This window comes from Schistocerca serialis, chromosome 6 (genome assembly GCF_023864345.2).
Source record: "Schistocerca serialis cubense isolate TAMUIC-IGC-003099 chromosome 6, iqSchSeri2.2, whole genome shotgun sequence".
Taxonomy (NCBI): Eukaryota; Metazoa; Arthropoda; class Insecta; order Orthoptera; family Acrididae; genus Schistocerca; species Schistocerca serialis.
In genome coordinates this window covers 714,488,925-714,561,013 of record NC_064643.1, presented here as the reverse complement: position 1 = coordinate 714,561,013, position 72,089 = coordinate 714,488,925, and the positions used below count along the sequence as shown (strand labels likewise).

The following is a 72,089-nucleotide window of genomic DNA, read 5'->3' as shown; positions in this document are numbered from 1 at the left end:
CCCAGACCGCAGCGCCATCTGTTGTTGAAAATTGTAACTACTGTAATTTCGAAAGTTTGTCTGCCTGAAAATGTACTGTTGTCCCAAGCATATTGCAACAAACGGTGTATTTCTATCGCTGTTCGTTTAGTTTTTATTGCCGTTTCAAATATACCGGTCATTTTTGAAACACCCTGTACCTTGCATATGTTGCCTACCCCGCCTCCCCATCCCATGAACCATGGATCTTGCCGTTGGTGGGGAGGCTTGTATGCCTCAACGACACAGATAGCCGTACCGTAGGTGCAACAACAATGGAGGCGTATCTGTTGAGAGGCCAAACAAACGTGCGGTTCCTGAAGAGGGGCAGCAGCCTTTTCAGTAGTTGCAGGGGCAACAGTCTGGATGATTGGCTGACCTGGCCTTGTAACACTAACCAAAACGGCCTTGCCGTGCTGGTACTGCGAACGGCTGAAAGCAGGGGGCAGGGGTAAAATACAGGGAGCGAAAGGCTATTTACAATTTGTACAGAAACCAGATGGCAGTTATAATAGTCGAGGGACATGAAAGGGAAGCAGGGGTTGGGAAGGGAGTGAGACAGGGTTGTAGCCTCTACCCGATGCTATTCAATCTGTATATTGAGCAAACAGTAAAGGAAACAAAAGAAAAATTCGGACTAGGTATTAAAATCTATGGAGAAGAAACTACAACTTTGAGGTTCGCCGATGGCATTGTAATTCTGTCAGAGACAGCAAAGGACTTGGAAGAGCAGTTGAAGAGAATGGACAGTGTCTTGAAAGGAGGATATAAGATGAACATCAACAAAAGTAAAACGAGGATAATGGAATGTAGTCGGATTAAGTCGGGTGATGCTGAGGGAATTAGACTAGGAAATGAGACACTTAAAGTAGTAAAGGAGTTTTGCTATTTGGGGAGCAAAATAACTGATGATGGTCGAAGTAGAGGGGATATAAAATGTAGACTGGCAATGCCAAGGACAGCGTTTCTGAAGAAGAGAAATTTGTTAACATCGAGTATAGATTTAAGTGCCAGGAAGTCGTTTCTGAAAGTATTTGTATGGAGAGTAACCATGTATGGAATTGAAAAAAAATGGTTCAAATGGCTCTGAGCACTATGGGACTAAACTTCTGAGGTCATCAGTCCCCTAGAACTTAGAACTACTTAAACCTAACTAACCTAAGGACATCACACACATCCATGCCCGAGGCAGGATTCGAACCTGCGACCGTAGCGGTCTCGCGGTTCCGGACTGTGGCGCCTAGAACCATTCGGCCAACCCGGCCGGCATGGAAGTGAAACATGGACGATAAATAGTTTAGACAAGAAGAGAATAGAAGCTTTCGAAATGTGGTGCTACAGAAGAATGCTGAAGATTAGATGGGTAGATCACACAACTAATGAGGAGGTATTGAACAGAAATGGGGAGAAGAGGAGTTTGTGGCACAACTTGGCCTGGTGAAGGTATCGGTTGGTAGGACATGTTATGAAGCATCAAGGGATCACCAATTTAGTACTGGAGGGTAGCGTGGAGGGTAAAAATCGTAGAGGGAGACCAAGAGATGAATACACTAAGCAGCAGTCCGCAGCTCGTGGTCATGTGGTAGCGTTCTCGCTTCTCACGCCCGGGTTCCCGGGTTCGATTCCCGGCGGGGTCAGGGATTTTCTCTGCCTCGTGATGACTGGGTGTTGTGTGATGTCCTTAGGTTAGTTAGGTTTAAGTAGTTCTAAGTTCTAGGGGACTGATGACCATAGATGTTAAGTGCCATAGTGCTCAGAGCTATTTGACCCATTTTTTACACTAAGCAGATTCAGAAGGATGTAGGCTGCAGTATGTACTGGGAGATGAAGAAGCTTGCACAGGATAGAGTAACATGGAGAGCTGCATCAAACCAGTCTCAGGTCTGAAGACCACAACAACAACAACATATGTTGCCTTTTGGGTTTTAAATTGTTTTATTGCTATCTCAATTAGATTTTTATGTTGTTGATTTTTAAGATTTCTTTTTTGCCTTCAGCCGTGAAAGAGTTTCACTCGGTGAAGATCCGGTTATGTGCCGCTTTCGTTGTAAAAATTATTAAATTACAATAAATGACAAGTAGTAGAAACTGACTTCAACCTTTGGCCCCCTTCCACAATCCTATTACCTGTTCAGGCCAGCGGGTTTAGCGGGCGTTTCAGTATTATTTCCCAATCTTTTCGCTACAAAACCACATTTTGAACATAATCTGCGTTCAATGCGAATGTGTTACGCCACATTACTGTGAGGGCCTGTACGCCCGCGGGGTACCACCCCAATCAATACACTTCAGAGTCGATCGTTGGACCACGAGGGTGGACATCAAACAGACTAAGCCCTTAAAGAATTCCAGAAGACCGTTGCCATGATTCTACCGGTTAAGGGTGCGGTTCTGAAGGTTTCCTTCAGAGGAAAGTTGGTGTGGCGGCACTGCACCGATCGCCGTTTGGTCTCCGGTTCGAAGTGAAGAACCCATGTTTCATCGCCTGTGACGATGTTCGACAAAAAATTGTCACGATCAGCCTCGTAACCCGGAAGCAATTCTGTTAGGTGGCGAGGAACCAAGTGGGCACACACCTCTGAGTACTGCAATTGGTGGACGAGTGAGTCAGCTCTACCAATAGAGGTGTCCAGTAGAGCAGCGAGGTGTTTGACTCTGATCCGTCGATCACCTCGAATCAGGGTGCGTCCTCCCGTTCCAACAATGCAGGACTCACAACTGCGTGCAGCCGGCCAGCACGCGGCAGATACGACAGGTGTGCGCGACCTTCTCGCCATGACGGCAGGCGCCTCGCACGACGACTCACCGTGCTTTTCTCCACTGCCAAGTCCCCGTAGACGTTCTCCAAGCGCCTATGATTATCTGCGATGGCAGTTCTCTTCTTGCAACCAGGGCTGTTGATACAATATCGATATTTCGATGCATCGATGAGTTTTGCCAAATGTTTCGATATTTAGACGATAATTTCATTCTCTATATATCGATATTGAAAGGGCAGCATCGAGTGCCGACATTTTTATATTATATTTTTTCGCAGTTTTCGGTAAATATAAGGACAGCTTTCATTGTGCCGCTTACGTGCAGTTACCGATGTTAACGAAGTGGTTATCGCCAAGTGTGAACGTGCATCGGTTTGCATCGGTCTCCTTTCAATTCTTGCTCTAATGCGGATAGACAGGCTGCTAAGTTGTTGAAGTGCAGAACAATAACAAAACAATACGTAAATTCGAAATTTGTGGTCATCGGTCCCTAGGCTTACGCACTAATTGAACTAACTTAAACTAACTTACGTTAAGGACAACATGTACACCCATGCCCGAGGGAGGACTCGAACCTCCGACGGGGGGACAATACCTAAATATATAGCTCTAAAACTGGTAGTATATTTACAGTGTTCAGCCGATATTTTTATAGGCTCCATTGATGGTATATATATATATATATATATATATATATATATATATATATATATATATATATATAGGGTGGTCCATTGATAGTGACCGGGCCAAATATCTCACGAAATAAGCATCAAACGAAAAAACTGCAAAGGACGAAACTCGTCTAGCTTGAAGGGGGAAACCAGATGGCGCTATGGTTGGCCCGCTAGATGGCGCTGCCACAGGTCAAACGGATATCAACTGCGTTTTTTTTAAAATAGGAACCCCCCCTTTTTATGACATATTCGTGTAGTACGTAAAGAAATACTAATCTTTTAGTTGGACCACTTTTTTCGTTTTGTGATAGATGGCGTTGTAATAGTCACAAACGTATAAGTACGTGGTATCACGTAACATTCCACCAGTGCGGACGGTATTTGCTTCGTGATACATTACCCGTGTTAAAATAGACCGTTTACCAATTGCTGAAAAGGTCGATATCGTGTTGATGTATAGCTATTGTGATCAAAATGCCCAACGGGCGTGTGCTATGTATGCTGCTCGGTATCCTGGACGACATCATCCAAGTGTCCGGACCGTTCGCCGGATAGTTAAGTTATTTAAGTAAACAGGACGTGTACAGCCACATGTGAAACGTCAACCACGACCTGCAACAAATGATGATGCCCAAGTAGGTGTTTTAGCTGCTGTCGCGGCTAATCCGCACATCAGTAGCAGACAAACTGTGCGAGAATCGGGAATCTCAAAAACGTCGGTGTTGAGAATGCTACATCAACATCGATTGCACCCGTACCATATTTTTATTCGCCAGGAATCGCATGGCGACAACTTTGAACGTCGTGTACAGTTTTCCCACTGGGTACAAGAGAAATTACGGGGCGATGACAGATTTTTTGCACGCGCTCTATTTAGCGACGAAGCGTCATTCACCAACAGCGGTAACGTAAACCGGCATAATATGCACTATTGGACAATGGAAAATCTACGATGGCTGGGACAAGTGGAACATCAGCGACCTTGGCGGGTTAATGTATGGTGCGGCATTATGGGAGGAAGGATAATTGGCCCCCATTTTATCGAAGGCAATCTAAATGGTGCAATGTATGCTGATTTCTACGTAATGTTCTACCGATCATACTACAAGATCTTTCACTGCATGACGGAATGGCTATGTACTTCCAACATGATGGATGTCCGGCACATAGCTCGCGTGCGGTTGAAGCGGTATCGAATAGCATATGTCATGACAGGTGGATTGGTCGCCGAAGCACCATACCATGGCCCGCAAGTTGACTGGATCTGACGTCCCTGGATTTCTTTCTGGGGGGAAAGTTGATGGATATTTGCTATCGTGATCCACCGACAACGCCTGACAACATGCGTCAGTGCATTGTCAATGCATGTGCGAACATTACGGAAGGCGAACTACTCGCTTTTGAGAGGAATGTCGTTACACGTATTGCCAAATGCATTGAGGTTGACGGACATCATTTTGAGCATTTATTGCAGTAATGTGGTATTTACAGGTAATCACACTGTAATAGCATGGGTTCTCAGAAATGATAAGTTCACAAAGGTACATGTAGCACATTCGAACAACCGAAATAAAATGTTCAAACGTACCTACGTTCTGTATTTTAATTTAAAAAACCTATCTGTTACCAACTGTTCATCTAAAATTGTGAGCCATATGTTTGTGACTATTACAGTGCCATCTATTACAAAGCGAAGAAAGTGATCCAACGAATATGTAATAAAAATGGGGGTTCCTATTTAAAAAAACGCATTTGATATCCGTTTGACCTGTGGCAGCGCCATCTAGCGGGCCACCCATAGCGCCATATGGTTTCCCCCTTCAAGCTAGACGAGTTTCATTCTTTGTAGTTTTTTCGTTTGATGCTTATTTCGTGAGATAGTTGGCCCAGTCACGATAAATGGACCACCCTGTATATATATACGAGGGCTACTCGGAAAGTAAGGTCCGTTGGGTGAAAAATGGAAAGCACACTGAAAATATGATGAAGCTTTGCATAAATGTGTTGGGCGGTGCCTATAGTATACCCGTCGATCGCGCCACGTCGCTCTTTTCAGTTCTGAGCACATGGTGAGCACGTAAAGATCCATTGTGACTCCTGCCAAGTATGAGGGCCTGGTATGAGATTTCGCCTGATATCATGCAGCCCACATTACATAGCTGTCATGCGTTTCCTTCTGCATGACAATTCTCGGCCGCACTCTGCAAGGGCAATGAAGATGCTCCTGCAGCGTTTTCGGTGAGAAGTATTCGATCACTGACACTGGAGCCTGTAACTGACTCTCCCTGAGTTTAATCTCTGCTCGCACGAACCGCTGGCTATGAAGACAATGTTCTGGCACAGACAATGAGCTGCAGACCAGCTTGGAGAATTGGCAGGAAGCACAGGCGCTGCCTTCTATAACGAGGGTATTGGAAAGTTGATACAACGTTACCACAAATGTGTAAATCGAAGCAGCAACTATCTAGAGAAGTAGTTGGGAGGTGCAGCTAACTGTTGCAAATAATACTATTTTGATTTTCACTGTGGTTTCTATTTTGCGACTGATCGGACCTTACTTTCCTAATAGGCCTCATATATATAGACCCTGTTGGATCACGTAAGCTTCCTGATTCTTTTTCCTTTTTTTCCACACTGCTTTCATGTTTTCCGCACGGGCTCTCTTCCTTTCCTGTGTCCATTTTGTTCCTGCTTTCTTTGGAGCTTCGTTCTCTGACTTAACTTCCCATCTGTCAACTTTCTGCTTAAATACCTTTCTGTCCAACATATCTGAATAATATATCTGAGATTTTTGTAGGTTCTTTTTGACCTCTTGTATCCAGGGTATTGTTTTAAGTCCTATTTATGTAAGAATTTTGTGCGTAAGTCTTGTTTTTCGAAGTCTAGAGACGTGCCATAAAACTTTTATCGCCTTTTTCTAATGTCTAGTGCAAGATTGGACAACGTCTCAGTTTTTTGACGAGATTGTTGACTATAGCCCTTCTCTGCTTTCTTTGGCCCTAGTATCTTTCTGATGATTTTACGTTCTTCCTTTAATAAGTTGTCTAGCCATACAGGACTTCAGGTTTCAATACTGTATTATAGTGCGTAATTTTAGTGTTTTTGGACAAGCATTTTTTATTGTACACCTTGTAGGTTCTTCCATAGGCTGTCTTTAGCTTTTGGAGGCGAATGTTTCGTCCTATTTTCTCTCGCCCCGTATGTTCAAGGACTTCACCTAAGTATTTAAAATATAGGACTCTATCTATATGACCGTATTTTGTAGTCAAGCTTTGGGTGTCAGTTTTTGTGGCGATGAACTCACTCTTTAGGGAAGATCTTTGCAGACCAACTTTCTCTGCCCATTCTTTAAGGGATTCAACCTGTTCGATTACTGTTATCTCATCATCCGCTAGTAAGGTATTCATGAAATTCTTATGTCGTCCTTGATTCGCCGCATCAGCATAGGTTTCCACCAATTTTTATTCTTCAATTCCTTTTCCCATTCGCAGATGACTTTGTCAAATATATATATATATATATATATATATATATATATATATATATATATATATATATATAAAATTGCTACACCACGAAGGTGACGTGCTACAGACGCAATATTTAACCGACAGGAAGAAGACGCTGTGATATGCAAATGATTAGCTTTTCAGAGCATTCACACAAGGTTGGCGCCGGTGGCGACATCTACAACGTGCTGACATGAGGAAAGTTTCCAACCGATTTCTCATACACAAACAGCAGTTCACCGGCGTTGTCTGGTGAAACGTTGTTGTGATGCCTCGTGTAAGGAGGAGAAATGCGTACCATCACGTTTCCAACTTTGATAAAGGTCGGATTGAAGCCTATCGCGATTGCGGTTTATCGTATCGCGACATTGCTGCTCGCGTTGGTCGAGATCCAATGACTGTTAGCAGAATATGGAATCGGTGGGTTCAGGAGGGTAATACGGAACGCCGTGCTGGATCCCAACGGCCTCGTATCACTATCAGACGAGATGACAGGCATCTTATCTGCATGGCTGTAACGGATCGTGCAGCCACGTCTCGATCCCTGAGTCAACAGATGGGGACGTTTGCAAGACAACAACCATCTGCACGAACAGTTCGACGACGTTTGCAGCAGCATGGACTATCAGCTCGGAGACCGTGGCTGCGGTTACCCTTGACGCTGCATCACAGACAGGAGCGCCTGCGATGGCGTACTTAACGACGAACCTGGGTGCACGAATGGCAAAACGTAATTTTTTCGGATGAATCCAAGTTCTGTTTTCAGCATCATGTTGGTCGCATCCATGTTTGGCGACATCGTGGTGAATGCACATTGGAAGCGTGTATTCGTCATCGCCATACTGGCGTATCACCCAGTGCGATGGTATGGGGTGCCATTGGTTACACGTCTCGGTCACCTCTTGTTCGCATTGACGGCACTTTGAATAGTGGACGTTACATTTCAGATGTGTTACGACCCCTGGCTCCACCCTTCATTCGATCCCTACGAATCCCTACATTTCAGCAGGATAATGCACGACCGCATGTTGCAGGTCCTGTACGGGCCTTTCTGGATACAGAAAATGTTCGACTGTTGCCCTGGCCAGCACATTCTCCAGATCTCTCACTAATTGAAAACGTCTGGTCAATGGTGGCCGAGCAACTGGCTCGTCCCATTACACCAGTACTCTTGATGAACTGTGGTATCGTGTTGAAGCTGCATGGGCAGCTGTACCTGTACACGCCATCCAAGCTCTGTTTGACTCATTGCCCAGGTGTATCAAGGCCGTTATTACGGCCAGAGGTGGTTGTTCTGGGTACTGATTTCTCAGGATCTATGCACCCAAATTGCGTGAAAATGTAATTACATGTCAGTTCTAGTATAATATATTTGTCCAATGAATACCCGTTTATCATCTGCATTTCTTCTTGGTGTAGCAATTTTAATGGCCAGTAATATATATATGCTGTAGTTGTTGTTGTGGTCTTCAGCCCTGAGACTGGTTTGATGCAGCTCTCCATGCTACTCTATCCTGTGCAAGCCACTTCATCTCCCAGGACCTACTGCAGCCTGCATCCTTCTGAATCTGTTTAGTGTATTCATCTCTTGGTCTCCCTCTACGAGTTTTACCCTCCACGCTGCCCTCCAGTACTAAATTGGTGATCCCTCGATGTCTCAGAAGATGTCCTACCAACCGATCCCCTCTTCAATTGAAGTTGTGCCACAAACTCCTCTTCTCCCCAATTCTATTCAATACCTCCTCATTAGTTACGTGATCTACCCATCTAATGTTCAGCATCCTTCTGTAGCACCACATTTCGAAAGCTTCTATTCTCTTCTTGTCTAAACTATTTATCGTCCACGTTTCACTTCCATACATGGGTACACTCCCTACAAATACTTTCAGAAACGACTTCCTGACACTTCAATCAATACTCGATGTTAAGAAATTTCTCTTCTTCAGAAACGCATTCCTTGCCATTGCCAGTCAACATTTTATATCCTCTCTACTTCGACCATCATCAGTTATTTTGCTCCCCAAATAGCAAAACTCCTTTACTACTTTAAGTGTCTCATTTCCTAATCTAATTCCCGCAGCATCACGCGACTTAATTCGACTACATTCCATTATTCTCGTTTTTTTTTTGTTGATGTTCATCTTATGCCCTCCTTTCAAGACACTGTCCATTCCGTTCAGCTGCTCTTCCAAGTCCTTTGCTCGGTATATATATATATATATATATATATATATATATATATATATATATATATACTGTTTTCTGTTATATTGAGGAGGTCGATAATGATATTTCTGAAATATCTATGTGTGAGAACTTTGGTATTTTTTAAAATATGAACGGTCCTACTTGGAAAGCACTTTCATTACCGGCCCATTTTGAAGGCTACGTATAGAACCGCCACCTATCGAAACTTCATGAAACTTTAGGAGCCTGAAGGGGGAATATTCCAAGATGTCACACAACAAACTCCGCGGTTTTTTTTAAAACTGAAACTAACAGATTTATTGAAAGCCCCTAGTATAAATGCGGAGAGAAGAATTAACAACGACAAATCAACACAAATTCTCTATCAGATTTTTTGGGCATCGAACAACTGACGATATCGAAAGAGTCGAGGAGGGGGTGAGGTTAGGAGAGGGGAAAATATGGGGAAGGTAGGGGTGCAGATGCGCGGAGGTGCGCGGTGTGCCCCGGCCGGGGCTGGCTCGGCGGCCGGCCGCGAAGAGAGCGGCGAAGCCTGTGCGCTGGCAGCAGAGAGCGGCGGCGGACATCGACCGCCCGCCGCGCAGGTGGCTGCCTGATGGACGGCCGCTGTTGCCATGGAGACCGGCCGCTGGAAAACGGTGCTGCCGGTGCGGCGCGGCGCGGCGCTCTGCTGCCCGCTGTATCGCCGCCGACTGGTCGATTAAACGCGCTGGCGCGGCCCCCACACAAGACACACACGCACGCACCCAACGCTGCGGCCTCCCCGGGTCACTGCTGTTTCCTCCCCTCGCTGCCAGGCTGCACTCCGCCTAAATGTCTCACCCTAAATAGCCGCTCCACTGAAGGAATATCGAGGGCCTTAAATGTATTCTGTATTTACCAATTTCTCCGTAATTAAGAAAAATAAGGACTACAATTACACAGCCTTTATTTTCGTAAAATAAAGAACAATCGCCTTTACTCACAACTGTGGTTTTATTTGAACGCATGATGCGTTTCGAGCCCTGGGGGCTCATCTTCAGCTGCTGTGACAGTGAACACCGATTATTTTTACCATATTTGGGTGAAACCTTCCCGTCTCCTCTATATCTCTTTTGTTACGCAACCTTCCCTTCTGCAATAACCTATGAGACCTTCCCTTAGGATTTTTATCTCTTGCTTAATAATAGCAAATTAAATCTTCCCGCCGGTCGGAGTGGTCGTGCGGTTCTAGGCGCTGCAGTCTGGAGCCGAGCGACCGCTACGGTCGCAGGTTCGAATCCTGCCTCGCGCATGGATGTGTGTGATGTCCTTAGGTTCGTTAGGTTTAATTAGTTCTAAGTTCTAGCCGACTGTTGACCTCAGAAGTTTTTTTTATTTAGTTCTAAGTTCTAGGCGACTGTTGACCTCAGAAGTTAAGTCGCATAGTGCTCAGAGCCATTTGAACCATTTGAATTTGAAATCTTCCCTTCGAAATTAATTCTCTTTCTCAATAATAATAAGTGCAATATTATTTTTACAAATTTAATTGCTGCTTATTAAAAGTGATTTGCTGATTATTTCGACGAAACATAGAATGTGTCGTCGTCGTCGTGGCCCTCAGTCGTTGCCTGCAATAACCCAAAACTGTTCCTTACCTTTTTTACTGTTACTGGATCGCCATCTGACTGCTACATCGAACTGCGACGTGAATATACTTACTCTGTTTTACTATACTCTATTAGCTGCTGGTGGGCTGTCACAATAAGTGCCTGTATTTATTACCAAAGTTGACGTTATTCTTTAATTAATTTGACTGAAGTTACTTAATTATAGTTAAACTTTTTCTTGACAACAATAAAATTTTGCAAAGTTTACGTTGATGGTTTTTAGGATGGATTATAATCAGTGGTGCAATATTGCTGGCAAAAATTAATTATATTCGCAAAACGATTCTTCAAATATTTGCTGTTGGTAATGAAATGATTTTACAAACGCTCAAATGGGACTTACTTTTTACTATAATCTTACAACTAGCATTGCGCAAACATACTTTCAGTAGTCTTGAGTTTCTCGACAACAACAAAAAATTCAATAATATTAGTTCCTCTTATGATGGTAGTTATCTGGTGTCTCTGTACATCCGTTTACACTCTCTTGTAAATCATAGCTGGTGGCTGGCAGGCACACCGCTTCTCTCAACCTCTCGCTTCAGACCTGCTACCGACTCGCTTCACATCTCGCTTACTACTGTGTTCCTACGATCGCTAAAGTGCGATCTCTCCCGCCAACAATGCTTTCTGGTGCAGACAATCCGTGGTACCATTACAAAATGTATCAATGCGCGGTCTTTCCCGCTCGTTTCTTAAAATGTATCCATACGCGGTCTCTCCCGCCCTTTTTAAAGTGATATCAATGTGCGGTCTCTCCCGCCAACAATACTTTAGTGCAGACATTCCCTGCTACCACAATTATTTCCAAAATGACAACTATTAATTATTCCTACTTAATCCTATTAATAAAATATAAACATCTTTCATAAATTTTGGTTTGACAATAGACAATAGAAATATACACGTCTTACATGGGTTAATTCGGGTCCTGGTAAGATTACGATGGTATATTCCGAAGTGGGCACTTCGTGAAAACAAGTTCTCAAAACTAATACAAATCGAAAAGTAACTTACTGCTTCCAGTGGTGGATACACGATTTTTGAATGCACATAAACATGTTTACTCATACAGTGCTTCAAAGAACATGTATCCACCGCTGGAAACAGTAAGTTATTTTTCGATTTATTTTAGTTTCGTAAACTTGTACTGACAATGTGCCCGTTTTGTAATATACCATTCTAATCAGTAAAGGAAACCAAAGTAAAATTTGTTTCAGAGAGAGGAAATAAAAACTTTGAGGTTTGCTGATGACACTGCAATTCTGTCAGAGACAGCGAAGGACTTGGAAGAGCAGTTGATGGAATGGACAATGTCATGAAAGGAGGATATAAAATGAACGCTAACAAAAGCAAAACGAGGATAATGGAATTAAATCAGGCAATGTTAAGGGAATTTGATTAGGAAACGAGAGACAAGGTTTGCTATTTGCGGAGAAAACTAACTGATGATGGCCGAGATAGAGGGGATATAAAACGCAAGGAAAAGCATTTCTGAAGAAGAGAAATTTGTTACCGTCAAACATAGATTTAAGAGTTAAGAAGTCTTTTTTGGAGGTATTTGGACTGTAGCCATATATGGAACTGAAACACGAACGATAAACAGTTTACCTAAAAGGAGAATAGAAGCTTTCGAAATGTGGTGCTGTAGAAGAATGCTGAAGATTATATGGGTATATCATGTAACTAATGAGGAGGTGCTGAAAAGAACTGGGGTGACAAGGAATTTGTGGCACAACTTACTCAAATGAAAGGATAGGGTGATAGGATACATTTTGAGACATCAAGGGCTAACCAATTCAGTATGGGAGGGAAGTGTGGGTGGTAAACATCGAGGAGGCAGACCAAGAGATGAATACAGTCAGCAGATTCAAAAGATTGTAGGTCGCGGTAGTTATTCGGAGACGAAGAGAATTGCTCAGGATAGAGTAGCATGGACAGCTCTATCAAACTTTTCTTTGGACTGAAGACCATAACAACAACAACAACAACAACAACAGTCACACCAGGATCAGAATTAACCTAAATCTGGAAAAATATTCCATGTAAACTGTCTAAGCTGCTGAAGAAGAACTCCAGGACTCAGAATGCGTCGTGCATTCAAATAAAATCACGATTGTGACTGAAGGCGGTTGTTCTTTATTTTACGAAATTAATACAGTCGCTGAAGAAACAGTGACAGAAATGGATAAAATTAAGTCTTCATGGTATTGTACTATGTTCCAAAAATGTCGTCATTTACCACCAGAGCTGCTGATAAAATTTCTTCATTGAACAAGCAGTTTCGGTCCATGGGCTATCATCAAGTTCCTGTAAACCAAATGCAAGAACATACGAGTATGAAGAGCGTAACAGAATTAGACTCTCACTATCTCACCTACTGATGCACATATTGACGAAAAATGTCGCGTAATAAAATGTCATATACTGACATTAAAGCTCTTACAACATTACACTAACCGATATAAAATCAATGGCGTCAAATAAAAAAATCCCTCAATTCGTCTCTCGAATTAAAGACAACGACACACAGAATAACGCAACAAACGCTTTCAAAACATATCACGAGAAACGTGCGTACGTCACATTTATGCAGCTTTAGCTGTAGCAAACAGTAAATAGTTGCATTATCAATTATAAAAATGTGCCAAACAGTGCACTCATTCGTGTTGTATTGACAACCAACATCAGTAAGAAACGTCCTGGCAGATTAAAACCGTGTGCCGGACCGAGACTCGAACTCGGGATCTTCGCCTTTCGCGGGCAAGTGCTCTACCATCTTTTTTCTTTTTTCTTTTTCTTTTTTTTTTCTTTTTTTTTAATTCTCATTTTGTCCGCGTTTGTTCGATGTATCTGCTCGGGGCGAACGTCGTAAGACATCCGATTAAGTTCTTTGATGATCGATTAACTCTGTTTTTTTATTACGGAGGGTACGTAACCCTCCGTCCGAACACGCTGAGCTACCGTGTCGGTGCCATCTGAGCTACCCAAGCACGACACACGCCCCGTCTTCACAGCTTTACTTCTGCCAGTACCTCGTCTCCTACTTTCCAAACTCTTTACAGAAGCTCTCCTGCGAACCTTGCAGAACTAGCACTCCTGAAAGAAAGGATATTGCGGAGACATGGCTTAGCCACAGCCTCAGGGATGTTTCCAGAATGAGATTTTCACTCTGCAGCGGTCCCGAGTTCGAGTCTCGGTCTGGCACACGGTTTTAATCTGCCAGGAAGTTTCATATCAGCGCACACTCCGCTGCAGAGTGAAAATCTCATTCCAGTCAACATCAATGTTACGAGCGCAACCATTCTACACTCCTGGAAATTGAAATAAGAACACCGTGAATTCATTGTCCCAGGAAGGGGAATCTTTATTGACACATTCCTGGGGTCAGATACATCACATGATCACACTGACAGAACCACAGGCACATAGACACAGGCAACAGAGCATGCACAATGTCGGCACTAGTACAGTGTATATCCACCTTTCGCAGCAATGCAGGCTGCTATTCTCCCATGGAGACGATCGTAGAGATGCTGGATGTAGTCCTGTGGAACGGCTTGCCATGCCATTTCCACCTGGCGCCTCAGTTGGACCAGCGTTCGTGCTGGACGTGCAGACCGCGTGAGACGACGCTTCATCCAGTCCCAAACATGCTCAATGGGGGACAGATCCGGAGATCTTGCTGGCCAGGGTAGTTGACTTACACCTTCTAGAGCACGTTGGGTGGCACGGGATACATGCGGACGTGCATTGTCCTGTTGGAACAGCAAGTTCCCTTGCCGGTCTAGGAATGGTAGAACGATGGGTTCGATGACGGTTTGGATGTACCGTGCACTATTCAGTGTCCCCTCGACGATCACCAGTGGTGTACGGCCAGTGTAGGAGATCGCTCCCCACACCATGATGCCAGGTGTTGGCCCTGTGTGCCTCGGTCGTATGTAGTCCTGATTGTGGCGCTCACCTGCACGGCGCCAAACACGCATACGACCATCATTGGCACCAAGGCAGAAGCGACTCTCATCGCTGAAGACGACACGTCTCCATTCGTCCCTCCATTCACGCCTGTCGCGACACCACTGGAGGCGGGCTGCACGATGTTGGGGCGTGAGCGGAAGACGGCCTAACGGTGTGCGGTACCGTAGCCCAGCTTCATGGAGACGGTTGCGAATGGTCCTCACCGATACCCCAGGAGCAACAGTGTCCCTAATTTGCTGGGAAGTGGCGGTGCGGCCCCCTATGGCACTGCGTAGGATCCTACGGTCTTGGCGTGCATCCGTGCGTCGCTGCGGTCCGGTCCCAGGTCGACGGGCACGTGCACCTTCCGCCGACCACTGGCGACAACATCAATGTACTGTGGAGACCTCACGCCCCACGTGTTGAGCAATTCGGCGGTACGTCCACCCGGCCTCCCGCATGCCCACTATACGCCCTCGCTCAAAGTCCGTCAACTGCACATACGGTTCACGTCCACGCTGTCGCGGCATGCTACCAGTGTTGAAGACTGCGATGGAGCTCCGTATGCCACGGCAAACTGGCTGACACTGATGGCGGCGGTGCACAAATGCTGCGCAGCTAGCGCCATTCGACGGCCAACACCGCGGTTCCTGGTGTGTCCGCTGTGCCGTGCGTGTGATCATTGCTTGTACAGCCCTCTCGCAGTGTCCGGAGCAAGTATGGTGGGTCTGACACACCGGTGTCAATGTGTTCTTTTTTCCATTTCCAGGAGCGTATATACGATTGTTAATACTGGCAGCCATTTTCCTCATTTGCTGATTATAACTTCAATTATGTTTTATCATAATGATGAGAAAACTTCCATCTTTTGTAACTGAAATTTATTTCGTACACAAGAATAAACTTCAGTTTCGAAAGACGGGAGGTTTCTCGTCCTTACGACGAAACATAATTCTGTTCAAATGGTTCAAATGGCTCTGAGCACTATGGGACTCAACTGCTGTGGTCATCAGTCCCCTAGAACTTAGAACTACTTAAACCTAACTAACCTAAGGACATCACACACACCCATGCCCGAAGCAGGATTCGAACCTGCGACCGTAGCAGCAGCGCGGCTCCGGACTGGAGCGCCTAGAACCGCACAGCTACCGCGGCCGGCATAATTCTGTATACTGCCGACTACTCATCTGATTTCTGTTTACCAGTTGACCCACGAATGATCTACAGTTCTGCACACATCGATAGTTACAGTGCGAGTCCACTGACTAGTGCCTTACAAGTATGTATGGTGTCTCTCCTAAGAGCTGTCAGGTGCTTTCTCTGGCGTTTCGGCAGATATTTGTAACTTTGTTTTTGAAACGTGTAGCTGAAGTGAACCCAAAAAAATTATGCTCGTCACATCTTTCATGCGACGCACAGCGTCGATGGAAAGCATCAGTTTATTTCCCGTTACAAACAAAGTGATTTTTAATTCGTAATTTTATGTTCCCATTCGACAGAGTGGTCCCAAATTAGTCTAGTACGATATTCGTTTTATTGATGTGTGTTAACAGGTACAGAAAAACATAGAATAACCAGCACTCCAGCATTCCAGCAGCTACAGCACCGCCCTGGACCGCGATGACTGCTGCTGCTATGCAGCACCGCTGCTCAGCGGTTATTCTTCGTGTTTTACAGTCCCTGTTAACACATATCAATGAAACGAATATCGTACTCGGCTAATGTGGGACCACTCTATCGAATGGGAACATAAAATTACGAATTAAAAATCATTTTGTTCGTAATGAGGAACAAATCGACGCTTTCCATCGGTGCTGGGAGTCGTATGTGGTACTTGATGAGCACGATTTGTTTGGGCTGTCTCCAGCTACATGTTGCAAAAACAAAATTGCAAATATCTGATGAAACACCAGAGAAAATGCGCCTGAATTTCCACAGGAGTGAGGCGCAGTGTATGCTGCATGTCATACGATACTGTGATCAAATGTGACAGTCATAACAGTTTCACATCATACTGTAGTGGCTACTTCTGCCACTGAATGTATCAGGATAACCAAATTTAGTGGGAAGAGATAGAAGACTCGTCCAAGTTTTCCATGTGATTTATTGTTTCCAACTACAGTGCCCCGATTCCTCTCGGTCTGCATCACTGGGTCCCGCAATGCTGAGTACAGCACTTCGCTGTCTGCGAAATGGCTTGGCGCGGAATGGCTGCCTCAGCAACCCGTGCATGCACTGTGTGTCGACCTTTTATGGCAGTGGAGTCGCGTCATAGTCAGGATGCCGGCTGCCGACTCAGCGGTCTGCGTCCCTGCTGACTCAGCGCCGTTCGGTGTGAGCCGCAGGCGGCCAGCTGCGTCCTTCTCGCCGGCGTGGCTGAGATCGCGGCAACAAGCGCCTGTGATCCGGCATCCAAATCTGTGGCCCTCGCCTCAGGATGCCTCCAGTGTGTGTTGGAAGCCACGACGACTGTCCACAGTAGCGAGCCACGGAGTGGCCCGCCGCTGGCTGGCTATGGACCCCACGTCGGCCTCAAAGGGTCAAACCGGCCACCCTCTGTGGACTGGAACACTGGCGCCCCATCTGCTGCTGTGTGTACCAGGTGGTGTGACATGCCCCGCTGTATAGGAGAGCTGCCACACTTGAATGAATCTCGCTAGAAACCCGCACCTATTTATACGCGGCTGTGCGCTTTTGTTTTGCCACACGCACCGCTTCGCGTCTCGTACTCATAACACGCTAGGTTGGCCAGTGGGCCCCTTCTGCTTGTCATTTGCAACATGCAAAATTGCTACATATACTCTTTCAGCAATTTGATGGCCCTGTGGCCTCTATTCTATTTCGCAACTGCTGGTATACGTAACTCACTGCAATCCGGCCTGTACCTGGCTGTGACTTGTACTCAGAATATTGCACAAAACTAACTTTGCCTATCTTAAACTGTGCTGCCGTTACAATATTGTAAGAAACAAGCGACACCCCGTACTTCAAGTTTACTTCCTTAGTGCCTCACTTACTTTTGACTAAATTAGTATTTATCCCTCAAAGGTCGGTCTTAGACAAAAACAATGTGCATATTGAAGTAGGTATAACTTAATATCGCACGTAAGTATACGTATAAACATAAGACGTTGCTTCTCTGCGTTTTATTGCTATCAACACAAATCTCTTTGTACGACGCGTATGAAATGAAATGACTGTGTGACCTTGATGGCCGGGAGACCACCCTGTGGAAGTTCGGTCGCCGAGTTGCAAGTCTTTTCGGATGACGCCAGCTTGGGCGACTTGCGTGTCGATGAGGATGAAATGACGATGAGGACAAGACAACACCCAGTCCCCGAGCTCAGGAAATCTCCGACCCAGCCGCCAATTGAACCCGGGCCTGGTGCATGGCAGTCAGATGCGCTGACCCCTCAGCTAAGGTGGTAGTTTTGTATCCCGCCTGGAAGGCGGCTCGTGGGTCTGCTCCTGAAAACTGAAAGTTTGGCTGAATGAAGAAAGCGAGTAGGAGCAGATGAGGTAAAACATGTCGGTACTGCAAGTAAGTAAAAGTGGTTTACTGGTGCATGAATATATACAGAGACATACATAACTTTGTATACATGAGCACACAGGTGCGAAGCCTTAGACCTGTGGTAAGCAGTGCAGAGTCTCTATATGAAGCAAAGCTGAAGGGAAGTGTCCCAGCCGTGTGCTCTTAATCGAATTGGCTGAATCTGGAGCGGAGCTCGTAGAGCTGCACAGCGCCGGCTAGAGGGCGCTGTCGTCGGTGTCGTAGTGCCAGCCTAAGAACTTGCACCTACGCCGTAGCTATCGATACCACAGGTAGACTGTAAGACATCCACTTTGCTGTTGTATACAATGGATGAAGTATTGAACTGTTATGACTGTCACATACAGAAAGATATCTCATGCGATATATACAGTGTGAACATTAATAAAACCGACTAACTGTGGGGGCGGATTCCTGACTGGAAAAGGGGGAAAAGAGGTCCTATGAACGCGTGCCCGGAAATGCATCATTGCCACGGTAGATGGCGCTGACGAATGAGAATTCCTCTGACCATGTGATGTGTGTACCTTGTGTGTTGCAGGCTGTGTGATGGACGTAACGGACTGCAAGCAGCGGAATGGTCCGGTATGAACGTCGGGAACAAGCCGAGATGGTGTTTGTGTACGGCCAAGCAGATGGAAACGCTAGGGAAGCAACACGGATGTACCAAAACAAGTACCCTCAGAGACACCATCCACCTCAGACATTTCAAGTCCTTTTTGGGCGTTTGTGTGATCATTGGAGGACCGGATTCTAGAGGAGACTGAGACGAGCCATAGTAGAAGCTCCAGCAAGTGACCGTCCAACATGGTGCAAGCCAAAGCACAATGGTGTGTATCCTGCATGACAACCGCTGCTGTCCCCGTCACCTGCGACGAGTTCAAGGATTATCAGCAGCGGATTTCCCTCTGTGGGAAGGTTTTGTCGATGGTTTTTACGCGACACCATCACACTTATGGGATTTCTGTCATTATTCCTCTTTGCTGACGAAGCAATCTTTACCAGAAGCAACCTTTATCAGAACTGATATCATCAATCAGCATAATCTTCGTCTGTGGGCTATAGACACGGCACGTGATTAGAGGAGCTTTCATTCGTCAGCGCCGTCTATCCTGGAAACTATGCATTTCCAGACACGAGTTCACAGGGCCTTTTTTCCTCCATTTCCAGTCAGAAATCTGTCCCTATAGTTTGTTGGTTTTAATAAAGTTCAGCCTGCTTATTTACAACATACTAGTCACTGAAATCGCACTGGAACTATCGATGTATGCAGACTTCTAGCTCATGTTTGGTTCAACTGGTAGACAGTAATCAGCTGTGTAGGCGGTGGTATGTGGTATGGGTTTCGTAACGTTAATACTGACTGTTGATACAACACGAATGAGTGCGCTGTTTGGCCAATTTTTATGTCTGACGCTGTATAAATGTGATGAACATATGTTTTCTCGATATGTTTCCGAAAGTGTATGTTATATTATTCTATGTGTCGTTAGTTTTAATTCCATTGACGAATCCACGAAGTTTATTATTTGACACCACGAATTTTATATAGACTAGTATGATGTAAGTACTTCTGTGTATGTTACATTTTACTATGTGTGTTTTTTCCTAAAAATGTACATAACTGAGTGAGATAAAGAAATTGATATCAGCAGCTCTTGCCGGTAAATCATGACGTTCTTCAAATATTTAAGACCACCATTTGAACCCTTTCATTGGCTGTGGCAGATGTAGTGACCAGTAACTGCATTTCTCTGTTGCATTTATGGGAATACCTCGGACCATATACATACACTCCTAGGATCTAGTCGTAGTCTGCTGGACCAGCTGTAGTTTCTGTTTGTCATGAAATATATAGCTTTTTAGGGGCAACCAAATAACGTTGCTGAAGCGCCCTTGAGAATTATGCTTTACCACCACAGTAGTGTCTAAGAGGCATGGGAACTATACTTACCACAAGATAAATGTTTATTTTGTGGACTTTGGGCAGTATACTTACCACCAGCTTAATGGTTGTACAAAAGTATTAGGAATATGTTTTAGCACCTCTGGATGTGTCTGATGCTGTACTAGATGTACAAAAATTACTACAAAAATCTGCTTCTGTTTGTCGTGAGATCGCTACTGTTGTTATGTGTGGAGTTTTAACACATTACTTCGTTTCTACAGTGTGGTAAACAATGTTTATAAGGTGGTTTTTGCGATGTGGTAAGTGAAATAAAAACACTAAAACTTTTTTTAATTTCTTCATGTGTAATGGTGCTCAAGAGGAAAATGGGAACCCACTTCACGACCGTACTTTAACAGATCACAAAAGGACATCGTAGTGTTTGTTCCTCAGTCACAAAAATAAAGTAATCAAAAACTAAATATAGCCAGCTGATTTCAATTCTAATACGATACCTAAAAATTAACTTTGCTGAGTCGCTACAAAAAATACGCCCGCCAAAGGATTAAAATATTTATCATGATCGCTTTCGAAACTTCTATCCCCAGCATCAGATATGCCTGATACATTCACATCGATGTGCGGTATGTTCATCTTAGGACCACATCTTACTGACATTAAGTTTTCTTCAACTATGTGCACTGCCCAACCAGGGCTCTCAACGCCACTCACGAAACGACACCCCCTCTGGTTGATTGCTTTGAGAGTGGTGCTTAGAGACCTGGTTTGACAGTGAACATCATTGAATTATTGAGTAAGAGGTGATGTCAGTAAGTACAAGCAGGCCCGTTGTCAGGGACTTAGCATGATCTTGCATCGTCTTTTTAGGGAAGATCCTAGCCCTTAGCTCACGAGGTGGCTTTTTTGTAACGTGTACCACGAGCTGTGGGTTTTTGGGACGCATATATTAAAAAACGAGATTTAAGGCGAAAAATTATTTTAAATTTTTTGTTTGATTTACATAACATTTATTCTTACGGTTATTTAAATGTTGTTTAAATACTCCCTGTTTATTTTACGGCATTAAATAAAGCCTGCAGTACTTTACTTTTTTTCTTTTTAGGTACTACACATTAACGAACTGTTAGAGAACGGAATTTCACATTCTGATAAATCATACATAGGGTATCTCTGTAGCTAGGTAAATATTCACATACAACTAAGTAATAGGGTTCAAATTTGAACTTAAAAATTGCCCTCCATAGGTGAAAAAGAAAGTTTGCAAAACTGAAGAACAATGATGGAATCTACACTTTCCTTTATCACTACTCAGGACACATTTTATTTTAACTGACACGTTAGGTTCAAATGGTTCAAATGGCTCTGAGCACTATGGGACTCAACTGCTGAGGTCATTAGTCCCCTAGAACTTAGAACTAGTTAAACCTAACTAACCTAAGGACATCACAAACATCCATGCCCGAGGCAGGATTCGAACCTGCGACCGTAGCGGTCTTGCGGTTCCAGACTGCAGCGCCTTTAACCGCACGGCCACTTCGGCCGGCTGACACGTTAGGTACTCTACTAGAGAAACACCTAACAATCGAAACTGACCCGAAGATCTCCCTTTGAATGACACTCTCGTACGTTAGCAGACTTGTGTTCAATGGTAATCGTAAAATCGTCGTCTTTTTCGTCTATTTCTGTGTCTCTATCACTGACATCTTCCTCCACTCACCGACTAATAGTATCAAACCTAGGATCGTTAAACCTGACACGTTTCTGCGAACACATTTCGTACTGTTCCGAAGAAGACCCCAAAGTGTGTCACTAACACGTGTCAACAACAAAGAAAGAGGGCGATAATGCAGCAGGCAACGAAACACTATAGGGTAAGAGATTTAAGATGGGTAGGGGCAGTAACGACGCGTTCCACTAGAACTCACCTTGGAGCGCGGGTTCGGAAAATTTCGCTCCGTGTGAAAGACCGCACCTCGTGGGTTAAGGGCTACTGGAGGCGGTTTGCTGTTGCCTTCCTCCAACCTGTTATGAAGTGTCAACGGACGAAGCACTGTCAATAGTATCGCATGCCCTTACTTCATGAGATTCTTCGGAGAGGTTTGGAATCTAATCCATGACATTGACACAAAAACTGGTGATCAGGAACTTCACGGCGCCACCCCTCCTCCCCTGACCGCCAAAATACTAGATGTGAAAATTTTCCACAACAAAAATTCGAACCGGCTCACCTCCGAATCGACTGCCCTTGTTCAGGCGTGCGTTAGAGATCTCGACTACGATGCCGGTGATATTAGTAAAATACGATCTTTTAACGTGCAGCTCGACGATTCGATGCACATATGTATCAAGCAGATGTGATAATGGGGCCAGAGGCTTCGAAAGCGATCATGGTATAATAAACTGAAGACGATTTAATCGCAGTGTGAGACGGTTTATTCATATTCCCCAAGTTACCATACGATTGCGTTCCCCATGCACACTGGTTATTCACTCAGCCGTCTTTAATTGAAGGTTTGTACACCAAGGTGGAAATGTTACTGAGCTATGGAAAGCATAAGTTAGCAGAACAGTAATTGGAATAATAATTCCTTATTTAGGAAACTAACACACGTAGTACAAAGCATTAGTTCTCTTGAACTGTATGCTGTGTACAATAAAGGCTGCCCTTGAGTAAAAACTGCATCATTATTACTTTTCTTTCATTGTGAATGACTGAACGATCGATGTGCATCTGTTTACTGTCAACTCTGGCAAGCGGACTAGTTACACTATTTTGGGTACCCTGCTGTACGCCGGTACAGGATAGCTGAAGACAACTTTGTGTAACATTTTTAAAAACGTGAAGTTTATGTGAATGGTACTCGTATAAACTTCAGGATTCTTCTACAGCATTACATTTTAAAACATTTTATTCTCTCCTTGTCACAGCTGTTTTTGTCCACGTTTCATTTCCGTGCAAGGCCACAGTCGAGACTCATACATTCAGATAATTTTAAAACTAAGGCAGTCGCAGTGAAGGTAATTATACATAACTGATCGACCGATACGTACAGTCTAACATATATTCACATGCAGGAGTTAAAACCATTAAAATATAAAGCTGAATGAAATGTCAAATAGTCTGCTGTAGCAGTATTTATTTAAATCTATTAGAGACCCACACAACCACTTCTGCAACTTTTAAGTTGCATCTTCTGGTATGTATAAATGCTACTTCATATGTATAGAGAGCTGACCGCTGTGGCCTGGCGGTTCTAGGCGCTTCAGTCCGGAACCGCGCTGCTGCTACGGTCTCAGGTTCGAATCCTGCATCGGGCATGGATGTGTGTGATGTCCTTAGGTTAGTTAGGTTTAAGAAGTTCTAAGTCTAGGGTACTGATGACCTCAGATGTTAAGTCCCATAGTGCTTACAGCCACTCATATGGTATAGAGAACTGTTACAAATGCCGCAGAGTAACACTTGCCGTGTCTAGACAAAATTCTCAGCCTTCCTCAGTTGACAAAAGCCATCACCAATCATGAACGTTCAATCTGTGTTAAAATCACGAACCGTCATCGTTTTACCGATTAAAATATATCCCTATGGGCCTATGTCAAGTAGCAGACGAAAAATGCCTGTAAGTATCTGCTATACTAAGTGAAATGATCAATCGAATGGTTCAAATGGCTCTAAGCACAATGGGATTTAACATCGGAGGTCATTAGTCCCCTAGACTTAGAACTACTTAAACCTAACTAACCTAAGGACATCACACACATCCATGCCCGAGGCAGGATTCGAACCTGCGACCGTAGCGCTCGCGCGGTTCCGGACTGAAGAGCCTAGAAACGCTCGGCCACAGCGGCCGGCAAATGATCATCAATTATGTATGCATTCTTTCAGAATAGACTTGCCATCACACAAATTTATAAAAATGTTTAGAAAACTCTGAAGTGTAAAACGGTGCAAGGTGTTCGAAATTCTCAGTGAAGTAGGTGTAAGCTATAGGTTAGACGGACAGTATACAATACGCTCAAGAACCGAGGGGGAACAGTAAAAATGTAAGTCCGAGATTGAAGTACTCGGATTAGACAGGGTATAAGATAGGGGTGTTGTCTTTACAGCTTTTTGTGCAGTTCATACACGGAAAAACAATGACGTTAATAAGGAAAGGAACGTTCTGGAGTGGCATTAAAATTCTGCTGCCTCAGAAGGAAAGTAATACATGACAGATGGAGCAAGGAGGACATGAAAAAGAACATCAGCATAGAGGGAATTCCTGGCTAGAAGAAGTCTGCTAGTGTCAGACATGTTAATTCGAGGATGAAATATCGGAGTATGTACATTTCAAGCACAGCTTTGTGTGGAAGCGAAACAGGGTGAGTGGGAAATCCGGAAATGGAGAGAGTCGAAGCATTTGGGATGTGGTGCTACAGAAGAACATTGAAAACTGGGTGGACTGCTAAGGCAGGGAATGAAGTGGTTCTCCGCAAAATCGGCGAGGAGAGATACATGGCCGGCCGCAGTGGTCTCGCGGTTCTAGGCGCGCAGTCCGGAACCGCGCGACTGCTACGGTCGCAGGTTCGAATCCTGCCTCGGGCATGGATGTGTGTGATGTCCTTAGGTTAGTTAGGTTTAAGTAGTTCTAAGTTCTAGGGGACTGATGACCACAGCTGTTAAGTCTCATAGTGCTCAGAACCATTTGAACCATTTTTGAGAGATACATGTTGAGAACATCGACAAGAAGAGGGGGCGGGATGACTGGACACGTGTCCAGACTTCAACTACAGTCTTCAGTAACAATTCGTGTCACAACTTCTCAGCCTACTCGATTCCTTACTTTCTGTAACCGGCATTTATTCTCGCCGCAGGGCTTTTTCATTCCTTATTCCATCAATTCATCTGATCAACAGTCTCCCGCTAATTTTAAAGGTTTCCGTTAATTTCGTTTCTTGTCTTCTCTGTCGTTCATGTTGCGCGTTCATACAGAGCTGCGGACCGAACACAGGTTTCCAGAAATTCTTTTCTGGTTTGCCCTTTTACATTACTGAATGTTGTCGTGCGGGATTAGCCGAGCGGTCTGAGGCGCTGCAGTCATGGACTGTACGGCTGGTCCCGGCGGAGGTTCGAGTCCTCCCTTCATGCATGGGTGTGTGTGTTTGTCCTTAGGATAATTTAGGTTAAGTAGTGTGTAAGCTTAGGGACTGATGACCTTAGTAATTAAGTCCCATAAGATTTCACACACATTTGAACATTTTACTCAATGTTAGTGGCTATTTCTTACAGAAAGCCTTTTTGCCTTGCACAGTCCTTACTACATTGTCTACCTTAATATCATTCAGTCTTCAGCATGCCCACCTGCCGCGGCCAATATTGCCGTAGCCTTTTATTTTATTCTTGTGCATATTACATCCATCAGGCATATCACGATAAATTTGATTAAACACCCTACTCAGTTTTTGTTAACTTTCGGTGGCCGCTGCTGTGTCAACAGCGGATCGTACCGTAATGATGTACTATCTGTGCTCAACAACTCCTTGCTTTCTTCACTGACCCTCCAGTGGAAAAGTCCAATAACAGTGGTGACAATGGACAACCCTGCCTCGCAACTTCGCTGATTTTTGGCCTCTGGTACGATTCCGTCAGTGCTAAATACTCCATTCTGCTTCGTGTGGGCCTAAAGAGAGTGTGTTCGAGAGAATGTGTTAGTAGTTGATAGTACTCTGGAAAATATTCCACTTCACTGTATCAAATGCGTTTTCTACATGGTAACATTCTTTTCTTTCTTTTTGAGTCATCAATCTTGTGACTGATTTGATGCGGCCTGTTACGAGTACCTCTCCTGTACCAACCTCTTCATCTCAGATGGTGAAGATGATGATCACGTTTGGTTTGGAGGGCGTTCAACTACGCGGTCATCGGCGCCCGTACAAGTCCCAATCTTTACGCAGTCAGGCCGGCCGGAGTAGCCGAGCGGTTCTAGGGGCTTCAGTCTGGAGCCATGCGTCCGCTGCGGTCGCAGGTTCGAATCCTGCCTCGGGCATGGATGTGTGTGATGTCCTTAGGTTAGTTAGGTTTAAGTAGTTCTAAGTTCTAGGGGGATGATGATCTCAGAAGTTAAGTCCCATAGTGCTCAGAGCCATTTGAAACTTTTTTTTTTTTACTCAGTCCATTTTCTTTTCACAATCCAATCTTTCACAATACAGTGTAGTCACTCTCACAAATGAAGATGAAATGAGGAGGACAACACAAACACCCAGTGCACGGGCAGAGAAAATCCCCAACCCAGACGGGAACCGAACACGGGACCCCGTGATCGGGAGACACCAGCTCTAGCCCCTAGACCACGACCTGCGGACCTCTTCATCTCAGAGCAGCACTTGCAACCTACGTCCCCAATTATTTGCTGGATGTATTCCAATATCTGTCTTCCTCCACAGTTTCTGCCCTCTACAGCTCCCTCTACTATCATGGAAGACATTCCCTGATACCTTAGCAGATGTCCTATCTTCCTGTCCTTTCTCCTTGTCAGTGTTTTCTACATATTCCTTTCTTTTTCGATTCTGTGCAGAAGGTCCTCATTACCCTTCCTTTATCAGTCCACCTAATTTCCAAAATTATTCTGTAGCACCACGTCTCAAACGCTTCGATTCTCTTGTGTTCCCGTTTTCCCACAGTCCATGTTTCAGTACCATACAATGCTGTACTCCAAACGTGCATTCTCAGAAATTTCTTCCTCAAATTAAAGCCTGTCATTCATAGTAGTAGATTTCTCTCGACCGGGAGTGCCCTTTTTGCCAATGTTAGTCTGCTTTTTTACGTCCTCCTGCTGCGTCCGTAATGGGTTATTTTGTTGCTCAGGTTGCACAATTTCTTAACTTCATCTACTTCGTGATCACCAATCCTGATATTAAGTTCCTTGCTGTTCTTATTTCTCGTATTTCTTATTATTTTTGTCTTTCATCGATTTACTCTCAATCTACAGGGTGGTCCATTGATAGTGACAGGGTCAAATATCTCACGGAATAAGCATCAAACGAAAAAACTGCAAAGAGCAAAACTCATCTAGTTTGAAGGGGAAACCACATGGCGCTATGGTTGGCCCGCCAGATGGCGCTGCCATAGGTCAAACGGATATCAACTGCGTTTTTTAAAAATAGGAAACCCCAATTTTATTACATATTCGTGTAGTACGAAAAGAAATACGAGCGTTTTAGTTGGACCACTTTTTTCGCTTTGAGATAGATGGCGCTGTAATAGTCACAAACATATGGCTCACAATTTTAGACGAACAGTTGGTAACAGGTAGGATTTTTAAATTAAAATACAGAACGTAGCTACGTTTGAACATTTTATTTCGGTTGTTCCAATGTGATACATGTACCTTTGTGAACTTATCATTTCTGAGAAAGCATGATGTTACAGCGTGATTACCTGTAAATACCACGTTACTGCAATAAATGCTCAACATGATGTCCGTCAACCGCAATGCATTTGGTAATACGTGTAACGACATTCCTCCCAACAGCGAGTAGTTCGCCTTCCGCAACGTTCGCACATGCATTGACAATGTGCTGACGCATGTTGTCAGGCGTTGTCGGTGGATCACGATAGCAAATATCCTTCAACATTCCTCACAGAAAGAAATCTGGGGACGTCAGATCCGGTGAACGTGCGAGCCATGGTATGGTGTTTCGACGACCAATCCACCTGTCATGAAATATGCTATTCAATACCCCTTCAACCGCACGCGAGCTATGCGCTGGACATCCATCATGTTGAAAGTATATCGCCATTCTGTCCTGAAGTGAAACATCTTGTAGTAACATCGGCAGAACGTTACGTAGGAAATCAGCATACACTGCACCATTTAGATTGTCATCGATAAAATGGGGGCCAATTATCCTTACTCCCATAATGCCGCACCATACATTAACCCGCGAAGGTCGCTGATGTTCCACTTGTCGCAGCCATCGTGGATTTTCCGTTGCCCAATAGTGCATATTATGCCGGTTTACGTAACCGCTGTTGGTGAATTACGCTTCGTCGCTAAATAAAACGCGTGCAAAAAATATGTCATCGTCCCGTAATTTCTCTTGTGCCCAGTGGCAGAACTGTACACGACGTTCACAGTCGTCGCCATGCAATTCCTGGTGCATAGAAATATGGTACGGGAGGAATCGATGTTGATGTAGCATTCTCAACACCGACATTTTTGATATTCCCGATTCTCGCGCAATTTGTCTGCTACTGATGTGCGGAATAGCCACGATAGCAGCTAAAACACCTACTCGGGCATCATTTTTTGGTGCAGGTCGTGGTTGACGTTTCACATGAACACTTCCTGTTTCTTTGAATAAGGTAACTATCCGGCGAACGGTCCGGACACTTGGATGATGTCGTCCAGGATACCGAGCAGCATACATAGCACAGGCCCGTTGGGCATTTTGATCAAAATAACCATACATCAACGCGATATCGACCTTTTCCGCAGTTGGTAAACGGTCCATTTAACACGCGTAATGTATCACGAAGCAAATACCGTCCGCACTAGCGGAATGTTGTGATACCACGTACTTATACGTTTGTGACTATTACAGCGCCATCTATCACAAAGCGAAAAAAGTGGTCCAACTAAAACATTCATATTTCTTTACGTACTACACGAATATGTAATAAAAATGGGTGTTCCCATTTAAAAAAACGCAGTTGACATCCGTTTGACCTATGGCAGCGCCATCTAGCGGGCCAACCATAGCGCCATGTGGTTTCCCCTTTCAAGTTTCCCCTTTCAAGTTTCGTTCTTTGTAGTTTTTTCGTTTGACGATTATTTCGTGAGATATTTGGCCCGGTCACGATCAATGGACCACCCTGTATATTCTGTACTCATTACACTGTTTATTCCATTTGACTTTGGATAAAAATGTCATGAGCGATTCCTATCATTGATATTCGTTCACCTAAATTTTAATTCCACTCTTGAACCTTTGTTTTATTTCCGTCATTGCTTCTTCGATGTATTATTTGAGCAGTAGGGGCAAAAGACTACATCCCTGTCTCACACACTTTTTTAAACAGTAGCTGCGAAAGAAAGATTGCATTCCGGTCTTACACCCTTTTTAATGAGAGCACTTCGTCCTTGGTAGTAAAAAAGTAATATCCCGCCATGTTTATTTTTAGAGTACAGCTGTAGATTTGGTTTGCGTCCCACGGTAGCTGTCAATTCAGAATAGACCTGACGCTAAGGTGCTCGTTAGATTAGGTTAGTTTTTCGTTCCATAGATCCGTGCTGAGGAGATCCTCGTGGATGTGGAACATGTCAATTTTTTTTTTAAAGCTGAAATAACAACACTAATTGTATGAATATATACAATACATCATTTGTTTCTATTAAAGAAATTCGTCAAGGGAGTAGAAGGAGTCGGCCACTAGTAAGTCTTTCAGGCTCCTTTTAAACTGATCTTTATTTGTAACTAGTTTTTTTTAATGTTTGCTGGCAAATTATTGAAGATGAGTGTTCCTGAGTAGTGGACCCCTTTTTGAACTAAAGTAAGTGCTTTTAAGTCCTTGTGCAGATCATTTTTGTTCCTGATATTGTATGTATGAACTGTGCTGTTTGTTGGAAAAAGAGATAGATTATTTAGTATAAATTTCATTAAGGAGTAAATATACTGAGAGGCAGTAGTTAGTATACTGAATTCTTTGAAGAGGTTTGTACAGGACGTCCGTGAATTTACTCCACAAATAATACGTATTACACGCTTTTGGACTCTGAAAACTTTAGTTTGACTTGAAGAGTTACCCCAAAATATTATACCATATGACATTATGGAATGAAAGTAGGCAAAGTATGTAAGCTTTTTCATTTTTATGTCGTCTATGTCTGCTAACACTCGAATTGCAAATACAGATTTGTTAAAACGTTTCTGCAGTTCTGTGGTGTGCTCCTCCCAACTGAATTTATTATCAAGTTGTAATCCCAGAAATTTAAGACTTTCAATCACTTCTATCTGCTCTTCTTCATACTTTAAGCATATGCTGGGTGGAAACCTCTTACAGGTTCTGAACTGCATATAGTGAGTCTTTTCGAAGTTTAATGTCAGTGAGTTGACTTTAAACCATTTATTAATATCCATGAAATTATCATTAGCAGATCTTTATAGAACTACACTCGACATACTATTTATTTGCAACACTTGTGTCATCTGCAACACTTGTGCCATCTGCAAACAAAACGAACTCTGCTTCTGGCAGTGTAACTGATGAGAGATCATTAATGTACACAAGAAAAAGCAATGGCCCTAAGATGGATCCTTGTGGGACACCATACGTAATTTCTTCTCATTCTGATGATGACTGATGACTTGATTCACTAGTCCCTTGCACTGACACCCTTTGTTTTCTGTTAGCGAGGCATGACTTGAACCAGTTTGCAGCACTGCCCGTGACACCATAGAGTTCTAATTTATTTAAAAGGATGTTGTGGTTCACAAAATCGAATGCCTTTGACAAATCAAAGAAAATACCTGCTGCTTGTAACTTGTTATTTAATGAATTAAGTATATTTTCACTGTAGGTGTAAATAGCCTTCTCGATATCAGAACCCTTCAGGAATCCGAACTGTGTTCTTGATAATATGTTATTTGTGGTCAGATGGTTGAGAAGCTGCCTGTACATTACTTTTTCTAAAATTTTCGGCGGAACAGTACATAGATTTAAGGATGTCAGCGAACGGGCCTACTGGGCGAGTTTACGGCCGCTTGCAGACACGGCTGCCCCCGGCCAGCCACGAGGAAGCTCTGCTCTCGCCGTGGTTGCGTCAGAGCCACGGCAGGGGTCCGGTGCCTCTGCCCCGAGCTACCGGCATCGGCAGCTGCGCCAGCAGCGAGCAGACACACAGATAACGACCAACCGCTACAGCTCGGCCAGCCGGCTCTGGGGATTCTGGCGCACACACGCCCGCAGTCCTGGATCAAGCGCACGCATCACGCAATTGTTATGCTATCCCTGTTTCTGTGCTAACTTCTTCCCCCATTACCTGTCAACGGTTATTGATTTTACTTCAGTCATACTGTTGTCTGTTTCCAGAATGAGATTTTCACTCTGCAGCGGAGTGTGCGCTGATATGAATCTTCCTGGCAGATTAAAACTGTGTGCCGGACCGAGACTCGAACTCGGGACCTTTGCCCTTCACAGGCACACAGTTTTAATCTGCCAAAGTTTCATATCAGGGCACACTCCGCTGCAGAGTGAAAATCTCATTCTGGAAACATCCCCCAGGCTGTGGCTAAGCCATATCTCCGCAATATCCTTTCTTTCAGGAGTGTTAGTTCTGCAAGGTTCGCAGGAGAGCTTCTGTAAAGTTTGGAAGGTAGGAGACGAAGTACTGGCAGAAGAAAAACTGTGAGGACGGGGCGTGAGTCGTGCTTGGGTAGCTCAGAAGGTAGAGCACTTGCCCGCGAAAGGCAAAGGTCCGGTGTTCGAGTCTCGGTCCGGCACACACTTTTAATCTGCCAGCAAGTTTCGGTTGTCTGTTGTTAAATACGATAGTGAGAGCAGAATTTGACAGAGCACTGAAAGATCTAACAAGGACAGCGTACGAAATTCCCCTCGCCGATTTGATTCATACTGACAGGGTGTGTGAGAAACGACTAGGGCTTCAACGTAATATGTAAACAGAAAGATGCAAGTGTTAACCGTTTTCGAGAAAGCCGAGTTTGAAAATTTTAGGCATGCTTATCTACTTATACACGGTATCAGACGGATGCCATATTCCTTGACTTCCGGAAAGCGTTTGACTCGTGCCCCACTGTAGACTCCTAACTAAGGTACGGGCATATGGGATTGGTTCCCAAGTATGTGAGTGGCTCGAAGACTTCTTAAGGGATAGAACCCAGTACCTTGTCCTCGATGGTGAGTGTTCATCGGAGGTGAGGGTACCATCTGGAGTGCCCCAGGGAAGTGCGGTAGGTCCGCTGTTGTTTTCTATCTACATAAATGATCTTTTGGATAGGTTGGATAGCAATGTGCGGCTGTTTGCTGATGATGCTGTGATGTACGGGAAGGTGTCGTCGTTGAGTGACTGTAGAAGGATACAAGATGACTTGGACAGGATTTGTGATTGGTGTAAAGAATGGCAACTAACTCTAAATATAGATAGATGTAAATTAATGCAGATGAATAGGAAAAAGAATCCCGTAATGTCTGAATACTCCATTAGTAGTGTAGCGCTTGACACAGTCACGTCGATTAAATATTTGGTCGTGACATTGCAGAGCGATATGAAGTGGGACAAGCATGTAATGGCAGTTGTGGGGAAGGCGGACAGTCGTCTTCGGTTCATTGGTAACATTTTGGGAAGATGTGGTTCATCTGTAAAGCAGACCGCTTATAAAACACTAATACGACCTATTCTTGAGTACTGCTCGAGCGTTTGGGATCCATATCAGGTCGGATTGAGGGAGGACATAGAAGCAATTTCGGAGGCGGGCTGCTATATTTGTTACTGGCAGGTTTGATCATCACGCGAGTGTTACGGAAATGCTTCAGGAACTCGGGTGGGAGTCTCTAGAGGAAAGAAGGCGTTCTTTTCGTGAATCGCTACTGAGGAAATTTAGAGAACCAGCATTTGAGGCTGACTGCAGTACAATTTCACTGCCGCCAACTTACATTTCGCGGAAAGACCACAAAGATAAGATAAGAGAGATGGTACGGAGGCGTACAGGAAGTCATTTTTCCCTCGTTCTGTTTGGGAGTGGAACAGCGAGAGAAGATGCTAATTGTGGTACGAGGTACCCTCCGCTACGCACCGTATGGTGGATTGCGGTGTATGTATGTAGATGTAGATACACACTGAAACGACAAAGAAACTGGTATAGACATTCAAATACGCTGGTGTAGGCATGCGCAATCAGATACAGAGATATGTAAACTGGCACGATACGGCACTGCGGCGTCAACGCCTATACAGGGTGGTCGGAAATTCCCGTTACAGACTTGTAGGTCTTGTAGAGGAGAGTGAGTGCATCGTATTTTGAACAGGAACCCATGTCCGGAAACGTCATCCAACGAGACTACAGAGCGTCAAAGTTATAAACGCGGGCGTCTGTAAATGTATGTACACACGGGGTGATTCCGTGATGATGTTACAGACTTTCTAGGATGATGGAGAACGATAAATGTATTAATTTGAAGTAAGGATCCCTGTACCGGATACGAACGAGTCGAAAGTTGCAAACGAAGAGCGTTCTGGTACCTCTGACAGTTGAATGCACGTACCGGTTCTTGTGTTGCGAAGAGTGTATGGCGGGTAACTTTCGGTGGTGGTAATGTGGACAAAAACGAGAAAAAAATGTCCAATAAACGTGGGCTCTAAATTGCATACCTGAGGAGCTATGACCATTCGTTCATCTTTGCTAATGTGAAACACATCTCCTCTACTGAGAAAGTGTTCATAGCTGTTAAGTTAGCCGGCCGTGGTGGTCTTGCGGTTCTAGGCGCTGCAGTCCGGAACCGCGGGACTGCTACGGTCGCAGGTTCGAATCCTGCCTCGGGCATGGATGTGTGTGATGTCCTTAGGTTAGTTAGGTTTAAATGGTTCTAAGTTCTAGGGGACTGATGACCTAAGATGTTAAGTCCCATAGTGCTCCGAGCCATTTGAACCATTTTTTTTTTTTTTTTGTTAAGTTACGCACTTTATAGCTCACGTTTATTGGACATTTTTTCTCGTTTTTGTCCACACTACCACCACTGAAAGTTACCAACCCTACACTCTTCGCAACACAAGAACCGGTACATGTATACAACTGTCAGAGGTATCATAACGATTTTCGTTTATAACTTTCGACTCATTCGTTTCCGGTACAGGGATCCCTACTTCAAATTAATACATTCATCTTTCTCCATCATCCTAGAAAGTCTGTAACATCATCACGGAATCACCCCTTGTACACGTACATTTACAGACGCCCGGGCCTATTTCTTTGACGCTCTGTAGTCTCGATGGATGACGTTTCCGGACATGGGTTCCTGTTCAAAATACGATGTACTCACTCCCCTCTACAAGACCTACAAGTCTGTAACGGGAATTTCCGACCACCCTCTATAGGACAACAAGTCTCTGGCGAAGTTGTTAGATCGGTTACTGCTGCTGCAGTGGCAGGTTATCAAGATTTAAGTGAGTTTGAAAATGGTGTTATAGTCAGCGCACGAGCGATGGGACATAGATAGCGTCTCCGAAGTAGCGATGAAGTGGGGAATTTCCCGTACGACCATTTCACGAGTGTACTCTATCAGGAATCCGGTAAAACAAATCTCCGACATCACTGCAGCCGGAGAAAGATCTTGCAAAAACGGGACCAATGACAACTGAAGAGAATCGTTTAAAGTGACAGAAATGCAACCCTTCTGCAAATGGCTGCAGATTTAAAACTTGGGCCATCAACAGCAAGCTAACCATTCAACGAAACATCATCAATATGGGCTTTCGGAGCGTAAGCTCCACTCGTGTGCCTTTGATAACTGTACAAGTGCACGACACAAAGCCCATTAACACCTACATGACTGGAAGCATGTTGCCTGATCGGACGAATCGCGTTTCAAATTGAATCGATCGGATGAACGTGTACGGGTATGGAGACAACCTCACGAATCCATGCACCCTGCTTGTCAGCAGGGGACTGTTCAAGCTGATAGAGGCTCTGTAATGGTGTGGGGCGTGTACAGTTGGAGTGTTAGGGGTTCCCTGATACGTCTAGATACGACTCTGATAGGTGACACGTACGTAATAATCCTGTCTGATCACCTGCATCCATTCATGTCCATTGTGCATTCCGACGGACTTGGGCAATCCCAGCAGGACAATGATCCACCCCACACGTCCAGATTTGCTACAGATTGGCTCCAGGAACACTCTTATGAGTTTAAATACTTCGGGTGGCCGCCAAACTCCCCAAACACAAACATCATTGAGCGTTTCTGGGATGCCTTGCGACGTGCTATTCAGAAGAGACCTCCACCCCTTATACTATTACGGATTTATGGACAGCTCAGTAGGATTCATGGTGTCAGTTCCCTCCAGCACTACTTCAGAGAATAGTCGAGTCCATACCACGTCGTGTTGTGGCATTTCTGGGTGCTCGCAGGGGCCCTACACAATATTAGGCAGGTGTACCAGTTTCTTTGGTTCTTCAGTGTAGTATGTAAACAGAATGACGCAAGTGTTAACCGTTTTCGAGAAAGTTAACTTTGAAAATTTTGGGCGTGGTTATATACATATATATTTTGTAAGATTACAAACGTGGATCCTCTCTCGCCGGAGGTTCGAGTCCTCTCTCGGGCATGGGTGTGTGTGTGTGTGTGTGTGTGTGTGTGTGTGTGTGTGTGTGTGTGTGTGTGGGTGTGTGTGTGTGTGTGTGTGTGTGTGTTTTGTTCTTACAAGGGAACCTCCTCATCGCACCCCCCTCAGATTTAGTTATAAGTTGGCACAGTGGATAGGCTTTGAAAAACTGAACACAGATCAACTGAGAAAACAGGAAGAAGTTGTGTGGAACTGTGAAAAAATAAGCAAAATATACAAACTGAGTAGTTCAGGGTAAGATATGCAACATCAAGGACACCGTGAACGCAGGAGCGCCGTGGTCTCGTGGTAACATGAGCAGCTGCGGAACGAAAGGTCCTTGGTTCAAATCTTCCATCGAGTGAAAAGTTTAATTTTTATTTTCAGTTTATGTGACAAACTCTTATGTTTTCATCACTTTTTTGGGGGTGATTATCACATCCACAAGAAAACCTAAATCGGGCAAGGTAGAAGAATCTTTTTACCCATTCGCCAAGTGTACAAGTTAGGTGGGTCGATAACATATTCCTGTCATGTGACGCACATGCCGCCACCAGTGTCGTATAGAATATATCAGATGTGTTTTCCTGTGGTGGAATCGGTTGACCTATGACCTTGCGATCAAATGTTTTCGGTTCCCATTGGAGAGGCACGTCCTTTCGTCTACTAATCGCACGGTTTTGCGGTGCGGTCGCAAAACACAGACACTAAACTTATTACAGTGAACAGAGACGTCAATGAACGAACGGACACATAATAACTATGCAAAAATAAAGAAAGTAAAATTTTCGCTAGAGGGAAGATTTGAACCAAGAACCTCTCGTTCAGCAGCTGCTCACGCTACCACGGGACCACGGCGCTCGTGAGCCCACGTGGTCCATGATGTTGCCTATGTGGCCCATGGACTATTCAGTTTGTATATTTTGCTTACTTTTTCACAGTTCCACACAACTTCTTCCTGTTGATCTGTGTTCAGTTTATCAAGGCCTATCCACTGTGGCAACTTATAACTAAATCTGAGGGGGGTGCGATGGGGGGGTTCCCTTGTTAGCATAAGTTAGTTTAAATTAGTCTAAGTAGTGTGTAAGTCTAGTGATCCATGACTTAAGCAGTTTGGTCCCTTAGGAATTGACAAACATTTGAACATTTGAACAAAAGTGGATCGTTATCTCACTGATGGTTCTACCCTCACCCAGACGAATTCCTCACCCAGTGCGAGGTCGGAAGGCATTTTCTTGCACCCTTTGCCAATGTTACCCATATACATGTAGACAATGTCAGACCATTATCCTTGTCGGAAGGATATAGCTACCTACTTACAATGATTGACTGCTCTACACGTTGGCTATAAGCTGTACCAATTGCGGACATCTCGTCAGAGGCGGTGCCTAGGAACTTTTTCAGAGTACGGATCACCAGATTGCGAGTACCAATCACGATGAAAACCGACTGGTGAAGTCTGTCTGAGTGCGACCTTTTTCAGAGCTTACGAGATTCTGTGGTATTTCCCATTTGCGGACTATAAGCTATCATCCTGCCAGCAATGGCATGGTAGAAAGACTCCATAGAACTCTTTAAGGTGCACTCACCTTTCACCAGGAGACACGGACCGAAGCTTTGCCGGTAGTGCTGCTTGGGTTACGAACAGCTGTTAGAACACATACCGACCTATCTCCAAGTCATTTGGTTCTTGGGCAGCAGATTCGTATTCCCGCCGATTTAAAAGAGCAATGAAACACGATGATACCTCCAGGTAGCGTGCTACAAGACTTCTAACAAAAATTACAATCTTCAGTGCATAACAAAAGTTACAACGTTCAATGCAATTTAAGTTCGCGAACCTTGCGAGGTGCCGGGGCTAGCAGTGTATTTAACACTAAATTCTTCTAGAATCTACATATGTAAATGATGCTCTAAGCCCCCCCCCCCCCCCCTATTCTAACTCCGGCTTTTGCTGTTGCACAAAGATTAAAAAAAAAAAATGCGAACTGACTCTAATCAACCCTGCCAGTGGAGTAGAAGAGAGTTTGGCACCTGCAATAATTTAATTTGATAAATAAGTTAAATAAACGAAGGTTTCATTAACATAGTGAGGAATGATAGGGTTGCTCTACCGATTAACAGAATGAAAGTTTTTGTCCAAAATAACAATATGATTTATTAAGACTAAACACAAAATAATAAACAAAAACACTTGAAACCTTTACAATACATCAAATTGACTCAAATTGGATACTCAAACAAACGCTGTGAATGTGAAGTTGTCCCTAAACTAGATTGTGAGGATTATGACGAAGTGGTATGTGGAGCCAATTCCTTGCAACTCAAATCTTAAGAGAAAACACACAGCCAACCCAACATTAATTGCTGCTACTCAAGACAGAACAAAGTTAGAAAAAGACGAACAGGCGCGCTCTGCTGAGCTCTGATTATCACCTAGGAAAATCCCTGTCTGCTGGTGCTGCGGACATACCTTACCAATCTGTCTTCTTAACTGCAAGAACACGATCTGGCATACCGCAGGCGATGGCTGGTTACTTCGACGTCCTCGACCGAAAGGCGAGAGCCGACTACCCAGAGCACCCGTACAATGCCGAATACCGAACATTCCCGCCCCGACCACAGTGGCCGTGGTTAAACGTTCCAATCAGCAACTCGAAAACCGGTGGAAAATTCCACCCCATTGCCGGAGCACTACCATTCCACCAATGGAGATTCTTGGCGCCAATTTCTGCGCTGATTTTGCTGCGTCACAGAGCTATGCCCTGAGCAAGCCAATCGCAGTTACTATTTTGCAGAAAGCGCGGGAATTTTCCCGCCACAACTGCCTGGGTACACAAGTCATTCCCACGCCTCTCTGGTAGCCCGCCAGAAAGTGTTTTCGCTAAGATTCTGCGAAGTAACGGAACCTCTAGCCCAGCCGCTACTTCGGACCCCTCTGGGCGTGTCTTTTGACAATGTCGGCAGCTGCAAAGCATTCACTCGACTTCCTCACACCCGTCGGCTTAGTAGAGCCCGCCTGTCACCGGACCACCCGGGTGATGAGAGACGCTGCGTGGGAAGTCCGCGTGTGAAGGAATAGCAACTTTTCACCGCATGCAATTAAAGAGGAGAATCGTAAGATAGAAATATGAGAGGGGTCTCATGCCAACTCTCAAGTTCGCGAACCTCTTGTTGACCCCTGTTCACTAGTCTGGGTATTCTGACGTTGACCTCTCAATATATACATTCTTTACCGTCGTTTCTTTTTAACAGTACGGCCGGCCGGAGTGGCCGTGCAGTTCTAGGCGCTTCAGTCTGGAACCGAGCGACCGCTACGGTCGCAGGTTCGAATCCTGCCTCGGGCATGGATGTGTGTGATGTCCTTAGGTTAGTTAGGTTTAATTAGTTCTAAGTTCTAGGCGACTGATGACCTGAGCTGTTAAGTCGCATAGTGCTCAGAGCCATTTGAACCATTTGTTAACAATACCAGCTTATACCTAAGAATTAGCAGCTTTCACTCGGTTAATACTATGCTGAAATCCAGTCTGCATTTGGATCGCACCTCCTTGACTCTTGTGCAGAAAGGTGTCCAGTATACTGCTGCATCCATTTTCAATAAGCTACCACAAGGATTCAAAAATCTTAGAAGTAATCCACGCGCTTTTAAATCGAAACTGAAGAGTTTTCTCATGGGTCACTCCTATTCTTTTGAGGAATTCCTTGAAAAATTAAACTGATTCCTATGTTACATTGTTCACTGCGTTTATTCAAACTTATGGCTTGACTTTTCGTGGGTTCATAAACATTTCATTTTATCTATTATTACACCGTAATTTCATGTACTGACACGTTCCATGACATTGCAAATTGGCTCCTCAACTTGGTCCTACCGAACTAGACGTGTAAATAAAAAAAAAAAAGAAAAACTCGTCCACAGGCTCCTCTGCGTCACGGTACAAAATCTCTTCTTTTCATGAAGACCTTCATCAATGTTCATCTGTGTGGTTACGATATTTGCAGTCAAACCACCATTGCGCCCGCCTTATGTGAGACCGTACCGAGCACTGAAGCGTAAGATACATATTTTTGTCACGGAGAAAGAAGGCAGGCTACGACGGTATCTACAGGGTGAGCCACTAATTATTGCCACCTAGAATAACTCCGAAAGTACGATAGCAGCTGAAAAGATTGTGGGACATATGTTACATGCGACAATGCGGACCGTAATATGACATTGGCTTTTTGTTGCTTGGTGGGCTCGCGTAAGAGTAATGAAGGTCAACTTTGATTTTTTTAAATGGGATGCTATAGTTTGGTACTTATTTTCTGATACCGGCTATCGAGACGAATCCAATGATGTGTAAGGTCTTTGAAGGTCAATGAAGCTCAAAAATGTGGCATGAACTTCCATTTACAGAAGGTGTTCGAAGTGATGACCTTTGGTATCAGTGCAGTGCTGCAATCTTCTTATCATAGATTGAGTGGTATTCCTTATCACCTCGGCACTTATCGAAGCACATGCTCTGACAGTTCTCTCTCGTATATCGTGCAAATAGTAAATATTCGCCGAATACGGCGTATCCACCTAACGTGCGATTGACATGTAAACACCATTCGACGGTTTCGCAGTACAACACTAATAGGAGAGGTAAGCCTAGTATCGTCAAATCAAGCGAATGTGAATGACGTATTCCTTCGAAAAACAAGTCGATATGCTTCCCATTTACGGAGAATGCCAACGAAATTCAGTGAGAGGTAGAGACTTACACGCTGAAAGATATCCTCAACGTATTCACCCTACACGTCGTACAATATGCGTATGATAAATTGAGAACAACTGGATCTTTAACTCATCGGAAACAGATCCGGCAAAGGAAAGTTACTGACGAGGAAACGGAAATTGGTACTCTTGCCACCGTGGTTCGGGACCCTTGTGTTAGTTCGTGTCAAATCGCAGGGGAATCCCGCATGAGCCAGAGAAGTGTTGTTCATGTTCTGCATCGCCATAGATACCATCCTTACCATATCAGTCTCCACCAAGAATTAAGTGGTACATATTGTATGCATCGAACTGAATTCGCCGATGGGCTGAGTTTGAGATTCAGAGGGATGACACATTTATTAATTTGATTTTATTTACTGATGAGGCTACATTCACGAACCATGGAAACGTTAATTTGCACAACATGCATTATTGGGCAACTGAAAATCCATGTTGGCTGTGGCTAGTTGCTCACCAAAAATCATGGTCGGTGAATTATTGTGTGGGATTCTGGAGGACAGTATTATAGGCCCCTATTTCATAGAAGGAAATATTAATAGTAGGAAGTAACACCACATTCCTGCAAGAAACATTAGGTCTGTTGTTGGAAGAAAAACTTTTAGGAGAAAGGAACAGAATGTGGTGTCAACACGATGGGTGTCCGGCACATTTTTCACTGATGGCTAGAAATGAATTGCAGAGACAATTCCCAAACTGTTGGATTGGACGCGCTGGAAATGCGTCGTGGCGTGCTCGTTAGCCAGACTTGACGCCTCTGGATTTTTACTGTGGGGATTCGTAAAAGACATTGTTGATAAAGACATTCCAACTACACCTGAAGATATGCGAGAGAGAACTGTCAGAGCATGTGCTTCGGTAAATGCCGATGTGACAAGGAATACCACTCAATCCATGAAAAGAAGTCTGCAGCACTGATTGATACCAATCGTCGAACACCTTCTGTAAATCGACGTTCATGCCACCTTTTTTTTATCTTTGTTGACCTTCAAACTTCTTACTGTTACTGTTGGATCCGTCTCGATAGCCGCTATCAGAAAATAAGTAGCGAACTATATCCTCCTATTTACAAAAAACAAAGTTGACCTTCATATCTCTGAAGCGACCCCACCTAGCAACATGAAAACCACCGTCATATTATGGCCCCCTTGTCCAATGCAGCTTTTGTCCCACAAACTTTTCAGCTCCTATCATACTTTCGGAGTTATTCTTGGGGGCAATAGTTAGTTACTCACCCTGTATAGAGAGACTAAAAACAGCGTATGCGTTACAGGAGGAGGCGACAGTGCATCCTACAACACTCGGAACCACAAACAATCGAAAGGTGGAGAGACTTTAACACCTGATGATACAGTGGTCTTTACGAGCGAGGGGGAAAGTAGTTGGCAGACGTGTTGGAAGAAAGAGGACGAGCAGCCAGGGATAGTACAGAACGCCCGAAGAAAAGTCGTACCTCGGCACCCCTCCACTCCAGACGTCTCGGCAGCCAGTCAACCGCAGCCAGGGAACAGCAAAGGAGGGCATGGTCACCGGCTGTGAGACACCTCGATCAACAACAGGACAGCGCAGAGAAATGTTCTCACGAGCTAGACGTTGCATTTATCCCATGTGTCCAGAGATTCCAGGCACGCCAGGGATCCAGAATCAGATTTTTACAGTCGGAAGAGAAGAAACGGCATTCTCCAGAGAGTCGCCACACAGTGGTACCTACATGCCCCACATTCACAAAGGGGAGGGGGGGGGCTACAGTGGCAACGTATTAAATGATTACATTCTGGAATGCAGCAACGATTGTTGAGACGGCTGAGAAGTTCATCTCCGTTGTTTATTCTTTGTAATTCACTGGTTGTTATCAGCGTATCAATAAAGACTTGGTGTTTGGGTTCTAGACTCGAATCTATTAATCCAGTTATCTCGGAGAACAGTGAGCGGCTACATACTCCCTCTTCCGTTCAGATGGAAACAGGTCTCATTTCTGAAAAGAATATCAGCTTCAAGATGTGGCTGCTGCTTTCGTCTTTCTGTAAAAAATGTTCAAATGTGTGTGAAATCTTATGGGACTTAAATGCTACGTTCATCAGTCCCTCAGCTTACACTCTACTTAACCTAAATTATCCTAAGGACAAACACACACACACCCATGCCCGAGGGAGGGCTCGAACCTCCGCTGGGACCAGCCGCACAGTCCATGACTGTAGCGCCCCAGACCGCTCGGCTAATCCCGCGCTGCTCTTTCTGTAAACAAGTCATCCTGTCTACGCGTGTCATCTCCATGAAGTTCCTGGAAAAAAAATGCACACGACATGGATGTAAACGATTTCTGGATGATATCCTGAACGCGAACGTTTGACTGATGCCACATTCTCGAGCCACTTTGGAAGGTGCCCACATTTTCGGGCTTTACATAAGCTGCACAACGACTATGCCGAATAACATCCCCAGCAAATAACGATATTGTTGACAACAGGGAATAATTAGAGCCATCTCATGCACGGAATAACAAACGATTTACCGAAACTTCCTGGCAGATTAAAACTATGTGCCGGACCGAGACTCGAACTCGGGACCTTTGCCTTTTGCGGGCAAGTGCTCTACCAACTGAGCTACCCAAGCACGACTCACGCCCCGTCCTCACAGCTTTACTTCGGCCAGTACATCGTCTCCTACCTTCCAGACTTCACAGAAGCTCTCCTGCGAACCTTGCAGAACTAGCGTTCCTGAAAGAAAGGATATTGCGGAGACATGGCTTAGCCACAGCCTTGTGGATGTTTCCAGAATGAGATTTTCACTCTGCAGCTGAGTACAGCGGAGTAAAGCTGTGAGGACGTGGCGTGAGTCGTGCATGGGTAGCTCAGTTGGTAGAGCACTTGCCCGCGAAAGGCAAAGGTCCCGAGTTCGAGTCTCGGTCCGGCACACGGTTTTAATCTGCCAGGAAGTTTCATATCAGCGCACACTCCGCTGCAGAGTGAAAATCTCATTCTGGAAACGATTTACCCTTTTAACGACAGGTGGCTAATGACATTGGAACGACTCAATTAGCTTTAACAAAAGAAAGCCCAGGTGCACTGCAGAAAGAAATAAGTGAAAATCAATATAATACATTATCGAGTGGAGACCCGGGCAAGAAAAATAAGAATTTTCCTTTAACATGGGAGCGATCGGCTGAAGCCAGACGTGTGACGTAGTAGAATCAAGGTGGGGACGATAATGTCATATAAAAGCACTTTGAGAACTCAACTAAGACACAGAGGCAGAGAGAGCGGGCCACACCCCTGCGTGTGGTAAAGGCCCGACTCTGACTACTTTACATTTGCGAAGTGCGTGCGATAAGCTTCACGTATCGTGGTGACAAACGTAAAGGATAGTTAAATATTCCTGCGGGAATCTTCTCCGGCTGAATTTTGCGCACGTCGCTTCAACCCAGAGCGAGTGTGCAATTGCCATTAATTTCGACTAGGGAAATTTGAATTTTCCACGGAACGCATAGCGTTTGAGACTGATTACTTCCAGTCAGGGCCAGAGTAGGGAATTAGCGATTTCAGGTCCAGCACGGAGACAATGCCGCCGCAGATGCCGTTTGGTAATGTACGAAGCACTTTTGGCAAAAGTGAAGGTTGAGTCCAATTTTGCGAGTGTAGCATACTCCAACATGCGTACGCTTTGAATAGAGAAGTTCAAGAGCTCATTACTAAACTACCCTCCAATGAGTACATGAGACAGGATTAGATAAAGTCATCCTCCCCCAACTTGGTTCATTGTACAGCTACGATGTAGGTGTATTTTTCACTGCTAAAGATTTACTTCTTTCAATTGATAACATGTTCACATATAGAGATATAGTTTGATTAATTACATATTCAATTATAAATATTAATTGATTTATTAACTGTTGAAGTAATTAAACTTTCTTATTGATTATAACTTGATTCTTGAGAGCTTTGATAAATGAAATGTAATATGGAAGAGGGAGAAATTGTGTTACCATTTTAGGTTAAATCCCAAGCTTGTCATTAACATCAGTTTATGTATTCTTGGAATGTCACAGTAGCATTTTTGATTACTTTGAGATAGGGCCAGAATTAATAGCGATGTGGATTGTCTGTTTACCACCCTGGGCTCCAGAACACAGTCAGCACGTTATCCTTTGCTGCATTCAAAATTAACATGTCCGACGACCCATTACAACTTTTTCTTGTTGATCGTGCTGGACTGACCGTCAGCTTAGCTAATGCCTAGCTGAGATTGCGTGACCTGTCGCCAGCCGCTGTGTCCAAGTGGTTCTAGGCGCTTCAGTCCAGAACCTTGCTGCTGCTATGGTCGTAGGTGTGAATCCTGCCTCGGGCATGGATGTGTGTGATGTCCTTAGGTTAGTTAGGTTTAAGTAGTTCTAAGTTCTAGGGGACTGATGACCTCATATGTTAAGTCCCATAGCACTTACAGCCATTTGAATCGTGATCTGTCGTTGTTCCTGGACGCCCTGACCGCCATTTGTCATGGACACTGCCCACTGCCTTGAACCGCTCCACTAAACGGCCAATGGTTGCGTGATAAGGGGGAGGTCCATCTGGATACCGTCTGTGATATTCCTCCGCAGCTTCCGGTAGACTCAAGACTGCAGCAGGAATAAGAACCATTTTCCACTCTTCCCAGAGTTGTGTACTGGACACTGTTTTCGATCCCTGGAAAAAGGAAAAAAATCACTATTAAGACCACAATTTAAAACGTAATTGCCAACAATTTTCTTGATGATTACTGACAAAATTACAAAAAAATACAAATTCAATATTAAGGTTATCTTTTAAACATAAGTCCGACAGTTTTAACTTCTGCCGTTGTTTCGGTGTCTTACAGTAACGTCAGACACACCCAATAGCCATCATGTGCTCATACCATCCTTCATCTGTAGGTACAGCTTTTTCTGTATTGAAAATAGGCCACCTAGGGATGAAATTTTAATCGACATCTTGTAGTGCTGTTATTTTGAAGAGATGGAAATCAAGTACCGCATTACAATTTCCCTGTTAGCAAGTAAAATAATTCCTGCCTGCAAACCTATCCATTGACCTAGGAGATACTGAATTCCTTCTCGTGCTTCAGATATTTCTGTTACCAAAAACTCAACAGCGTCACCGGTTAAATTAATCCTCCTACGTTGGTGGTAGACGACGAGAGTGACAACCCTACTGGAGACAAGGAAGACGCCCGCATCTCGTGGTCGTGCGGTAGCGTTCTCGCTTCCCACGCCCGGGTTCCCGGGTTCGATTCCCGGCGGGGTCAGGGATTTTCTCTGCCTCGTGATGGCTGGGTGTTGTGTGATGTCCTTAGGTTAGTTAGGTTTAAGTAGTTCTAAGTTCTAGGGGACTGATGACCATAGATGTTAAGTCCCATAGTGCTCAGAGCCATTTGAACCATTTAGACAAGGAAGACGATGTTGTGAGGTGCAAACACTACTGCGAAAAATTTAGTTTTGCCGGTTATTTCACTAAATCAGCAACAGTCGACAGTAATTATCAGTAGGTATACGATCGTACTCTAGGTAATAATGACGTGAGGATAACGACAGGCTCTAACGAACGCAACAGACCTGTAATACTGGTGATATTTTTAACCATGTCTCGCTGACTAAAACGAGAATATCGAACTGTGTTAAAAATTGTTTCATTAATATTCCACTGTAGATTTACAGGGTTATTACAAATGATTGAAGCTATTTCACAGCTCTACAATAACTTTATTATTTGAGATATTTTCACAATGCTTTGCACACACATACAAAAACTCAAAAAGTTTTTTTAGGCATTCACAAATGTTCGATATGTGCCCCTTTTGTGATTCGGCAGACATCAAGCCGATAATCAAGTTCCTCCCACACTCGGCGCAGCATGTCCCCATCAATGAGTTCGAAAGCATCGTTGATGCGAGCTCGCAGTTCTGGCACGTTTCTTGGTAGAGGAGGTTTAAACACTCAATCTTTCATATAACCCCACAGAAAGAAATCGCATGGGGTTAAGTCGGGAGAGCGTGGAGGCCATGACATGAATTGCTGATCATGATCACCACGACCGATCCATCGGTTTTCCAATCTCCTGTTTAAGAAATGCCGAACATCATGATGGAAGTGCAGTGGAGCACCATCCTGTTGAAGTCGGCGCTGTCGGTCTCCAGTTGTGGCATGAGCCAATTTTCCAGCATGTCCAGATACACGTGTCCTGTAACGTTTTTTTTCGCAGAAGAAAAAGGGGCCGTAAACTTTAAATCGTGAGATTGCACAAAACACGTTAACTTTTGGTGAATTGCGAATTTGCTGCACGAATGCGTGAGGATTCTCTACCGCCCAGATTCGCACATTGTGTCTGTTCACTTCACCATTAAGAAAAAATGTTGCTTCATCACTGAAAACAAGTTTCGCATTGAACGCATCCTCTTCCATGAGCTGTTGCAACCGCGCCGAAAATTCAAAGCGTCATCGGGTGTCAGGGCTTGTAGCAACTGTAAACGGTAAGGCTTCTGCTTTAGCCTTTTCCGTAAGATTTTCCAAACCGTCGGCTGTGCTACGTTTAGCTCCCTGCTTGCTTTATTCGACGACTTCCGCGGGCTACGTGTGAAACTTGCCCGCACGCGTTCAACCGTTTCTTCGCTCACTGCAGGCCGACCCTTTGATTTTCCCTTACAGAGGCATCCAGAAGCTTTAAACTGCGCATACCATCGCCGAATGGAGTTAGCAGTTGGTGGATCTTTGTTGAACTTCGTCCTGAAGTGTCGTTGCACTGTTATGACTGACTGATGTGAGTGCATTTCAAGCACGACATACGCTTTCTCGGCTCCTATCGCCATTTTGTCTCACTGCGCTCTCGAGCGCTCTGGCGGCAGAAACCTGAAGTGCGGCTTCAGCCGAACAAAACTTTATGATTTTTTCTACGTATCTGTAGTGTGTCGTGACCATATGTCAATGAATGGAGCTACAGTGAATTTATGAAATCGCTTCAATCATTTGTAATAGCCCTGTATTTCGGAACCGCCAATTACCAGTGATGCAGCTACGTCTCGTCGCGTGATCGCTCCTGTCGTAAAGACAGGCGGCATGAGTGCTTTAAGTCATATGTAAATAACAGCAGGCAAAAAGTTTCTTTATATGGTTTAAGTGATTGAAGAGAGTTTGCCACATCAATCAACTGGGGTAAAATTACATTGGGTGTTCCACAGGATTCGATCATGAGTCCCCTTCTGTTCTTGATATATGTGAATGATCTCCCATCTCATCTGAAACAAGAAGCTAAACTGACGCTGTTTGCTGATGATACAAGCATCATTATTAATCCTGTAAAAGAAGCTCCAATAGAAAATGATACAATTATCGACTTTGGAAAAGTTATTAATCGGTTTTCTGCGAATGGTCTTGCTCTGAACATTGAAAAAAAAAATTAATTACATCCAATTTTCTGCTGCAAGGAGTGCAGTTCCTTCAATAAATATTGCACATCAACAGAACTCAATAGGCAGGATAGGGCATATTAAGTTTTTGGGTGTACATGTAGATGAGAATCTTAATTGGAAAATTCATAATTTGGATGTCCTAAGGCGACTAGGTTCACCAACTTTTGCAATCAGAATAATTGCCAATTTTGAGTATATGGAAATTAGCAAGCTGACATGTATGTATGAATGTATGTATGTATTATACTGGGGACCTAGAAACGATGGAGAGGCTTCATTCCGCCATAGCCCTCAGTGGTTCACAACCCTACAACAGCCCACAGCAGTCCACCCACCACACCATCACCCCATGCCGAACCCAGGGTTATGGTGCAGTTGAGCCCCCAGTTGACCCCCACCCTACCCTCTGAGAACGTCTCATACCAGACGAGTGTAACCCCAAATGTTTGCGTGGTAGAGTAATTATGGTGTACGCGTACGTGGAGACAGTGTTTGTGCAGCAATTGCTGACACAGTGTAACTGAGGCGGAATAAGGGGAACCAGCCCTCATTCGCCCAGGTAGGTAGGGAACCGCCTTAAAAACCATCCACAGGCTGGCTGGCAAATCAGGCCTCGACACTAATCTGCCGGGCGGATTCGTGCCAGGGACTGGCATGACTTCCCACTCGGGAAGCAGCGCGTCAGACTGCGCAGCTTGCCGGGCAGGCAAACTCACATACTTTGCATACTTTCACTCTCTGATGTCGTACGGAATAATTTTGAGGTAACTCAATACTTGGACAAAAAGTATGCACCTCTCAAAAGAAAATGGTTAGAATGTGTGGGCCTTATAATCTCACATCTTGTAGGCATCTGTTTAAAAGGTTAGGAAGTCTTACAACAAAAAAATGGTTCAAATGGCTCTGAGCACTATGGGACTCAACTTCTAAGGCCATTAGTCCCCTAGAACTTAGAACTAGTTAAACCTAACTAACCTAAGGACATCACAAACATCCATGCCCGAGGCAGGATTCGAACCTGCGACCGTAGCGGTCTTGCGGTTCCAGACTGCAGCGCCTTTAACCGCACGGCCACTTCGGCCGGCAGTCTTACAACAGCCTCACAGTACATTTACTCAGTAACGAAATTTGTTCTCAACAGCATGGACCAGTTTAAAAATAACAGTGACATTCATGATTATAATTCCAGAAGAAAGGAAGACTTACTCTATCCTGTGCTTAACCTATCTTTGGCACAGAAAGGGGTAACATGTTGTGCTGTAACACTTTTCGATAAAGTAGCAGATTAAATAAACATACAAGAGTAATAGTTTCAAAAATAAACTGAAATCTTATATCCTTGACAACTACTTCTATACCATAGATGAATTCTTGAATAGGAATAAATAAATGTATAGGTACTGTATATGCATTTCGTTCCCTTTAAGGGAACGAGGTGCGTAATTAAAATTTTAAGCTTAGGAAGAAAGAACCTTGATTCATGTGTGTATTTCTTATCCACTTGACACGTTCCATGTCCTAATGGTTACCGTTCAAATGTCCAAATGAGTCTGAATTCCTAAGGTACCAAACTGCTGCGGTCATCGGACCATAGACTTAGACGCTACTTAAACTAACTTATGCTAAGAGCAACACATGCACCCATGCCCGAGGGAGGACTCGAACCTCCGGCGGAAGGGGCCGCGCGCTCCGTGACATGGCGCCCTAAACCGCGCAGCCACTCCCCGCAGCATGGTTACTGTAAGATTGATCAATGGCACACGTAACTAACTGACCAGAAGAAACAAAATGTCTGATAGACAGAAGGGGACTCTTCATAAGATGCGCCACCTACGACACGTACATGAGGGGATCATCAGAGGAGCGTCAGCACAAGTGATGTTCCCGGGCCGACGCGAGTCCTGGCCAGTTTGGGCGGGCTACTGGTTGCTGACAGGTTTTGAATCGAGTACAGCCTTAAAGCTGACTTTCGGCATGCCGCTAAAGTGGTGGCACAGCAAGTGGTGTAACAGCTCAACCTTGTTTCCACACGTCTCAGTCAAAATACTCGTGCCACTTTTCTCAGCAACACTGCAAACAGCGCTTGCGATCCCTAGTTCAATCCCGCATAGAAGTGGGGTTTTTTCCTCGTTCCAGTCCCTCCAGGACGGCCCCAGCTGCACTCGGCAGCCATTAGATTGCGTACCGGCGTAGAACGACGGTCGGGGTTAGGGCGCGCCCGGAGCCTTCGCCGAAGGGGGTCTGCAGCTGCCTCCAGTGACGTCACAGTTTGCACGCTACGCATAGCCACGGGCGAGAAGACGCTATTGACTCACCGTGCAAATTCCAGTACGAAATCTTGCTTTGAACGTATAAACCGTCGCACATTGTGCGTTTCCTGCAGACTGCATTGCAAGTTTGATAAAGTAACTGCCGACTGAATACTAGTAGCGTTCGACTGTGGCCACCAAACTATTAGTCGGCAATTCTCCTTCGCTCCAGCCTGAAAAATGTTCTAAAATGCAACATAATAAATTGAGATGTCGCATTAATGCAAGAGGAAAGTAGTTTTCTTGATTCAAGCGCGCCTAATTAAATTAACGTAATTATAAAGTTACAGATCGAGAGCGACACTTACATTTTATGAGACAGCAGTCAATAACAAACGAGAGAGATAAGGGGCGCAACCCCTGCTTTTATACAGTCGAAACAAATTTCGGCGACTGCCTTCAACTTCCTTCACAGAGCGTCTTTTCTAAAGTTTATATATATAAAAATGTCCCTGGAACATTCTTTATATGAACAGTATAAAAAATACATTTTTATATTAAATTATGACGTTTTCCGCTTGCATTATAGATTTATTTATACAGAGGAAGTTTATTTTTAATGTCTTTTAGCAATAATTAAACTTTTGCGGCACATTTTACCAATTATTCAAAAAGCAACATTTCAGGTTGTTCCTTATTTTAGAATCATTGTTTGTGAATATATTTCCAAAAACAAGCCATGTGTTTGAAGTGATTTCCTTCACGTCTTTACTTGAAGTAGATTTATCAGAAAAGTGAGAGTAGGCAACTGTCATTTCCAAAAGTTGTTTAAAGATTTCTCTGTTGTTTGCTTAGGAACATAGTTTCAACGCCATCAGTTTTGTTAGAAACAATTACTGTCCTTCAACGACGCTTTGAATATACAGTGTGTCCAAATTCCGTTAGGAGTGATTGAGTGAAACTCCAAACGGGAATGCTATCTCATGGCGAGTTGCGGCGTTAAGTTTCAACTATAGCCGCGTAGGTCAAAAGCAGGAAGCGTCCTGGCCGCGTATGTATCAGCAAGTGGCTGACACTCGTCGGGAAACGGTGGTGGAGCAGGAAGGCAGTATCAAGTTTTGTGCCAAGTTTTGTGTTTGTGGTAGAGAGTTTGTCGAATTCGACGTGAATACCGAGAGCTAAGTTCGTGATCGCTCCTCCATAACGACACCCCGGCCCACAAAATGAAGACTGTGCACGAGCTTTTGACCAACAAATGCATCACAGAATATTCTTGTTCCCCAAATTGAAGCTGCACAATGAAATGACACCGTTACGATGCAGTTAAGAATAGCCAAGAAAATTGTACTGCAGTACTAAATGCGGTTCCGAAAGAGGACTCCAGTGACCGTTTCAAAACACTTTTAAAGCGATTTCAGCTGCGTGTTGATTCAGGGCAAGGCTGTTCTGAAAAAATATAGTGATTTTGTGAACAAAAGCCATTAATTTTATTTTTCAAAGCCACAGTCCTTCTGGAACTGTGACAAACAGCGTATTAAACAATACATTTGCCTTAAGACAACTCTGGGCAGATTTATAAAATACAAATTAATGACACAACTCATCCCATTTGCAGTGAACTCACCTTACATCTATCGCACACATTTATGACTTTTAATAAACAAATCGATACGTAACTTTCAGTACAGAGTAATACAGAACATTCTGAGACGTTTCTGTTTTATTTCCATATTCATGAGCGTGCTCTAAATCCTCAGTTAGGCACTGATGCTTCACAACAAGGGTTGGGGTAACTTTAAAGGAAAAACAGATGGAAGGTGAATCTATGTATGTCATTTGTCGTTTCAGGGAATATACTTTATTGCTTAACAAGAGCTATTATAATTACAAATAGAATAACAGCACTCACAATAATTTTGAATTCGAACAGAATCAATTCATTAATAACAAACTTTAACAATTTACACCATTAAGAACAGGGCTTGAAACCAGAAATATACAGTTCCCAAACACAAGCAAGAAATCACTCCAACTCGATGTGGCTGGAAGCGGATTCAAAAAACTAAGTTTTACCAGTAAAATGACTGCCACTAAATGTACTAATAATTCCTAAGCGTGAATAACACCTTAAGCGAATAGGCAACGCCCACCCAAAACACTGAAGGATAACAAATCATGCCGCTGATTAGGGCTGTTGGAAAGCCTTTAACGAGCTATAAGCCTTAATAATATCCCTTAAGCAATAAAATACACAATCGCCCAAAATACAAGCAAAGCTGAAAAGGCACACAATTTAAAATATAACTCCCAGCTGGTACACACCAGCAAAAGCATTGACAATGACCCTTATATAAATATACTATCCCCCAAAATACAAGATAAGCTGGCAAATACAGCAGGCGCCCATCGCAGCCAACAGGCAAGAATCAGGCAAGTTTTACAGTGAGTGGAGTTAGCTAATGACTGTGGATAAAAAGGAAAAACCTCAACAGTTCATACTCATAGGTAAAAGGCTTTAAAACTTAACATGCTCCAGAAGTAGCAATAAGGGTGCAAGGTTTAAACGAGGAGTTAAAAGGCAGGTATAGTGAGAGGTATTTTTAATCTCTTTTCGGAGCCTATGATCTGGGAAACTGACACATAGGTAACATGCACCACACGTTTGCCGGTAGTAAACAAACACACCCTTTAGAGGCTAGAGGATCTGTCTGAAAATTACCCAGTAACAAATATTTGTAGTCCATTGAAAACTTATTCAGTTAAATGAACAGTGGTTGTTGTTGTCTGTCGTTGTTGCTGTTGTTATTCATAACAAAGACAAAATTGAGAAGTGAACGTTTTCAAGTATGTTTATATGAAAGTACCGGCGATGGCAAACTTTTTTCACTGTATTAGGAATTTGCTCTACTGTATACTGGTTCCTGCAATGGATTTCGGAGGCTACAACCAGTCTTGCGACAAAGAACGTTCAAAATTACGACCGTAGCCTAAGGTATTGCCAAAATTACAGCGAGGTTTCACGTGGAACTCACCCTGGCACAGCACAGACTTCGTGATGTCACACGTGCTGGCAGTCACTCGTCGCAGGCTCAATATCCCGTAGGCTACGGCTCACTGCCACCCCCCCCCTCTATCCCCCCCCCATCCCCCCCTCCCCCTGCTGGTGCCGCGGCGAACGAAAGAATGGAAGTGACTTCCAGAAAGAGTAGGTAGACAGGCTCGGCACCTGGGAAGGAAAATATGGAGAACGGCAGAGCTGGTCGGCTGTTCGTGTGCTACAGCCGGGAGCAACTGTGGGGAGTGGTGAAAGACTGTAAGACTTCTACATCTACATCTACATCCATACTCCGCAAGCCTCCTGACGGTGTGTGGCAGAGGGTACTTTGAGTACCTCTATCGGTTCTCCCTTCTATTCCAGTCTCGTATTGTTCGTAGAATGCCGGTATGCCTCTGTGTGGGCTCTAATCTCTCTGATTTTCTCCTCATGGTCTCTTCGCGAGGTATACGTAGGAGGGATCAATATACTGCTTGACTCCTCGGTGAAGGTATGTTCTCGAAACTTCAATAAAAGCCCGTACCGAGCTACTGAGCGTCTCTCTTGCAGAGTCTTCCACTGGAGTTCATCTATCATCTCCGTAATGCTTTAGTGATTACTAGATGATCCTATAACGAAGCGCGCTGCTGTCCCTTGGATCTTCTCTATCTCTTCTATCAACCCTATCTGGTACGCATCCCACACTGGTGAGCTGTATTCAAGCAGTGGGCGAACAAGTGTACTGTAACCTACTTCCTTTGTTTTCGGATTGCATTTCCTTAGGATTCTGGCATCTGCTTTACCGACGATTAATTTTATATGGTCATTCCATTTTCAATCACTCCTAATGCCTACTCCCAGATAATTTACGGAATTAACTGCTTCCAGTTGCTGACCTGCTATATTGTAGATAATGATAAAGGATCTTTCTTTCTGTGTATTCGCAGCTCATTACACTTGTCTACATTGAGATTTATTGCCGTTCCCTGCACCACGCGTCAATTCGTTGCAGATCCTCCTGCATTTCAGCACAATTTTCCATTGTTACAACCTCTCAATATACTACAGCATCATCCGCAAAAAGCCTCAGTGAACTTCCGATGTTATCCGCAAGGTCATTTATATATATTGTGGATAGGAACTGTCCTACGACACTCCCCTGCGGCACACCTGAAATCACTCTTACTTCGGAAGACTTCTCTCCATTGAGAATGACATGCTGCGTTCTGTTATCTAGGAACCCTTCAATCCAATCACACAACTGGTCTGATAGTCCATATGCTCTTACTTTGTTCATTAAACGACTGTGGGGAATTGTTTCAAACGCCTTGTGGAAGTCAAGAAACACAGGATCTACCTGGGAACCCTTGTCAAAGGCCCTCTGAGTCTCGTGGACGAATAGCGCGAGCTGGGTTTCACACGGTCGTCTTTTTTTAAACCCATGCTGATTCCTACGGAGTAGATTTCTAGTCTCCAGAAAAGTCATTATAGTCGAGTAGGTGACAAGGTGTTTGGACGTCCACGTGTCATCAAAGGACATCCAGTTTGGAGGTTGGTCTAGCCTGTAAAGTGGGATAGGAGGCGATCTGTGGCAGACCTAACGACAGTGTCCAGTGCTGGTGCAGGCACAAGTGTTTTGGAGCACATCCTTCAGTGTATACTGTCCGACATGGTGCACCACAACAGACGACCCCTACGTGTTCCCATGCTAACTAACCTACATCGTCGATTTCGATGGCAGAGGGCAGGAGACCATCGAGATCTCATCGCTGATCAGCGGGGATGTGTCACCTGGTCGGATGAGTCACGTTTCGTGTTCCAGAAGCTCGATCGTCTTGTCCATATGCACTGTCATTCTGATGAACTGATGTTCGAAATACACACTCCACCACTGATTCAGGCCAGAATGGTATTGTACTGTGGGAGAAATTCACATTCAGTTGTGTGGGGCATGTGGTAGTAATGGAAGGCACCATGGCAGCTGTGACCTATGTGAACACTGTTATCAACCATCTGCATCGCTTTATGCGTGATGTCTTCCCTAACGGCGACGGAATCCTCCAGCAGTATAACTGTCCGTGTCACGAGGCCAGAATCGTCCTACAGCACGATAGTGAACCCACGTTGACGTCTTGGCCATCAAATTCGGCAGATCTGAACCTGACGGAAGACATCTGAGACGCTATCGGGGGCCAGCTCAGCGCCCACAGACCACTGACCCATATTTTACGGGAACTGCTTCAGCTATGTGGTGCCCCAGACCCCCGGAAAGCTACAGAGGACTTGCCGAATCGCTGCTGTATTGCGATCCCTATGTGAACCAACACGCCATTAAGTGGTTAGTCGTAATGGCGTGGTACATCAGTGTAATAGGAATCGAAAACACAACTTTTTGGCAGAAATGTGAATGATGCACTAAAATAACATGTGGACAGAAAATACACTGAAGAATAGAAAAACATTTGTTGTCAGAACTTTATATTATTTTCCTCGTCTTCTTCTTGTTCTTCTTTTTCCTTCTTGTAAAAGAAAGTTAGGTAAATAAAGCCGCTCCAACACTATTGAAAACTATGAAATTAGTGAAAAACTAGACTGTTCCTTTATTGAGTTTTGATTCCCCCCTTCCCCCCCCCCCCCCCCCCCCCCCCCCCAGGTGACTTAAACGGTAAAATGGCGGAAAATTGTGGAACTTAAAACATAAAACAAAGGGTTGATGATGCTAATAAAATACATAAGAAGCAGACAGGTAAAAGAATAGACGTACAAATAAAAAAACACGGCGGCAGTCTGGTTTCTGTTCGCAAGAGATATAAAATTTACACCCAGCGACAGCATGGTTTCTGTTCACAACACTTTGGAAAGACGAACAACACTGAACATTCACTTGAACACTGCACTAAAAAATTTTCACAAATATGAGATACCACAGCCGAGGGCAGATGGGGGGGGGGGACCTGGACAGACAATGGGAAAGGAAAGGGGGGGAAGGAGAGGAAAAAACGAAGTGGGTGGGGAGGAGTCGATGGAGGATGAGGACCCATAAGAGGGGGGGGGGCGGGTACTGTGCAGACGTGACAGGGAGTGGAGAAAGGCAGAGGAGGGGAATGCAAAAGGACTCAGGGAGGGGAGAGAAGGGGGGCAGAGAGAGGGTAGGTGGGGAAAAAAAAGAGGATGGAAGGGCGGGAGAGGGAGCCCAGGAAAGGGTGGAAGAAAGGAGGGGGGATGAGGATCAGAGTTGATAGGAGGGATAAATGGAGGGAGAGAGGGCATCATCCGGGAGGGGGAGTTGATGGAAGCCACCTTGGGAAAGGAGATGGAGGGTGTAGAGATGGAGGGTAGGGGGGACACAACGGTGAAGACGTGGCAAAGGGGGGGGGGGGGTGGGAGAGGAGAGGAGCAACCATGGGGTGAGGGGGATCAAGGCGGAAGGAGGTGTAGAGTTTGCGGATATGTTCGAGGTATAGGAGCAGATGGGGGAAAGGAATCAGGTAGTAGAGGAGCCGCGTGGGGGACGGGAGGCGTATATGGAAAGCGAGGCGGAGTGCATGGCGCTCAAGGATCTGGAGGATCTCATAGAATTTAGGGGGGGGGGGGAGGGGAGGGCGGATATCCAGGCGGGACTGGCATAACAGAGGATGAGACGGATAACAGTCTAGGTTGCACTGGTTATTTTATTTACAATGGCCAGTTTCGGCCTAGTCTTAGGCCGTCTTCAGAATAGCACTGTAAAAGATAGAAATCGTGCTAACTACATAAAGCGGTCATTGACTTAAAATAAAGTAATTTACACTTATTAAAGAGTCGTTACCCATCAGCTGAAGCAGATGATGTCGAGACCAGTCAATAGACCTCAGTTGCTGGAACTGCTGCTGTTGGCTGGGCAGCACTGCGTTGTCTAGATCTGGTGAGGCCGTGTTTGTGCTGTATGACGTCAACATCAGCAATGACGAAAGAGTTACATAAATTACGTATCACCTGAACATACAGCTTGTATAAAAGTGAATAATCATATAAAAAGTAGTGCGTATAGGACAGAACGGGTTGTTAAAAAGAGTGAGTGACTGTAATAAGATTATTTAGAAATTATTTCTCTTATATCTCTTTAGTAGCATCTGACAGAAATAATTTATTTAACTAGTATAATATATCCATCACATCGGCTATTTAATCAACAGAATATGTTTATAGAATAAACAAATCGATTCGTGTAAAATAACTACCATCTAATTATACAGTAATAACACTGTGATCTGAATAATAAGAAATTTATTAGAACGTTGGCGCACTCTTCTGGCCTGATCTTGCTATATACGGAAGACGGCCACTAAATATCAAAGATGTATATCATGGACGCCATGTGTTACCATTACGACTGAGGCCGATCGCAGCTGTAAAAGGTAATCAGGATTGTGTCTTCTAAAGTGGCGCCAGTACAATTTTTACTATAAGTTGCCAGCAAAAAGCTAGTCATACTCGTAATACAGACCTGTTTTGGAAAAGAACAATAGTACTTGGAAGTCAATAAACCTTTATTTGTGGTGAAATTACGTCAACGAATAAAATCTGATTATAAAATAGTGTCTGACCATATAATAAAACTGGGATATGCTCATATTGTTTAATATTGAACTATTTTTTTACAAAAAAACATGTACTTGGAAGTCCATAAACAGTTATTTGTCGAGAATTTACGTCAGCGTATAAAATCCGGCGATAAAAGAACGTATGGCCAGTTAATAAAACTGGAAAAATTCTAGAGTAGTCGCTCATGTCAACGTTTTGTTAATACGTTCACGACAACATAACTGTATGTATCTCTCTGTTACGAAAATTTAGTCCACAAAATGAAAATACCACTGGAATTAAGGTAAAACAGAAAAGCACCAGTCTGTTTAAATGACCAAATAATTCGGAAAAAGCTTTTTCTCGGGAATCCAGCTGTTCATTCAACAGGTTCAAAAAATGACTCTGAGCACTGCTGTGGTCATCAGTCCCCTAGAACTTAGAACTACTGAAACCTAACTAACCTAAGGACATCACACACATCCATACCCGATGCAGCATTCGAACCTGCGACTCCTGCCTCGGGCATGGATGTGTGTGGTGTCCTTAGGTTAGTTCCGTTTAATTAGTTCTAAGTTCTAGGGGACTGATGACCTCCGAAGTTAAGTCCCATAGTGCTCAGAGCCATTTGAACTATTTGCCACTTGAATTATTTTTGAAATGCACAAGTATATCTATTTCTTCCAGAGCGTTCACTTTAAATGAAACAACCAATGCGATCTAGTTTGTGAAAGGTGGCTACACTGAGCCACAGCGCCAGAGATTGCGCCAAAGAGTATTATTCAGCCGCCTCCACTGGCAGTGCTTGTCGAGAACTCGTAGTAGGCAGTGATTGCTGAGATGTCGTAGTGAAAAGTTCTTGTCGAGAGGTCGTAGTAGGGAGTGCTTGTCGAGATGTTGTAGTAGTGAGTGCTTGTTCAATGTTTTATGCAGTTGTTTGATGGGCTAGACAGCAGGTGTTGTTCTAATGGAGATATTGTAATGATTAGAGTGCTTTTCATCAATATATATGAAGGTAACAAAACTCGCTTTATTTTTGATTATTTCAATGTCGTATATAATGCGTCATTACAGGTTCAGTCAACAAAATATCTGGCTTGTGTGCTTGTATTAGAGTGTAATTCTGGTTTTCTTGCGCAATTATAGTATTTATATTTTTTTAATTACTTCAGTATAAATGGTATTTAAAATTTCTTGTCTTATTGAAGAAGAACCGTGCCAGATGCGTACGTTGAATCACGCTTCCACACACAGAACAGCTATACTTGTGTTTTGTTGGTTTCGTACGTTTTATAGTTGCTGGGGACTTAATTAATTAATTGTGTTAACAGAAATTTTCTTTCATTCTTTGTTGTTGTTCTATGCAGTCAGATTGCGTACAAAAACTAGTCAGGGCCAACCGTTTACGAGACTTCGTAACCGGACATACAGCGACGAAAATAAAAATTATTTGCATTTTAAATAATTAAGCCCCCATGCAATTGTTTTCCCCTAATTTTATTAGTTTCCGAGGGGCGTTCAGTAAGTAATGCGACATGTTTTCTGAGTGAAAGCAGGTTGGTTTTATAGAGGATTCCAATACATCATATTATTCCTCACTCTTCAGACTAAAACACCTTAATCACAATCTCCGTTCAATGCGACAGCATTACGACACCTTACTGGGAGGGCCTCTATACCCGCATGGCACCACTCTAATGGACGACGTGCGAGCCAACGTCTTGTTGCATCAATGACCTCCCGATCGTCCATGTACTGCTTCGTGCGGAGTGCATCCTTCACTGGGCCTAGCAGAGGGTCCTTCGTTGCTCTTTACGGGCTTCTGTTAGGCGGCAAAGAACCCGGTGGGCACACGCATTCGAATACCCCAACTGGACGAGTGTGTCAGTACTACCAACAGGGACGTCTAGTTGAACAACGAGGTGTTTGATTGCGATCCATCGATCGCCTCGAACGAGAGTCTTCAACACTGTAGGAGTCGCAGCTGTGTGCGGCCGGCCGGCAGCCGGGAGGTCGGACAGGTGTGCGCGACCTTGCTGTGATGTTGACAGACATCTCGTCCAACGATTCACCTTGCTGTTGTTCACTGCCAGGTCTCCATAGACATTCTGCAAGTGCCTAAGAATATCAGCCATGCTCTGGTTTTCCGCCAAAAATAACTCATTGGCAGCTATATGCTTGAAACCTCCGTTACAGACGCCATTTTGAAGGCTACGTATAGGGCAGCCACCTATCGGAACTTCATGAAACTATAGGGGCTGAAGGGACAATGTTCCACGATGTCCCACAACTTATTTTCAACTGAAAATCAGCGAGAAAAAAGTTGTTGTAATTCTTATTGGCACAGAGCATAACTTAATCTTAGCTAACACTTGGTTCAAGAATCATAAAAGAAGGTTGTATACATGGAAGAGGCCTGGAGATACTCGAAGGTTTCAGATAGATTATGTAATGGTAAGACAGAGATTTAGGAACCAGTTTTTAAATTGTAAGACATTTCCAGGGGCAGACTCTGACCACAATCTATTGGTTATGAACTGTAGATTAAAAGTGAAAAAACTACAAAAAGATGGGAATTTAAGGAGATAGGATCTGGATAAACTGACAGAATCAAAGGTTGTAGAGAGTTTCAGGGAGAACATTAGGGAAAGATTGACAGGAATGGAGGAAAGAAATACAGCAGAAGAAGAAGGGGTAGCTTTGAGGGATGAAATACTGAAGGCAGCTGAGGATCAAGTAGGTAAAAAGACAAGGGCTAGAAGAAATCCTTGGGTAACAGAAGATATATTGAATTTAATTGATGAAAGGAGAATATATAAAAATGCAGTAAATGAAGCAGGCAAAAAGGAATACAAACGTCCCAAAATGAGATCAGCAGGGAGTGCAAAATAGCTAAGCAGGGATGGCTAGAGGACAAATGTAAGGACGTTAAGGCATCTATCTATCACTAGGGGTAAGACAGATACTGCCTACAGGAATATTAAATCAAATGGCTCTGAGCACTATGGGACTCAACTGCTGTGGTCATAAGTCCCCTAGAACTTAGAACTACTTAAACCTAACTAACCCAAGGACATCACACACAACCATGCCCGAGGCAGGATTCGAACCTGCGACCGCACCGGTCGTGCGGTTCCAGACTGTAGCGCCTTTAACCGCTCGGCCACTCCGACCGGCAGGAATTTTAAAAAGACCTTTCAAGAAAAGAGAACCACTTGTATGAATATCAAGAGCTCAGATGGAAACCCAGTTCTAAGCAAAGAAGGGAAAGCAGAAAGGTGGAAGGAGTATATAGAGGGTCTATACAAGGGCGATGTACTTGAAGACAATATTATGGAAATGGAAGAGGATGTAGATGAAGCTGAAATGGGAGAGCACTGAAAGACCTAAGCCGAAACAAGGACCCGGGAGTAGACAACATTGCATTAGAACTACTGATAGCCTTGGGAGAGCCAGCCCTGACAAAACTCTACCATCTGGTGAGCAAGATGTATGAGACAGGCGAAATACCCTCAGACTTCAAGAAGAATATAATAATTCCAATCCCAAAGAAGGCAGATGTTGACAGATGTGAAAATTATCGAACTATCAGTTTAATAACTCACGGCTGCAAAATACTAACGCAAATTCTTTACAGAGGAATGGAGAAACTGGTAGAAGCCGACCTCGGGGAAGATCACTTTGGATTCCGTAGAAATGTTGGAACACGTGAGGCACTACTGACCCTACGACTTATCTTAAAAAATAGATTAATGAAAGGCAAACCTACGTTTCTAGCATTTGTAGATGTAGAGAAAGCTTTTGACAATATTGACTGGAATACTCTCTTTCAAATTCTGAAGGTGGCAGGGGTAAAATACAGGGAGCGAAAAGCTATTTACAATTTGTACAGAAACCAGATGGCAGCTATAAGAGTCGAGGGGCATGAAAGGGAAACAGTGGTTGGGAAGTAAGTAAGACAGGGTTGTAGCCTATCCCCGATGTTGTTCAATCTTTATATTGAGCGAGCAGTAAAGGAAACAAAAGAAAATTCGGAGTAGGAATTAAAATCCATGAAGAACAAATGAAAGCTCTGAGGTTCGCCGATGACATTGTAATTCTGTCAGAGACAGCAAAAGACCTAGAAGAGCAGCTGAACGGAATGGACAGTGTCTTGAAAGGAGGATATAAGATGAACATCAACAAAAGCAAAACGAGGATAATGGAATGTAGTCGAATTATATCGGGTGATGCTGAGGGTATTATATTAGGAAATGAGATGCTTGAAGTAGTAAATGAGTTTTGCTATTTAGGGAGCAAAACAACAGATGATGGTCGAAGCAGAGAGGATATAAAATGTAGACTGGCAATGGCAAGGAAAGCGTTTCTGAAGAAGAGAAATTTGTTAACATCAAGTATAGATTTAAGTGTCAGGAAGATGTTTCTGAAAGTATTTGTATGGAGTGTAGCCATGTATGGAAGTGAAACGTGGACGATAAATAGTTTGGACAAGAAGGGAATAGAAGCTTTCGAAATGTGGTGCTACAGAAGAATGCTGAAGATTAGATGGGTAGATCACATAACTAATGAGGAGGTATTCGACAGAATTAGGGAGATGAGAAATTTGTGGTACACCTTGAGTAGGAGAAGGACATGTTCTGAGGCACCGAGGGATCACCAATTTAGTATTGAAAGGCAGCGTGGAGGGTAAAAATCGTAGAGGGAGACCAAGAGATGAATACACTAAGCAGATTCAGAAGGATGTAGGTTGCAGTAGGTACTGGGAGATGAAGAAGCTTGCACAGGATAGAGTAGCATGGAGAGCTGCATCAAACTAGTTTCTGGACTGAAGACAACAACAACAACAACAACGACAACAACAACAGCAACAAGAATACTTATTGAACGCTGCTGGTAATTTTTTCTCGTAAGGGCAACCTAAAAAGTCTCATTTACCGTAGCTCATAACTCGTCGTCAAGTAAGTAATAAAAATTGAACTTTATTCATTAATTCTGTCATTAAGTACCTACTAATACACACAATTGCCATTGATCGAGATCATTGTTCCTACAATGCACAGAAAGTTCACTTGTCCCTCAGTTTTCAGTCTTTTAAGAGTATTTACGACCAGATTATGGTGCTGTTGGCATATTCTCAATAAATTACCATTAGTTAACACTACACTTTCCTTAACGATAGACTTTTCATTGGCTCTACTCTACGAATGAACTGAGTCTCTGGAAAATGTAACTCATCTCGATAAAAGAAAAGAGAAAGTTAATTCGGATAAATTGCTGAGGTAGCATTCTTCCGAATCTTAATTATTCGGAAGTCGGGATGGGTCACACTGATCATTGCAGGAATCATGTATGAAAATTAGAACTGAAGCAAATAATGACGATACATTATAATTTCTGCCGCGGATGGTCTATTGTAATTAATTACGTTACCTGTTGTGCTGGTAATCAGCTACCGAATCGTTTCTGGTGAGCAGATAAGTCTGGTACCTGAGAACCGTGTTTGAATTAAACGCGACGCAACGAATAATTTTGCATTCCGTAGAAGAGCGTAGATCGGACTTCGTATAGTAAATTCAGCTTGCAAAGATTCTACTATTTCGAGGTGTAATGGCTCGCAAATAGACACGTCACCCAACTGATCTCCTACCAACTTTTGTTATAGTGAAGAACAGAGATCTTGGTATCAATAGCGACAAGGGTTAGCAACAAAGCTCTTAAAACGAAACATAGACAACAGTACAAATTATAATCATTATCACTCAACTCTTTAAAATAAGTACGGAAATACATGCTAAGCTGCTGCAAGCTTTTTGGCTGACGAGGAGGAAGCGGTGACAAAGGACAGGAGGCGAATCGTGTCTCTTCTATTTACAAAAGAAAGTCGTAACACACCAGCGATTACTGTACGAGTATAATAGGAATATCTTAGTTTGACATCGACATATTTACTTACAGAAATTACAAAAGGTCTTCTGTCATTAATTTATGAGGTATAATTGCCCACCTGCAATTTAATTTGCATGCAAAAAAACCTAAATGCTACAAGGTTCATATGATATGATTTTCATACAAATACAGTTAATAAATTTACTGTTATATGCTCATACGAGGAATAGTACAACTGAACTTAGTACTGTTGTCATCTTTTAGCAAATCGCATGAAAGAACTAGACATGTACAATGTATCAATGGCAACATTATTACTGTGAACATCTGCGGAGCTTTGATTGAATTAACGGCAACGTTAATAGAATGGAGATGTGCAGTCGTTACCCGACGGGAGTTCCCGAGCGTTTCTAGGCGCTTCAGTCTGGAACCGCGCGACCGCTACGGTCGCAGGTTCGAATCCTGCCTCGGACATGGATGTGTGTGTTGTCCTTAGGTTAGTTAGGTTTAAGTAGTTCTAAGTACTAGGGGACTGATGACCTCAGCATAGTGCTCAGAGCCATTTGAACAATTTGTAGTCGTTCAAAAAAATGGCACTGAGCACTATGGGACTTAACATCTTAGGTCATCAGTCCCCCAGAACTTAAAACTACTTAAACCTAACTAACCTAAGGGCATCACACACATCCATGCCCGAGGCAGGATTCGAACCTACGACCGTAGCAGTCCCGCGGTTCCGGACTGCAGCGCCTAGAACCGCACGGCCACCGCGGCTGGCTGTAGTCGTTCGATGTTATTTGTTTACCCTGTAAAATATGAGAGCAATAGTAACAATAAATTCAGTATATGGAGTTTATGATAACCTATTCACATTCCATTTTTATTTATTTATTTATTTTTGTACATTTGCTGAAGTACAGTTTTCGCCGTACTCCATTTGATAACGGGCATTAGGCCAAAGTTGCAATAGTGGATATTATGACTAAATTGTGTTGCAGTCAAAGGCGACCAAGATGTTAAAAAAAAATTTTCTTGGTACACAATTGCCTTATCATCTGCGTAAATAAAAGATCTGGTCTTTTCGCCAATAGGTCTGTACTTAGTATATATGTGTAAAAGCAGTGGTGACAGCACACTACGTTGATGCTTCTCTTTTGTTGGAATTCGACGAAGAATCTTCTGTTAAATAGTAGTGTTCTAAGAAGGTCTACCACTCTCTCGTTGTTTGTCATCCTATGTACTATAGAGACTACTGTTCTCAGGTTTACAGTGTCGTTCGCTGCATTTAGGTTAATAAACAATCTCCTGTTGCAACTCATAAAACCGACTATAGTAAAACGAGTCTGCTTGTGGGCCTGACCTATGCAGTACCTCCATGGGCAGAAAACTGCTCAAAAAATGGTTCAAATGGCTCTAAGTACTATGGAACCTAACATCTGAGGTCATCGGTCCCCTAGAACTTAGAACTACTTAAACCTTACTAACCTAAGGACATCGCACACATCCATGCCCGAGGCAGGATTCGAACCTGCGACCGTAGCACCAGCGCAGTTCCGGACTGAAGAGCCTAGAACCGCTCGGCCACAACGCCGGCACTCCAGGTTTCCCTGTGACATTTACTGAGTCGCCGCGAAGCTGTCGAAACCACGAGGGAAAACGAGAGTCACCGCGAAATTCGAAACCACAAACATCGCAACAGGTAGGCACGACTGGACGCCCAAGAGTTAAAGACGAGGAACAAGGCGGATAAGGGGAGAAGGAAGGAGGTACGAAGAAGGAAGACAGAGAGAGGGGGTGATAACACAGGAATGCTGGATAGGTAGCAGAACGGTATTTGGGATCGAGAAGAGGAATACGGAATGAAGTACGCGGTGTTTACTGGGCGCGGCGGTCACGAGACCGTGAAGGAAGGCGGTGGCGGCCACGCTCCCCGAAATAGCGTCACGCCGTGAGGATGGGGGGGGGGGGGGGATTCAGTGGTTGCGTCACCAGCCTCAGGCGGGCCTGCTGTTCCTCCTCCCCTCCCCTCACCCCCTCCTCCATGACTCTCGCGCCGGGCGCTCGCGTGACCGAGGAGCAGCGGGGAGCGGAGACTGCTGTTTTTCCGCCGACTAGGCTTCCCGCTCGCTGAAGGCAGCCACGGAGCCGGTGGCCGAGCCGCGGCGCCTGCCGAGATTATCTCACGACTACCGCAAGAGCAGTTCTTCTCCCTCCTTGCCACTCCCCAAGCAGGGCTTCTGCTGTTCGCAGCGGAATGGCGATCAGATCCTCAGGTCCGTTAAATGTCAAGCCTAAGTCCCACTTCCCCAAAACATATTTTTGTAGCGATTTTTATATTTTTTCCACACATTAATTACCAAATTCCACAGATAACTACCGGAGAAAAAATTAACACAAAAACTGCGTTGTAAATAACGAGGAATTCCAGACTGGCTGGTAATTTTTATGACACAACACTTTTCAAGTACGTTTATCATGTTTCCTATTAGATCAAATTTTCTTATTTATTCGTGTACGAATTACGTCATAAAATATACAGAAACTCAAAAACGCCAATTACACAATTTGAAATGCAAAATAGGTATCTTCATATAAAAACATACTTGTCAAACACAGAAATACACAATCAAAAATAAAACGGTTCCAAAAGGAAACATACGCCATAATTTTAAATGAAACGTCCGCAGCGACACATCTGGTAGCGGTCTCGAATCTGTAATCAATGCGCTTTTGCGCAATGTATAAATAAACAATGAGAGAGTTGAATGTTTTCTTTTGTCGATCGCAGTTTAAAATGAGTGCAAAATATGTGAAGCGTCGCAAGGTAGTGTTCCTTGTAAACCATCCAAAGGGACCAAAGCTTTCATATAGAACTGCTGGCAAAATTCTTGGAAAGTCAAAGACATTCATTCCGAAGTGGGTCAAACGATATTTAGAGGTTGGAAACGTTGATGAGTTACCCAAGAGAGGGCTAAGGTGTCAAGCCATAATCGATAATGGTGGCGATTGGATTAACTATTAGGTAGCTGTGCAATTAGTAATAACATGTAGTTTCATGTAAACATATATTTATAGTAGTGTCTTTTATTTCATACAGACGAAGGCGTACGCTTTCTTGTGGAAATGACTGATACACTACTGGCCATTAAAATTGCTACACCACGAAGATGACGTGCTACAGATGCGAAATTTAACCAACAGGGAGAAGATGCTGTGATATGCATATTATTAGCTTTTCAGAGCATTCACACAATGTTGACGCCGGTGGCGACACCTACAACGTGCTCACATGAGGAAAGTTTCCAACCGATTTCTCATACACAAACAGCAGTTGACCGGCGTTGCCTGGTGAAACGTTGTTGTGATGCCTCGTGTAAGGAGGAGAAATGCGTACCATCACGTTTCCGACTTTGATAAAGGTCGGATTGTAGCCCATCGCGATTGCGGTTTATCGTATCGGGACATTGCTGCTCGTGTTGGTTGAGATCCAATGACTGTTAGCAGAATATGGAATCTGTGGGTTCAGGAGGGTAATACCGAACGCCGTACTGGATCCCAACGGCCTCGTATCACTAGCAGTCGAGATGACAGGCATCTTATCCGCATGGCTGTAACGGATCGTGCAGCCACGTCTCGATCCCTGAGTCAACAGATGGGGACGTTTGCAAGACAACAACCATCTGCCGAACAGTTCGACGACGTTTGCAGCAGCATGGACTATCACCTCAGAGACCATGGCTGCCTTTAACGTAGACGATGCATCACAGACAGGAGCGCCTGTGATGGTGTACTCAACGACGAATTTGGGTGCACGAATGGCAAAACGTCATTTTCTCGGATGAATCCAGGTTCTGTTTACAGCATCATGATGGTCGCATCCGTGTTTGGCGACATCGCGGTGAACGCACATTGGAAGCGTGTATTCGACATCGCCATACTGGCGTATCACCAGGCGTGATGGTATGGGGTGCCATTGGTTACACGTCTCTGACACCTCTTGTTCGCACTGACGGCACTTTGAACAGTGGACGTTACATTTCAAATGTGTTACGACCCGTGGCTCTACCCTTCATTCGATCTCTGCCAAACTCTACATTTCAGCAGGATAATGCACGACCGCATGTTGCAAGTCCTGTACGGGCCTATCTGGATACAGAAAATGTTGGAATGCTGCCCTGGCCAGCACATTCTCCAGATCGCTCACCAATTGAAAACGTCTGGTCAATGGTGTCCGAGCAACTGACTCGTAACAATACACCAGTCACTACTCTTGATGAACTGTGGAATCGTGTTGAAGTTGCATGGGCAGGTGTACCTGTACACGCCATCTAAGCTCTGTTTGACTCAATGCCCAGGCGTATCACGTCCGTTATTATGGCCAGAGGTGGTTGTTCTGGGTACTGATTTCTCAGGATCTATGCACCCAAGTTGCTTGAAAATGTAATCACATGTCAGTTCTAGTATAATATATTTGTCCAATGAATACCCGTTTATCATCTGCATTTCTTCTTGGTACAGCAATTTTAATGGCCAGTAGTGTATAAGAAACGGTTGCAAAAGAAAGCATACGCCATAATTTTAAATGAAACGTCCGCAGCGACACATCTATTAGCGGTTTTGAATCTGTAATCAATGCGCTTTTGCGCAATGTGTAAATGAACAATGTGAGAGTTGAATGTTTTCTTTTGTCGATCGCAGTTTAAAATGAGCGTAAAATACGTGAAGCGTCGCAAGGTAGTGTTCCTTGTAAACCATCGTAAGGGACCAAAGCTTTCATATGGAGCTGCTAGTAAAATTCTTAGAAAGTGAAAGACGTTCATTGCGAAGTGGGTCAAACGATATTCGGAGGTTGGAAACGTGGATGAGTTACCCAAGAGAGGGCTACGGTGTCAAGCCATAATCGATAATGGTGGCGATTGGATTAACTATTAGGTAGCTGTGCAATTAGTAATAACATGTAGTTTCATGTAAACATATCCGCGGCGTGTTTTTTAAGTAAGTATCGTTTTTAAATTTAAAACAGACGTGCTAAGATATCTCAATAATTTTATTTTTACATGAAAGCCTGTACCTTAATCCATTTTTCTACATAATTTCCGTCAATATTGAGGCACCTGTCATAACGTTGTACCAGTTTTTGAATGCCCTCCTCATAGAAGTCTGCCGCCTGACTTGTTAACCACTGCATCACCACTGTTTTGACTTCGTCATAGTCTTGAAGGCGCTGGCCGCCCAGGTGTTTCTTCAAGTGCAGGAACAGATAGTAGTCACTGGGCGCAAGATCGGGGCTGTACGGAGGATGATCTAGAATTTCCCATCGAAAAGATGTGATGAGATCTTTGATCTGATTCAAAAATGGTTCAAATGGCTCTGAGCACTATGGGACTTAACTTCTGAGGTCATCAGGCCCCTAGAACTTAGAACTACTTAAACCTAACTAACCTAAGGACATCACACATCCATGCCCGAGGCAGGATTCGAACCTGCGACCGTAGCGGTAGCGCGGTTCCAGACTGTAGCACCTAGAGCCGCTCGGCCACCCCGACCGGCCGATCTGATTTGCCACATACGGACGGGCATTGTCTTGCAGCAAAACGATGCCCTTGCTCAACTTCCATAACCTGTTGCTTTGATTCTAGTGTGACGTGGGCCACCCATGTTTCATCGCCCGTAACAATATGGCTTAAGAAATCATCACCGTCTTTGTGGTACCGCTCAAGGAAAGTCAATGCACTGTCTAAACGTTTGGTTTTGTGCACATCCGTCAACATTTTCGGTACCCAAAGTGGGCACAATTTTCGGTAATTCAAGTGCTCGGTCACAATGCTATACAAAACACTAAGAGAAACATTAGGAAAGTCATCCCACAAAGAGTAAATCGTAAAGCGTCTGTTTTCTCTCACCTTATTCTCCACTTGCTGCACCAAACTTTCATTAACGACCTAAAGACGCCCACTCGGTAGTTCATCGTGCACAATTGGGCGGCAACCTTTAAATGCTCTCACCCACTTTCTTACCATTCCATCACTCATAGTATTTTCTCCGTATGCACAGATCTCACGATGAATGTCGATAGTTTTTAGGCCTTTAGCACTAAGATATCTTATAACAGCCCGTACTTCACAGTCGGCGGGACTCACGATCTTCGGAGGCATCTTAAAGACTCAGTACACAACGTAAACAAGGAAGAATCAGACTGTAATGGCGTCAGTGCGTAGATTAAGGTACAGGCTTTCATGTAAAAATAAAATTATTGAGATATCTTAGCACGTCTTTTTTTAATTTCAAAACGGCACTTACTTAAAAAAACACGCCTCGTATTTATAATAGTGTCTTTTATTTCATACAGACGAAAGCGTACGCTTTCTTGTGGAACTGACTGCTATATCATATTTCGCTCATCCAGAATTCGGTGTAAGCTGCAGCTGTCTCGGTATAATTCAGTAGGTCCTCCAGAATGCACACTCTGCGTGTATCCATTAATGGGCAGTTCACAAGGTGTTCCATTGTTCGCGTTTCATCCCACTCACACGATCAGGGGCTGTATAAGGTGTTTTGAGCTCCTCGCTGTACGAAGTCGGTTCAGTGTTCCCCAGTGTCGTCAGTCAGTTGTCGGTTGACACTGGTGACTCATCTGTTTGTTTCTTTCATTCAAGCTCGGGGATGATATTCTGACATTTGATGGGGGAGCAGTCGGTTATGAATATAAATGGTCCACTCTAATAGGTCTCAGGCAGCCAATTAATCTTCCTGCAGGTATCCTTTACGAACTCGTCTATTTTTCTAGTGTGACGAAGTATTTCCCAAAGTGGACAACCATACTCAGCAGCCGAGGTGCGGGTGGCGAGTATTGTGGAACGCATTCGCGTTGGCGCCCCACTTTGCAGTTACCCGTTTGTTCAGTATGCCATTGTGTGTTTGTATTTTAGCTTTCGTTTTCTCGATATTTTTCTTATATTTTAAGGTTCTGTCGAGAATGATGCCCAGGCAGCCTGGACGTGGACAGTTGTTGAAGCGCGTACCAGACGATGTTACCCTCCTTTCCTTCCTCCTGGTTTTACTGGGGTTTAGTTTTACGTGATTAGGTCTGTAGTAGCATATTAGTGTTGTGAGGTCTTCGCTCAGGCCATTTTCAATTTGATTAATAGATTTTTTCTTGGTACACAATTGTCTTATCACCTGCGTAAATAAAATATCTGGTCTTTTTACCAATAGGTTGATAATTAGTATATATGTTTAACAACAGTGGCGACAGCACACTACGTTGAGGCAACCCATTCTTCTTATTTCTCCATCTGCTTCTCTTTTGTTGGAATTCGACAAAGAATCTTCTGTTAAATAGCAGTGTTCTAAGAATGTCTACCACTCTCTCGTTGTTTGTCATCCGATGTACTTTAGAGATGACAGTTCTCAGGTTTAGTGTCGTACGCTGCAGTTAGGTTAATAAACGAACTCCTGTTGCAGCTCACAAAACCGACTTTAATAAAACGAGTCTGCTTTAGGGCCTGACCTATGCAGTATTTCCATGGGCAGAAATCTGCTCAAAAATGGTTCAAATGGCTCTAAGCAATATGGAACTTAATATCTGAGGTCATCAGTCCCCTTGACTTAGAACTACTTAAACCTAACTAACCTAAGGACATCACACACATCCATGCCCGAGGCAGATTCGAACCTGCGACCGTAGCAGCAGCGCGGTTCCAGACTGAAGCGCCTAGAAATCTGCCATGTCTTCAGTTAGACAGATGTCAGTATACTAATATAAACTGTTAATTATTAACCTTTCAAAAAGTTTCAGCAGCGGGCACCCAGCGATATTGGTCGATAATTTTTTGGATTATTTGGGTCCTTCGCAGGCTTAAGAATTTCGATGACCTTTATCTGCCTCCATATTCTGGAAATGTTCGCAGTCCTCGAGCAGCAATTGAAAATGTTCAGTAACACTTTTTGGTATTTTCGGACAGATTTTTAATTATTTCTTTCCTGAAGTCGTCATTTCACCCTGAAGACGTCAAGTCCAGCAGTTTTTCCTGTTTTAAAACTACTTATGGCATCTTTTAGCTTTTCCACTGAAAAATCTGCACTCGATGCGTTACCTTTCTTTGCCTTGTTTACTTTCAAGCTAGACCTAGCTGCTTTATTTTTTCCCTCAGCTTTGGCGTTTAAAAAAAGCTGGTTGGCTATTTGCTTAGGTGTTACATTTACGTGCGGAGTTCTTATTGTGGGGTCATTTGACAGTTTTCTAAACAAATTCCCGTCCTTTCCTACTACTGTGCGTAATGTCCATGCCCTCAGCAATTTTCATCCACGTCTGGCGCTTTTAGTGATTTAAAGCTACTAGTATTTCCTTCCCAGACCTGATTGTTTATTTGGCAAGGGGATTCTTATCGTAGAGGTCACAAAACCTTTCGAATACAATATTGTTTTCTTCTGTAAAAACAGGTGTATACTCTGTCCTGCATCCTCTTGGGATTTTCTTAACAGAGGCTTCCTTAATAGCTTACACAAAGATATCCTAGTGCTCTGGCTTGGATTCAGTCAGTTTTATAAATTCATCAAGTTTATCTCCGAAATCCACTCAGTTGTTCTTTTTGACTGGTATTTCTACAAGCTTGGCAGAAGGTCT

General features: G+C 43.9%; 1 non-coding gene across 1 annotated transcript; it reads right to left on the bottom strand.

The window, feature by feature from the left end:
• Positions 1-42,836: 42,836 nt before the first annotated feature.
• Trnal-caa (transfer RNA leucine (anticodon CAA)) lies at positions 42,837-42,911 on the bottom strand. Its single transcript has one exon. It is a non-coding gene; the product is annotated as a tRNA-Leu (tRNA).
• Positions 42,912-72,089: the final 29,178 nt, after the last annotated feature.